Genomic DNA, 72,089 nt, shown 5'->3' with positions numbered 1-72,089 from the left:
AATGGAAGTTGTAACTTCCCTTTTGCCGTCGCACCCTCCTTTTCCTTAGTCGCTGCTGACTCCACTGACGCCATCTTCCCCACCCTATTCCTTAGTCGTCCCATCCATTCATCTTCTATAGTCCCTAGTGAACATGCACCATCTACCTCCTCGCTTTCCCCTCCTACTGCCATGCTCAACCTATCACTCTCATCCACCCCTCCTCTGACATCACATAACAAGTCCTCTCGGATCCCTCTTTCTCGTGACACATCACCAATGCTTCCTTCTACTGCTCCCACCTCTATTATTCTTGTCGGTTCTTCCTCAATTCTGAACAGTATCTCCCCCTTTTTCCATCCCTCCTCAATTTGTCTATTTTCGCTCGACGCTCTAGACGTGCGTCCTGATTGTGTAGGGGCGCATGCTGTGCGCTCACATATGTCTTTTATTCTCGAGAGTTCATCCCTTGCCACTGTAAGCCTCGATTCTAAATCACTTGTTAACTTCTCTATATCCACCCTCTGTGCGCTACCCTGGGCGCGCTCTCTGGTGCTTTCGTATGGCGGGGGTGCAGTTGGTCTTTGGGGTGTACTACTTGAGGGGGGTGGCACATAAGTGGGGTCGCTATATCCTGCTGCGGGGGCTGGTTTATGTAATATTGGGTACAACGTAATCACCTCCGCAGGTTGTTCTGCACTTAGCTGTTCCTTTTCCTCTCGTGGGATCATTAGTGGATTATCTGTGGTGGAAGGTAAATCAATATTTGGTGCCGGAGCTTTGGGTGGGGGTACTTCCTCAAACAATCGCCAGAGATCTAATATCTCCTTCCTATTCTGCCATTGTTTTCCCTTATACTTGAGGCGAATACACGTCCGTACCATATCAAGAACGCTTTTATCAAAAGACCCTCCCTCGGGCCAAATCTGGGGCAACCCCTCCCCTTTCAATTCTGTTAACCATTGATCATGATATTTATTTATTCGTTCAGCATATCCCGGTAAGCTCTTACAAATGTGCGACAAGGGAGTTTCCGCCCCCATTCTCTAGATCACTAACACTATCGTGTTCACCTCCTTTACTTTTAATTAGGTGCGGATATGCGTATGTATACCTTTATGGCACAGACAAGAGCGGACCTCTCAAAAAATGATCACCCACTTTTATTCACTGTGTAAATCCTTGCTCATTCACCATTGCTCATCTCTTTCCCATTCCCAGGCACTCTCATGTAATCTCACTTGCAACTGATCAAGTACTAATTATGGCCAACACTCTCTGGCACCACCTCGCGGTCACCCGTTCGTCTCCAACACTCACACGGTGCGCGCACCCTTCACAATGCTTTCCACTCACACCTTGTCTTTTTACCTCCCTTTCCTCCCTAGCCAGCTGTCCCTGTTTTCCTGCCAAGGTTACTGTGTTCACGTCTGTACGTGCCACTACTTAGTCCCCACTCCTCAAGATGTGCTCCCAATTTTATAGTTCTTCCCCAAGTATATCTATTTTATACCCTTTTTCGCTTTCATCCCCTACCCTGTGGAAATGGAAAAAAAGAAATAGAGAGAGTAGCAATCACTAAAAAATATTCCCGGTGTCTCCTTTTGCTAGACACCAATAACTTATTTCTTACTTCTTCATATATTCCCAGTACTAGTTTAGATAGCACTATGCGGCGCCGCCTTCCACCCCCTTTCGGAGCTAGGTTTCCGTCACTTCTACCACTTCACTTATTTCTTACTCCTAATGGCCATATGCAAAGAAAAATAAAGAAAGTTTCAAGACCCGTCTTTAGTAGACCCGTGTTATTCTTCTCCTCTACCTGTCCCCGTTCTTTTATTCATAAATTCCCTTCCTGCCCCCTTCACGATCGCTCGCACTCGGTACTCACGTGCCCGTCTTGAACCGATAGTCTCCGAAACTGGGTCCGTCCAGGCGGTGTCACCGGTAACTCAACGGTCAGCCCCTGGCTCCGGCGAGCGGCACTCAAAGGGGATTTTTTTCCAATCGGGATCCCGTACCCTTTCTCATTGAGTGCGCACTTCTTATCGTGCCGGTCGCCGTTGGCGGGCGGCCTCCCGGAGCCAGCTCACCGTGCGTATCCCTTCTCGACCGGAGATTCTCGTGCCACAAGGGGGTCGTTAAAAGGGAGTTAGAAAAAATAGTTTGGAGATATCACGCTATCGGGGTCACCACTGAAAGGAAGCGCCCCCAAATTCAGCACGATCCTCCCCGCAATGAGAGACAATAAAGGACTCTCCCGTAGTGGGAATAAGACCAAGACAGAGTGCGGGTGAGCGTAAGTGGGAGTTTATCCAAAAATAAGGCATGCAAAGAACTCTGCAACCTACGAGAGCGCTCTGTCTGACAATCGCAAAGACAGGCGTATTTCTAATACAAGAAACGTCATCAGCACCTACACACTATAGGGGGCACAAGTTACTTGGGATTGGGTGGCGTCGACTAACTATAGGTGTTGCTGCAGCGTGGTTGGTCTTGGCGTGAAGACGTCACTGGTCAGCCTCGTGGGTTGGGTTGGGCCTGACAGGCCAGCTTGAGGTCATCCGAGCGGTGTTGGTATGGTGGGGCAGCCTGTGACAATGACGAATACCTTCCCTGTCTCGTTTGCCCTAGGCCATGCACACTGCGGTTATTCAAAAAACGACATTTACTTCATCAATAAATCGCTCGGTGGTTCATCTTATAAAATAAACGCAACACATGAGGAATGCACCTCGTGAGAGGTCGGGTGGTTGGAGTGAGATTTACCTGTGTCCTATTGACCGGTATTTTAGGTCACGGGACTGGGCTCTGGGGCCTGGGTCGAACGATACATATCTGTCTGCCGCGTTAGAAGTTATTGCATAAATGGGTCTCTGTGTCTTGTCCCAATGATGGGGATCGTCCTTGCACGGGGTCAGGATTCTTGGGGGGCCTAGAGGGGTTTGTGGGATTTATGAGAGGGTGCTGGTAGATCTGTGGATTCAAACGTGGGTTTATTACCGTGCTGTAAATAACACAGGTGGCGGGCTGTGGCCTTGGTTGCGGCGCCGGGGCCTTGGACTCTTTGAAGTAACTCCAGCTAGGTTGGGGGAGGTGAGGGAGCGCGGCACAAGTCTTAGCTTCTTTATCTGGCAGGCTTGGTAGGGTGGGAGGGAGAATGGCCTTGCATATATCCACGAAGGTTTTTTCCTCATGCGTTGCTGACTCTTGAATGCAGGGTTTTTATAACGTTCTGCTTAACTTTGATGTTATTTTAGACACTTATATAATACAGTCGGTTCCAGTACCTTTTCATTACCTAACATTATATTCACTACATTGTGTGCATATTTGTATATACATAAAAACGTTATACAAGGCATTACTAGGTTATGGCCTACAGAGATTGATGCTCGCCGCTTTGGGTGATTAAGAAAGCATATATGAGTTCAGGTTTCTACATACTATTGAAAAAACACTTATACAGTTAGAGGTTACACGTTTGGTCAACATCTTTCTGTGTGGTTATAGCAGCACTAGTCCAGACCTGGAGTGATATCATATAACGTTACATTTTTGTGGTTTATTCACAGTTTACAGGACTTGTTAAAACAGAGGTAGTTCGTTAATACTAATGCTTAAATTATTTTCTACTTTCTTCCGATAGTGATGTGTCAGCTCTTTCCCCGTCACCCCGGCCTTGCGGACCGGGTCATGCGAGGAGCAATATTACATTGTGAATGGGAGAAGGTTACAGTGTTGGCATCTCGGGTTTAGCTCATATCTGACTTTCTCATGGGAACGCGCTCGCAGCGGATCCACCAGGGCTGCTGTGGCGGCAGAGATGCATGAAAGGCCCTCCAAAGGTGGGGGCCTCGTTACAGTGTGCTGAACTCACGCCATGCTTGCTAGACAAAATGGCTTCTAGGCCTAACTGAATTTTGGTAAATGCAAGGAAAGGATATGTGCGGGCAATGTCGTCGGCGGGTGAACCCTCCTCCACCTGGGCCCGGGTGGCATGAGGGGACGCCCACCGAGTCATGGTCCTCACCTGGGGAGAAGACTGTAGGTGAGGAGGGCCTCGCGGCCAGTCCTCCCCTACAGTGGTAAACCATTGGAAGTGTCTCCTCAGTGAATTATCTGGGTTTTACTCTTACTAGAGATTTTCCAACAAAACTATTTGGAATCAATATTGAAGGGAAAGGGATCTCAACTAGGTGTGCAGATGTCATTCATATGCAAAAATGTATTGTTGACTCACTTTGTTTCCTCTGATAGACTATTATAACGCGAAAGCTGTCCCTGCGATCTTATACGGGATAGGGATAACTGCTTTTGCTGGCAACCATTAATTTGGTGGAAAATATGTCAGAAAGCGTTGAATTTACCAAACTCTGTGCCGATGATAATAATAAGATAGGAAATGGGTTTCACATCTATGTCATGTATAGTCACATGAAAGGTGCTGGAATTTTATAGAAAACTGATTACATGACATCCTGGTTCTCTTTATTATGCTATTTGCAGACACTTTTCAAACTTTAAAAGCAGATGTAACGAGATTATGACAGAATATATTCTACCTCTTGAGGCTCTGGTTCAGGTTCGGACTGGATTATAGGGCAATAGGCCCAGGTCCAAATCAAAAATGCAAAATGCTTGTGTGGGCCAGTTTTTGGTGTTAAAGTGGGGCACTGTTTTGGCCAATGTGGGCCAGTTAGATGAGTTACTTCACTATGCAACAAATAGTTTCGACCGGTGTTGCTGAATAAATATTCTTGAAAATGTACAATTTGCATCACATTTTATCAAAAATCTCCCCCTTGGGTACGATTCAAACAGCATCACAAAAGTTATTAATTGCAACTGTGGGATACTTTTTTGTTGGTGCCCGAGACAATTCTATGCCCCAGTCCAACCCTGGCCATTACTGGAGGACCCTATGGAACAGGAATGAGTTGAAGGCTTATCTGGGTGCAATACCAGAAGCTGTTACTAGAGGTCCCTCTGGCAACAGGCATAATCCAGATTTAACAGGGTGTAGTACCCAAGTCCGGCACTAGAGGTACCTCTGTAAAAGAGAATGATCTCAATATGATACGATATGTAATGTAACGTGCATGCACACAGGGGCACCGACATTTGGTTTTCCTGGGGCGAGCCGTGGGGCGTGGGGCACTGGCAGTAACTCCACCCTTTTCCCCATTGAGGGCCAATATTAAAAAATGAGTAAGAGATGGCTCCCGGCTGTCTCCAAACTACAGATACCAGAATTCCTTGCTGAAAAATCCTGATACAAGAGGGATTCAACCCTGCAAATATAAATCCTATCAGTCTCTTGCAGATTGCTGAGGCATGAAAGCCGCTAGGAGGAGAGCATTGAACTGTGGGGCTGAATGCAGCTGAGATCCTGAACCGCGCCCCTCTTTTGTTTGCATATATATATATATATATGTATGTACACATATCTGTTAATTGTTTATGAATTATTGCTTTCTATTTCCATTGCTCTTACCTGGGCCGAGGAGGCAGGGCTTGTTCAAATCGCTTAACTAGTGATGATGCCAATCACAGTGTCATTCACCTCAGCAACTAGTGCCTAGATGCCTCAGTGCATTCCTGCTCCCTATCTCTGCCTGCTGTGCCGCGCTCGCCTACCATGCTCTTACCTGGACCCAGTAGGGAGGGCGCGACCCAGGATGCTGGGCTAGTCCAATTGCTTACCTAGTGATGATGCAAATCACAATGTGATTCACTTCAGCATTTCTGCTGTTTGTGTTTGATCTGGATCAACCGATCAGATTCTCATCTTGCAACCATGTAACCATGAACCACTGTAACTGTAACTAGCGCCTAGATGCCTCAGGGCTTTGTGCGCTGCTATAAATGCAAAAAATAATAATATACAGAATTATTATGAGAATATTATGAATGTATGTATAAATGTAACCTTTATATGTAAAGCTTTATTAACCATAGGCACAATAAAAAAATTATAATAATAACGGGATTAATAAACACTACTTTGGGAGCTGGGTTAACTAAAGAACACCATCAACGTGTCTTAATGGCACATGACTGCGTGATGAAGTGGAGAAAAGTGATAGAAGGGAAGAAGAGTGATAACCGCCCCTGCAGGTTTCAATCCGAGAGTCTTCGTGTTCTGAGGCCACGCCCCTGCTTTAGCTGTGACCAAGTTGGAAGAAAAAACCTCCACGCACCTTCAACTATAAGTCCAGCATAATGGAGGAAACTGGTCACAAACCAATCCGCGTTCATTAGGTTTAGCGCACGCCACGGACATCTTTAACTGCACGCAAAAGGTGGGCTAAAACAAGCAGAACATGCCTACCCACAATTCTTTACACTATATCTGCATACCCACAATCCTTTGTACCTTTACACGATTAATCACGACCCTCTGTACAATATCTAAGCATTGCCAATCACGTTCATATCTATTTTCCCTGAATGGAGTGTAACGCATATTCCTTTTCATATAATGTGCGAATATGGCATATTACTAGTAAACGCACTCTAACCTTGTAGGGTCCCTGCTAGTTACCGACTTTCCCCTCATTCACGACTTCTTCGCAACAGCAGTTCTCTAACAAAGTTGGCAATACTGGGCGAGTCACTCGCACTTCGTGTGGCAGGTGATAGCCTAGCATTGAATTTTTGGAGCACTTCCCATTGGTGGAGGTCTACTAATAAAGTGAAAGAAAGTTGAACGCGTGGATGTCTTACAAGATGTTCCAGGCACATTTGGTTTTAATGTGTGGCACAGTTTTTGTTTTCTGAGGTACGTTGTAAAGAAACATGCAGCGCTGGTTTAAATTTTGTTTTACGGAACTCTTATTGAAGGTGTATTTTCACAACAACTGCTCTCAATCCTTTTAAAAATTAATCCGTCGGGCACCCCTGAAAGTCTGGTCGCTCTCGATGCGCCCGGAAGCAAGCGTTCCGGGGTTGCAGCGCTACGAGACGGTGCCCCTGCTGAGGAAGGAGCCAATAATGTTTTTCTTCAAACCTGATTTTAGATAAATTAAACACATGAGTAATTGCAGAACATAATACAGTGTTGGGAGAGTGCTAAAGATGAACCGATAATAGAATAATCCATACATGTCAACATTGTGTGACCAGAAATCTTTAGGAATCTTAAAGTTTCAAAAATATAGAAAATAATCGGTATTTGTTGCCAATAAATCGGCAGCGGTAGGACTGCTTAAAAAGCAGTATCCTAACGCCTAAATTGGTAGGGTTGGCAAGTATGTAGCAGGTGCCGGAGAGAGGGGCGCTGCGTTGTGCAGGTACGCTGAAGAAATAGCATATAGCACTTGCAGGCGGGTGGAAGTTGCGAGACTCGCGCAGGGCAGGGCTGAAACATGCAGTCACCCCCCGCCCCCCGGCTCATGGCGCAAGCTCACACCTGCCAGAACTCATTAGGAGGAGTGGCTCGCCATTGCTTCAGCGGCTCGCCCCAGCATGTAGATGACTGGCACCGGGGAGCTGAGGTACAGTGAACCATGTGGCTGTTGATAGCCAGAAGTGCTGGAGCGGATCTCACGGGCTCCTCTGACAGTCTGGGGAGGTTGCACTGGCACACTAGACTGCTAACTGCTGCCAGTAAGAACACACCATTATAAAAGCAGCAGCTTGGGCACCTCCCCACTGAAGAACGTTCCTCGGATTCTGTGTACTTGTGCACCCTGCAACCATGGCTGTACAGGCTGCTAAATCCAGGCCAACACAAAAATCGTTATTTGTTGCCACTAAATCGGTAGGCAGTAGGACTGCTTAAAAAGCAGTATTCTACCGCCTAAATCGGTAGGGTTGGCAAGTATGATAATCTAAGCAACATGTAAACCCGCATTTCCTGTGGGTTTCGTGAGTGCCTGGGCTATGTGTCACGTTGTAGGGCAGACATGTTGTTTACTTTCTCCTTTCGTTGTCCGTTCACATGCGCATGGTTTTGGCGCGCAGATTATGTCATAACATTTATGGCAGGGTCCACCAGCAGCGGCAGTGGGCTGTCTGTGACTGGCGCGAGTCCCCCTGCTGGCGGACGAAAGTTAAGAGTCCCTGCAGAAGATAAGAGCCACAGGGGATCGGCTGAAAGCAGAGCAGTGGAGAGACGAGCAAAGACCGGAGCTCCAGTACGCCTCACAGAGGGCATACATGCCCTCTGGTGTGTCAGTAACGTCCCCCACCAGTTAGGCAGTCCACTTGTCGGAGGCCAGTCTCTCTCTCTCTCCCCCACCCAGGGTCGAGGGAGTGTGCCAGAGGTTGCGAGTGAGGGAGCACTTGGCGGGTGCTTCCCCCGGCCCGCCACCACTCCAAAGAGAGAGAGAGCGGTGTCGGTTCTCGCGCTAAGAATATTCAATTAGGTAGGAAAGGGAAAGAGTGAGAACGGGACTCTGTGCCCTGCGTGTGCCGGCATACATCAAACACGTGGGCCGTGGATGTCTGGACGGAAGGTAATATTCTCCTCTCCTGTCCCGGGGACGCTGAGAGGCTGTAAGCTAACAGTAGCTCTGCAGTAGGGGGTTTGGCCAACTCTGTGGACACAGTGAATAAGACCCAGTGGTGCCCTGAGGGGGTTGCATCACCCTTGTATTTGAAGGGTCCCTCTTATTTTCAGGAGGCTAGTTTAGGCCTATTTGGTATAGTTAGGATCGATCTGGTTATCTCAGATATAACTGCTCTTGGGGACAGTGATTTAACCAGCCCCGTGCTTGGCACTTCGCCCGCTATGGGAGAGAATCTGAGAATTCCCACTGGGATCTTTTCCGAGGGGGCCTCGTCCAGCGGAGTGCTGAGGGGTACTAGGGCCCGGTATCCTGACTGGTTGATTGGTGTATTGTGGTGTACGTGTTGTACGTCCCAGTGGTAGTCTGCAGCTACCTGTAGTGTGGAGGTGCTGGTCCAATCAAAAGGAATCTATATTTACAAAACGTGAATGCGCATGTTCTACGGTGACCCCACTGATATATTGGAATATTTGTTTACCAAATGTGAATGCGCACATTCTCAGGTGACCTCGCTGATATATTTGAATATTTACTTACCAAATGTGAATGCGCACTTTCTCAAGTGACCCCATTGATATAGTTGAATATTTATTTACCAAATGTGAATGCGCATGTTCTCAGGTGACCCCACTGATATATTGAAATATTTGTTTACCAAATGTGAACGCGCACATTCTCAGGTGACCCCACTGATATATATTGGAATATGTATGTACCAAATGTGAATGCGCACGTTATCAGGTGCCTTAACTGATATATTTTAATATTTGTTTATCAAATGTGAATGCACACATTCTCAGGTGACCCCACTGATATATTGGAATATTTGTTTACCAAATGTGAATGCGCACTTTCTGAAGTGACCCCTTTGATATATTTGAATAGTTGTTTACCAAACGTGAATGTGCACGTTCTCAGGTGACCCCACTGATATATATTGGAATATTAATTTACCAAATGTGAATGCGCACGTTCTCAGGTGACCTCACTAATATATTTGAATATTTATTTACCAAATGTGAATGCGCACTTTCTCAGGTGACCCCATGATATATTTGAATATTTAGTTACAGAATGTTAATGCGCACGTTCTCAGGTGACCCCACTGATATATTAGAATATTTGGTTACTAAATGTGAATGCGCACGTTCTCAGGTGACCTCACTGATATATTTGAATATGTATTTTCCAAATGTGAATGCACACGTTTCCAGGTGACCTCACTGATGCATTTAAATATGTATTTACCAAATGTGAAGGAACTTGTCCTCAGGGCCCCCCACAGTACCCACTTCAAAATTATTGCAGCAAATGTGTAATTGATGTTACCGAAAGTGATGAAATGAGAACTGTTAAACATTGTTACTTTCATGTACTAGCAGAGAGCGCCCCGGATACGAGCACAGTAGTGTAATATGGTTCATATGTACCAAGGATTGGATTGACAGATTTCAAATACATAAGGAAAGCGGTTCACGCTTGTTATAAGAAGCAAGACCGTGTCTGTTTTTTTTTTTTTTACCAGGGGCACTGGTAAAACTGTCAGTCATCTGGGCTGACCGCCTCTAGGCCCTCAATGGGGTCCATCCACCCTCCCCCTGGGTTTTCATGGTATGCACATGTGTGCAGTAAGGCGTTAGACTCCTATGCTCAAATCTCCTACACGCTGCACTTCACTCATCCATACAGATTAAAGGGGAGAAACACCTTACAAACATAAACAAAATAATTAAAAAACTGCATAAAACACTATCCAAAAAAATGTAAAGCAGTGATCGTGAAACAGTCTAATGGACAGGCGTTAAAGCTGTTGTAAGAGTAAAGGAACAGGAAATGGATTGAGACTAAGACAACCTGATTAGAGAACACGTCCTCTGCAGGCACAATTTAGTTTGAAAACTCTTTAGTACTGTAAGAACTCGCTAAAAAAACTACAAATGGTTCAATAAAGAACTAGTGGGCTAATATTCCATGTTTGATGTGTAAGAGGATTCAATTCAACACTACAGCTAAGTCAATGCCTAGTCTGGGATACTGAATGGAAACCCTTATTAATATATCTTTATGTCCAGTTCATGCGTTCTGGATGACTACCCCTATATAACACCCCTCTCTTTGAATAACCCTGACCCCACTGAGCCGAGAAGTAGTTCTGTTTTGCAAGTTAAAAGGTTTAATTGATAATTTAAACAATATATAGATATCACGCTTTATAATAAATTAATAATTGAATATCACACTTAATCTGATATGATAAAGATTAACAACTGAGAATCTGGCACTAGCACACTTCTTTATAATCACTAAGGAGTTGACATGAAATGGATAAGATAGCACACTGGTAAATAGGGACAGAAGAATAATGTGGAAGAGAATGTTTTATAGGGTTCAAGGAAATGCAAGGTTGAATGAATGAAATGCAGTATAGAAAATACTCAATATGATTTCAACAAAACAATGTAATCACTTTTCTCTGGCAATTCACCCCCCCTCTTTATGCAATGCAAGGAAATGGGAGGAAAGCACTCAGTTCTCAGAAATGCAATCAATGTAATTCAGTTCAATCCCCCTCAAGCACGCTTAAAGAAAACAGATAGGAGTTTTGAAAACACAGGCCCAAATGCTTTTATATGTGCTAGCAATGGATGAGAAATATGCTGGAAATGCTTTTAATTCCCTTTCAGAGGTTCAGGGTGAGTGATATCTAGTTAATATTAGTCCAGGCTCACTCTTGCAATTATTCAGGAATGATTAGCAGGTTAAACGAATTTCTGGCAAATGGAAGGCAAGCAGCAGCAGATTTTTTTACACGTGGAGAAATTTGCAAATCGCGGTAAAATTCGCGAATGCGTGTTCCGCGATTGCGGCAAGACTATAGGGGGTAGGAATGCGGTTCTAGGTTCGTAGGAAAGCCACGATTCTCAGCTTTCGGGGGAAAGTTACTGCAAGTCTCTAGCACAAACGGTTGCGGAGATATGAGCGATTAAATAAAGGTCGTTTTTCAGATTTGAAATTTTAAAGTTCAAAAAGACAAGTGCAGCTTGCAACTAGAAAATGACAAGTGACAGCTTTACAAATGACAGGTGACAGTTAGGAGACAGTTCTACTTAGATTAAACTAGATTGAGATCTGGAGATTTGATAGATTTGAAGTCTCTATGTCTGCTCTCTGAAGGTTGAGGAGGTAAAGTATGGATTTTCCCGGCAGAGCTTCCAGCTGCAAATGGATTTGAAGGTCCCTGTCCTGTCTCTCTGCTTTTATGTGTTTAGAATGTGGGTGTGTTCTAGCATCACTGACCCTACCTCTCTCTCAGCTTCTAATTGGTCAAACTTCCATTTCTCATTTGATTGGGGGAGCTAAGTTGTGTCAGAGTGATGTCATTTTACAGCCTTGCAGAGAGGACACTCCCCAGTCAAATTGCACACATTCTATATTTGATAACAAAAGACATATTTGCACAGGTAAACATTGGTTTAAAATTACATGCACACATCACATATCACAGGAGGTATCTCCTGTTCAAACTCTGCTCTTCCTGGGAGCTTGCATTCAGAAATGGCAATATTTTGCACTTTTTAACTGGTTTGCAATTCCGGACATTACCCCAAATTTACACACATGTGCGCAAGGAGTATGGACATTAATTGATGAAGTGTCAGATTTTTCACATGCACACATTTTGAGTAATATCCTCTTTTCCGCTAAAACCCCCCTGAACATGCCACCGGTTCGAAAAACCTCTTAAAATGTGGGCAGAAAAATCACAAGAATTATGGTGTCATTTATACAATTTTCACATGTCCGCTCTATGAGTTATTCATCTTTTTCTAAAACCATTTTCTGGCTATAGAGGTGTGTCTTTTCATGTCACATGGTACAGAAACCAGTCTTTCCAGTTTCTGGCAAGCTCAGAGACCCTGCCCCTCCCAGCTTCTGCCAAGAGGAAGCTCCATTTACGACTCCCGCCAATAAAACATTTGCCTGAGTCAGGACAGGGCTTTGTTCAATTTCCTGCAGAGCCCAGGTAATTCAATCAGGGAAGTGTCATATCCCTTTTGGTGTGAGCAGCAAAAGGGCAGCTAGGCCTGGGAACACAGCTGTGACTCAAGTTTCACTCCTGATGGGGGTAGTTGCCAGGCAGAATTGGAATCTCTTTAAGCCAGTTTCAGATAAAATGTCACTTTTTGTTCCCCAGTTTCTGCATTCAAATAAAACTAAACATTTTTACATATGCAGCTAGAATGCTGATTCTAAGTTTAAAACTATGACATTTAAACAATTGCAACCTATGTGACACTCAAAGTAGGTCACTCATTTCTTTTAAACATTTAGATTTGTAGTGTCTTTCAGTGCAAATTTACTTAAATTGCTGAAATCCACAGCTCAACCAGTCTTGTTATAAACCTTCAAGTCACTTCAGAATATAACTTTACATTGTATCCACCTCTCAGTAAGTCTTTCTTTCGCTTGCTTTGGGTTCATCTATTCAGTTTTCTACAAAAAAGTAAAATCTGGTGGTTTTAAAACGCCGGCTTTTGGATAGTGGTGAGTACTGGTACTGCACCCCTTTTTGGGATTTAAGAAAATGAATTCTCCACAGTTATGGGTTTGCTTTTGGCAATCAGCATTGCCATTCCCAATGGTTTCAGACTACTGTGTGGGTAGTCCAATGGTGGTTTTAGGCAGTGTCCTTCTGTGCCCATAACATCGGCAAAAATGGGTGGCAGCCTATTCTTCATGCACTTCCCTGTGCATTTTCTGGGAAGCTCTGGCCATCATGATGTTTTCATGTCAGTACTGCACAGTTTTGAGGTAGTGCTCGGATGCCTGGGTAAATACATCCCACAGATGACAGCACAAACGCAGCCATGGACGCCATGCTGGTGGACAAGGAGTGGTAGAATCCATTATTTTCTGTGGAATAGAATGCAGGTATAATTTAAAGGCTAACATTCAATGTTTAATGACATCACAAAGTGAGGCAGCCATGGACAACATGCTGGTGGTTAAGGAGCATTGGTACTGAGCGAGGGGGCTGTAGCGGCTTCACAGCCAATGAGGAGGCTTGGATCAGGGCCCCTACCACACACGGAAAGACCCTGCTCCAATCCTCCTGGGAGCAGGAGCACGGCATCTTCCCCTCATCGGGACCTAAAGTAAGTGCGCTCCCTACGTCCCCTGTCGCTTCGCCCCACTACCACCACATTCCCCTTTTCCCACATCTCCAATCCCCTCTCTATCGAAACCCCACGTGCCTGCGCTCCTCTGACCCTCGCTGGCGCCGGGAACATGACTGTTCCTGGCGCATCTCCATCCCCTGATTATCCACCATGGAAAGCGAGAAGGGATTACGTGTAGACCCTGCCCCCTTTCCATGGCAGCCATTTTGTTTGTTTACATTTTTTCAATGGCCACCATGTACAGGAAGAAGGGACTACGAGTAGTCCCTTCTGCCCGATTCTTGGTGGCCATTTTGTTTTGTTTTTTTAATGCCGTTTCTCAGCTCGAGAAAAATATGCTATTAGTACCCTGGTACAACATGCCAGAGTACTAATAACAATGAAATGTTAGCCCTCTAGTTCTACCTCCATTCTTCTCCATGGGAAATGCTAGGATTTTACTGAAATGGCAGGATTTTATTTCGCTCAGGCTTGTAACTATCACCCCAGGGCCATTACCAGACCGGTAATGGCCCTTCCTCATGTTCTATTGCTTCAGTTAAAATCCTGGCATTTCCAATGGAGAAGAATGGAAGTAGACCTACAGGGCTAACATGCCATGTATAATAACACCAGAAAGTGAGCAGCCGTGTGCACCATGCTGGTGGTTGAGGAGCAGTAAAATACTAGCTTTTCCTATGGATAATAATGCAGGTAGAACTAGAGGGCTAACATTCTATTTATAATGACACCAGAAAGTGAGGCGCCATGGGCACCATGCTGGTGGTTAAGGAGCAGTAACATCCTAGTATTTCCTATGGAGAAGAATGGAGGTAGAACCAGAGGGCTAACATTCAATTTATAACGACACCAGAAAGTGAGGCAGCCATGGGCACCATGCTGGTGGTTAGGAGCAGTAACATCCTAGCATTTCCCATGAAGAAGAATGGAGGTAGAACTAGAGGGCTAGCATTCCATTTATAATAACACCAGAAAGTGAGGCAGCCACGGGCACCATGCTGGTGGTTAAGGAGCAGGCACGGACTGGCTTATAGTGCAACAGACCCATGGCCGAGCCAAAAACACAAAATGCTTGTCTGGGCCAGTTTTTTGGGTCAAAGTGGGGCACTTTTTTGGCCAATGTGGGCCAGTTTGATGAGTTACTTCACTCAGGCTCAAACTGGCTTATAGTGCAATAGATGTGCTGGCATCCCACGTTTAATACCAACTTTACTAGCATTTTTTAGACACCAACCAATTGCGGTTTGTATGGGAGGACTGGCCGCGAGGCCCTCCTCACCTACAGTCTTCTCCCCAGGTGAGGACCATGACTCGGTGGGCGTCCCCTCATGCCACCCGGGCCCAGGTGGAGGAGGGTTCACCCGCCGACGACATTGCCCACACGTATCCTTTCCTTGCATTTACCAAAATTCAGTTAGGCCTAGAAGCCATCTTGTCCAGCAAGCATGGCGTGAGTTCAGCACACTGTAACAAGGCCCCCACCTTTGGAGGGCCTTTCATGCATCTCTGCCGCCACAGCAGCCCTGGTAGATCCGCTGCGAGCGCGTTCCCATGAGAAAGTCGGATATGAGCTAAACCCGAGATGCCAACACTGTAACATTCTCTCATTCACAATGTAATATTGCACCTCGCATGACCCGGTCCGCGAGGCCGGGGTGACGGGGAAAAAGCTGAAGCATCACTATCTGAAGAAAGTAGAAAACAATTCAAGTATTGGTATTAATGAACTACCTCTGTTTAAACAGATCCTGTAAACTGTGAATAAACCATAAAAATGTAACGTTATATGATATCACTCCAGGTCTGGACTAGTGCTGCTATAACCACAGAGAAAGATGTTGACCAAACGTGTAACCTCTAACTGTATAAGTGTTCTTTCAATATTATGTAGAAACCTGAACTCATATATGTTTTCTTAATCACCCAAAGCGGCGAGCATCAATTTCTGTAGGCCATAACCTAGTAATACCTTGTATAACGTCTAATGTACATACAATACGCGCACAATGTAGTGAATATAATGTTAGGTAATGAAAAGGTACTGGAACTGACTGTATTAAAGAAATGTGTAACGAAATTGAAATGTATATGTGTGTCTAAAATAACATCGAAATAAGGCAGAACATTATAAAAATTCTGCATTCAATAGTCAGCAACGCACGAGGAAAAGACCTTTGTGGATATATGCAAGGCCATTCTCCCTCCCACCCTACCAAGCCTGCCAGATAAAAAAGCTAAGACTTGTGCCGCGCTCCCTCACCTCCCCCAACCAAGCTGGAGTTACTTCAGAGAGTCAGAGGCCCCGGCACCGCAACCAAGGCCACAGCCCGCCACCTGTGTTATTTACAGCACGATAATAAACCCACGTTTGAATCCACTGATCTACCAGCACCCTCTCATAAATCCCACAAACCCCCCCTAGACCCCCCAAGAATCATGACCCCGTACAAGGACGACCCCCATCATTGGGACAAGACACAGAGACCCATTTATATAATAACTCCTAACGCGGCAGACAGACATGTATCATTCGGCCCAGGCCCCAGAGCCCAGTCCCGTGACCTAAAATACCGGTCAATAGGACACAGGTAAATCTCACCCCAACCGACAACCACCAGACCTTTCACGAGGTGCATTCCTCATGTGTTGCGTTTATTTTATAAGATAAACTACCGAGCGATTTATTGACGAACTTAAATGCCGTTTTTTGAATAACTGCAGTGTGCATGGCCTAGGGCAAACGAGACAGGGAAGGTATTCGTCATTGTCACAGGCTGCCCCAGCATACCAACACCGCGCGGATGACCTCAAGCTGGCCTGCCAGGCCCAACCCAACCCACGAGGCTGACCAGTGACGTCTTCACGCCAAGACCAACCACGCTGCAGCAACACCTATAGTTAGTCGACGCCACCCAATCCCAATTAACTTGTGCCCCCTATAGTGTGTAGGTGCTGATGACGTTTTTTGTATTAGAAATACGCCTGTCTTTGCGATTGTCAGACAGAGCGCTCTCGGAGGTTGCAGAGTTCTTTGCATGCCCTATTCTTGGATAAACTCCCACTTACGCTCACCCGCACTCTGTCTTGGCCTTATTCCCACTACGGGAGAGTCCTTTATTGTCTCTCATTGCGGGGAGGATCGTGCTGAATTGGGGGCGCTTCCTTTCAGTGGTGACCCCGATAGCGTGATATCTCCAAACTATTTTTCCTAACTCCTTTTTAACGACCCCCTTGTGGCACGAGAATCTCCGGTCGAGAAGGGATACGCACGGTGAGCCGGCTCCGGGAGGCTGCCCGCCAACGGCGACCGGCACAATAAGAAGTGCGCACTCAATGAGAAAGGGTACGGGATCCCGATTGGAAAAAAATCCCCTTTGAGTGCCGCTCGCCGGAGCCAGGGGCTGACCGTTGAGTTACCGGTGACACTGCCTGGACGGACCCAGTTTCGGAGACTATCGGTTCAAGACGGGCACGTGAGTACCGAGTGCGAGCGATCGTAAAGGGGAAAGGAAGGGAAATTATGAATAGAAGAACGGGGACAGGTAGAGGAGGAGAATAACAGGGGTCTACTAAAGACGGGTCTTGAAACTTTCTTTATTCTTTCTTTGCATATGGCCATTAGGAGTAAGAAATAAGTGAAGTGGTAGAAGTGACGGAAACCTAGCTCCGAAAGGGGGTGGAAGGCGGCGCCGCATAGTGCTATCTAAACTAGTACTGGGAATATATGAAGAAGTAAGAAATAAGTTATTGGTGTCTAGCAAAAGGAGACACCGGGAATATTTTTTAGTGATTGCTACTCTCTCTATTTCTTTTTTTTCCATTTCCACGGGGTAGGGGTGAAAGCAAAAAGGGTATAAGATAGATATACTTGTAGAAGAACTATAAAATAGGGAGCACATCTTGAGGAGTGGGGACTAAGTAGTGGCACGTACAGACGTGAACACAGTAACATTAGCAGAAAAACAGGGACAGCTGGCTAGGGAAGAAAGGGAGGGAAAAAAAAAAGAAGAGACAAGGGGCCTCATTCCGAGTACGGCGCTAACCAATGGCGCTATTAACGCCTTGGTTGACGCCGTACCCGGACCGGCAGCGCCTTGGTGGTTGGCGGAATTACCGCCCCATTCCAAGGTTGGCGGGGCGGTAATTCCCCAATCCCCATTTACCCTTCCCCATTCCCATTCTTGCCCCATAGGGCATAATGGGAGTGGGGAAGGCGTCAATTACGCCACCGTAAATTACGGTGGCGTAATTAACATCAAGGTCCCTTAGCGCCATGGTATTTAACGCCTGCTAAAAGCAGGTGTTAAAGGCACCATGGCGCTAAGGGAACTCGGAGTATGGCGGTAAGGGATTACCGCCACCGCTCTCGTTAGCGGTGGCCGCTATCCCTTACCGCCATACTCGGAATGAGGCCCAAGGTGTGAGTGGAAAAGCATTGTGAAGGGTGCGCGCACCGTGTGAGTGTTAGAGACGAACGGTTGACCGCGAGGTGGTGCCAGAGAGTGTTGGCCATTACTAGCAATTGATCGGTTGCAAGTGAAATTACATGAGAGTGCCTGGGAATGGGAAGGAGATGAGCAATGGTGAATGAGAAAGGATTTACACAGTGAATAAAAGTGGGTGATAATTTTTGAGAGGTCCGCTCTTGTCTGTGCCACAAAGGTATAGATACGCATATCTGCACCTAATTAAAAGTAAAGCAGTTGAACACGATAGTGTTAGTGATCTAGAGAATGGGGGCGGAAACTCCCTTGTCACACATTTGTAAGAGCTTACCGGGATATGCTGAACGGATAAATAAATATCATGATCAATGGGTAACAGAATTGAAAGGGGAGGGTCTGCCCCAGATTTGGCCCGAGGGAGGGTCTTTTGACAAAAGCGTTCTTGATATGGTACGAGCATGTATTAGCCTCAAGTATAAGGGGAAACAATGGCAAAATAGGAAGGAGATATTAGATCTCTGGAGATTGTTCGAGGAAGTACCCCCACCCAAAGCTCCAGCACCAAATATTGATTTACCTTCCACCACAGATAATCCACTAATGATTCCACGAGAGGAAAAGGAAAAGCTAAGTACAGAACAACCTGCGGAGGTGATTAGGTTGTACCCAATATTACATAAACCAGCCCCCGCAGCAGGATATAGCGACCCCACTTATGTGCCGCCCCCCTCAACTAGTACACCACAAAGACCAACCGCACCCCCGCCATACGAAAGCACCAGAGAGCGCGCCCAGGGAAGCACACAGAGGGTGGATATAGAGAAGCTAACAAGTGACTTAGAGTCGAGGCTTACAGTGGCAAGGGATGAACTCTCAAGAATAAAAGACATATGTGAGCGCACAGCGTGCGCCCCTACACAATCAGGACGCACGTCTAGAGCGTCGAGCGAAAATAGACAAATTGAGGAGAGATGGAAAAAGGGGGAAATACTGTTCAGAATTGAGGAAGAACCGACAAGAATAATAGAGGTGGGAGCAGTAGAAGGGAGCATTGGTGATGTGTCACGAGAAAGAGGGATCAGAGAGGACTTGTTATGTGATGTCAGAGGAGGGGTGGATGAGAGTGATAGGTTGAGCATGGCAGTAGGAGGGGAAAGCGAGGAGGTAGACGGTGCATGTTCACTAGGGACTATAGAAGATGAATGGATGGGACGACTAAGAAATAGGGTGGGGAAGATGGCGTCATTGGAGTCAGCAGCGACTAAAGAAAAGGAGGGTGCGACGGCAAAAGGGAAGTTACAACTTCCATTGCTTCACAGAGGGGGTGGGAGACCAAACTATATACCGTGGGCTCAGATGGATAAGGCTAATTTAATGAAATTATTGCCCCAGCTGTCAGGAGGGGCGAGCAAGTGGATATATGCATTTGAGAAACATACCGCCGGCATACCGTTGGCAGTAGGAGATGTGAAAAGCCTACTAGTATCCGCAGTAGGAGACCAGGCAGACAGAGTATGGGCTAAGGCTGGTTTCCCGGCCGTGACGTTAGAGTGTGATCGCCATGATGGGGCTTCTTTTAATACTGTACGAGCAAGGGTGTGGGACGCACTGCGGGAGACATTCCCAGATACCCCTGATTTGCAGTCAGTAATGCAATGTACCATGAATGACGGGGAGGACGCTATGGATTACATTCTCCGGGTGCAGGAGATGTGGAGAGCGGAAACGGGCACGCCCTGGCACCAATCCACATCTCTATTTTATTTCATCATTAAGAGAGGGCTCCCAAAGGAGGTGCAGAAGGCACTCGATAAAATAGCGGGCGTTGAGGCAAAAGGCTGGCCAGAGATCCAAAGCATAATAGTACACCATTGCAAACGGATCAAAGAAAGAGAGAGGGAAGTAGCACAGAAAAGGTTGGCAGACGAGGCAAAGTTGGTGCAATCAAAACTGGTGAAGGTCGCAGCAGCGGTAGCAGGGCTCCCACTCATGAGGGAGGGAGAAGAAGGAGAGGAGGGGCAAATAGCAATACAAGGAAGAATAGCAGCGAATTGGGCAGGACAAGGACAACGACAGTGGACTGAGCAGGAGCAGAACGGAGGTCCAACGTGGCAAGAGTGGGCCCCAAGAGGGGGAAGAGGTGGGTACAGGGGTCGAAGAGGAGGACAAGGGTATGGAGGAATGGGAGGAAATGGGTGGCAGGGTCCCAGAGGTCCACAGGGGAGCTGCTGGAATTGTGGGAGATGGGGACACTACTCAAGAGAATGTAGGAGCAGACAAAACAACGGGTTCCAAGAGACAGAACAGTACGGACACCCCCACCCAGGAAGCCCCTACGGCCTCCCCATGGGACAATACCAGCAACCAGACAATGTAGGACAAAGGAGTAACGCACAACTACACGGACATCAGTACAGAACACAAAACCACCCACAGAATAATGACAATGTGCAATACACGCCAGGTAACACTTTCGCCACAGTAGCTAATGGAGCGCCTGCCCCCGCACCTTACAGTGGAGTGTCAGTAGTTTCGGGGAACATTTTCGATCAAGGGGGGGCAATGAGACACCCCGCATAGGACAGCCCACAGAGAGCACTTGCGTGTCCAGTACTATCTACGACCCACAATGCATCAGAGGAACCATTGATAGGACTATAGGGGGTAGGAATGCGGTTCTAGGTTCGTAGGAAAGCCACGATTCTCAGCTTTCGGGGGAAAGTTACTGCAAGTCTCTAGCACAAACGGTTGCGGAGATATGAGCGATTAAATAAAGGTCGTTTTTCAGATTTGAAATTTTAAAGTTCAAAAAGACAAGTGCAGCTTGCAACTAGAAAATGACAAGTGACAGCTTTACAAATGACAGGTGACAGTTAGGAGACAGTTCTACTTAGATTAAACTAGATTGAGATCTGGAGATTTGATAGATTTGAAGTCTCTATGTCTGCTCTCTGAAGGTTGAGGAGGTAAAGTATGGATTTTCCCGGCAGAGCTTCCAGCTGCAAATGGATTTGAAGGTCCCTGTCCTGTCTCTCTGCTTTTATGTGTTTAGAATGTGGGTGTGTTCTAGCATCACTGACCCTACCTCTCTCTCAGCTTCTAATTGGTCAAACTTCCATTTCTCATTTGATTGGGGGAGCTAAGTTGTGTCAGAGTGATGTCATTTTACAGCCTTGCAGAGAGGACACTCCCCAGTCAAATTGCACACATTCTATATTTGATAACAAAAGACATATTTGCACAGGTAAACATTGGTTTAAAATTACATGCACACATCACATATCACAGGAGGTATCTCCTGTTCAAACTCTGCTCTTCCTGGGAGCTTGCATTCAGAAATGGCAATATTTTGCACTTTTTAACTGGTTTGCAATTCCGGACATTACCCCAAATTTACACACATGTGCGCAAGGAGTATGGACATTAATTGATGAAGTGTCAGATTTTTCACATGCACACATTTTGAGTAATATCCTCTTTTCCGCTAAAACCCCCCTGAACATGCCACCGGTTCGAAAAACCTCTTAAAATGTGGGCAGAAAAATCACAAGAATTATGGTGTCATTTATACAATTTTCACATGTCCGCTCTATGAGTTATTCATCTTTTTCTAAAACCATTTTCTGGCTATAGAGGTGTGTCTTTTCATGTCACATGGTACAGAAACCAGTCTTTCCAGTTTCTGGCAAGCTCAGAGACCCTGCCCCTCCCAGCTTCTGCCAAGAGGAAGCTCCATTTACGACTCCCGCCAATAAAACATTTGCCTGAGTCAGGACAGGGCTTTGTTCAATTTCCTGCAGAGCCCAGGTAATTCAATCAGGGAAGTGTCATATCCCTTTTGGTGTGAGCAGCAAAAGGGCAGCTAGGCCTGGGAACACAGCTGTGACTCAAGTTTCACTCCTGATGGGGGTAGTTGCCAGGCAGAATTGGAATCTCTTTAAGCCAGTTTCAGATAAAATGTCACTTTTTGTTCCCCAGTTTCTGCATTCAAATAAAACTAAACATTTTTACATATGCAGCTAGAATGCTGATTCTAAGTTTAAAACTATGACATTTAAACAATTGCAACCTATGTGACACTCAAAGTAGGTCACTCATTTCTTTTAAACATTTAGATTTGTAGTGTCTTTCAGTGCAAATTTACTTAAATTGCTGAAATCCACAGCTCAACCAGTCTTGTTATAAACCTTCAAGTCACTTCAGAATATAACTTTACATTGTATCCACCTCTCAGTAAGTCTTTCTTTCGCTTGCTTTGGGTTCATCTATTCAGTTTTCTACAAAAAAGTAAAATCTGGTGGTTTTAAAACGCCGGCTTTTGGATAGTGGTGAGTACTGGTACTGCACCCCTTTTTGGGATTTAAGAAAATGAATTCTCCACAGTTATGGGTTTGCTTTTGGCAATCAGCATTGCCATTCCCAATGGTTTCAGACTACTGTGTGGGTAGTCCAATGGTGGTTTTAGGCAGTGTCCTTCTGTGCCCATAACATCGGCAAAAATGGGTGGCAGCCTATTCTTCATGCACTTCCCTGTGCATTTTCTGGGAAGCTCTGGCCATCATGATGTTTTCATGTCAGTACTGCACAGTTTTGAGGTAGTGCTCGGATGCCTGGGTAAATACATCCCACAGATGACAGCACAAACGCAGCCATGGACGCCATGCTGGTGGACAAGGAGTGGTAGAATCCATTATTTTCTGTGGAATAGAATGCAGGTATAATTTAAAGGCTAACATTCAATGTTTAATGACATCACAAAGTGAGGCAGCCATGGACAACATGCTGGTGGTTAAGGAGCATTGGTACTGAGCGAGGGGGCTGTAGCGGCTTCACAGCCAATGAGGAGGCTTGGATCAGGGCCCCTACCACACACGGAAAGACCCTGCTCCAATCCTCCTGGGAGCAGGAGCACGGCATCTTCCCCTCATCGGGACCTAAAGTAAGTGCGCTCCCTACGTCCCCTGTCGCTTCGCCCCACTACCACCACATTCCCCTTTTCCCACATCTCCAATCCCCTCTCTATCGAAACCCCACGTGCCTGCGCTCCTCTGACCCTCGCTGGCGCCGGGAACATGACTGTTCCTGGCGCATCTCCATCCCCTGATTATCCACCATGGAAAGCGAGAAGGGATTACGTGTAGACCCTGCCCCCTTTCCATGGCAGCCATTTTGTTTGTTTACATTTTTTCAATGGCCACCATGTACAGGAAGAAGGGACTACGAGTAGTCCCTTCTGCCCGATTCTTGGTGGCCATTTTGTTTTGTTTTTTTAATGCCGTTTCTCAGCTCGAGAAAAATATGCTATTAGTACCCTGGTACAACATGCCAGAGTACTAATAACAATGAAATGTTAGCCCTCTAGTTCTACCTCCATTCTTCTCCATGGGAAATGCTAGGATTTTACTGAAATGGCAGGATTTTATTTCGCTCAGGCTTGTAACTATCACCCCAGGGCCATTACCAGACCGGTAATGGCCCTTCCTCATGTTCTATTGCTTCAGTTAAAATCCTGGCATTTCCAATGGAGAAGAATGGAAGTAGACCTACAGGGCTAACATGCCATGTATAATAACACCAGAAAGTGAGCAGCCGTGTGCACCATGCTGGTGGTTGAGGAGCAGTAAAATACTAGCTTTTCCTATGGATAATAATGCAGGTAGAACTAGAGGGCTAACATTCTATTTATAATGACACCAGAAAGTGAGGCGCCATGGGCACCATGCTGGTGGTTAAGGAGCAGTAACATCCTAGTATTTCCTATGGAGAAGAATGGAGGTAGAACCAGAGGGCTAACATTCAATTTATAACGACACCAGAAAGTGAGGCAGCCATGGGCACCATGCTGGTGGTTAGGAGCAGTAACATCCTAGCATTTCCCATGAAGAAGAATGGAGGTAGAACTAGAGGGCTAGCATTCCATTTATAATAACACCAGAAAGTGAGGCAGCCACGGGCACCATGCTGGTGGTTAAGGAGCAGGCACGGACTGGCTTATAGTGCAACAGACCCATGGCCGAGCCAAAAACACAAAATGCTTGTCTGGGCCAGTTTTTTGGGTCAAAGTGGGGCACTTTTTTGGCCAATGTGGGCCAGTTTGATGAGTTACTTCACTCAGGCTCAAACTGGCTTATAGTGCAATAGATGTGCTGGCATCCCACGTTTAATACCAACTTTACTAGCATTTTTTAGACACCAACCAATTGCGGTTTGTATGGGAGGACTGGCCGCGAGGCCCTCCTCACCTACAGTCTTCTCCCCAGGTGAGGACCATGACTCGGTGGGCGTCCCCTCATGCCACCCGGGCCCAGGTGGAGGAGGGTTCACCCGCCGACGACATTGCCCACACGTATCCTTTCCTTGCATTTACCAAAATTCAGTTAGGCCTAGAAGCCATCTTGTCCAGCAAGCATGGCGTGAGTTCAGCACACTGTAACAAGGCCCCCACCTTTGGAGGGCCTTTCATGCATCTCTGCCGCCACAGCAGCCCTGGTAGATCCGCTGCGAGCGCGTTCCCATGAGAAAGTCGGATATGAGCTAAACCCGAGATGCCAACACTGTAACATTCTCTCATTCACAATGTAATATTGCACCTCGCATGACCCGGTCCGCGAGGCCGGGGTGACGGGGAAAAAGCTGAAGCATCACTATCTGAAGAAAGTAGAAAACAATTCAAGTATTGGTATTAATGAACTACCTCTGTTTAAACAGATCCTGTAAACTGTGAATAAACCATAAAAATGTAACGTTATATGATATCACTCCAGGTCTGGACTAGTGCTGCTATAACCACAGAGAAAGATGTTGACCAAACGTGTAACCTCTAACTGTATAAGTGTTCTTTCAATATTATGTAGAAACCTGAACTCATATATGTTTTCTTAATCACCCAAAGCGGCGAGCATCAATTTCTGTAGGCCATAACCTAGTAATACCTTGTATAACGTCTAATGTACATACAATACGCGCACAATGTAGTGAATATAATGTTAGGTAATGAAAAGGTACTGGAACTGACTGTATTAAAGAAATGTGTAACGAAATTGAAATGTATATGTGTGTCTAAAATAACATCGAAATAAGGCAGAACATTATAAAAATTCTGCATTCAATAGTCAGCAACGCACGAGGAAAAGACCTTTGTGGATATATGCAAGGCCATTCTCCCTCCCACCCTACCAAGCCTGCCAGATAAAAAAGCTAAGACTTGTGCCGCGCTCCCTCACCTCCCCCAACCAAGCTGGAGTTACTTCAGAGAGTCAGAGGCCCCGGCACCGCAACCAAGGCCACAGCCCGCCACCTGTGTTATTTACAGCACGATAATAAACCCACGTTTGAATCCACTGATCTACCAGCACCCTCTCATAAATCCCACAAACCCCCCCTAGACCCCCCAAGAATCATGACCCCGTACAAGGACGACCCCCATCATTGGGACAAGACACAGAGACCCATTTATATAATAACTCCTAACGCGGCAGACAGACATGTATCATTCGGCCCAGGCCCCAGAGCCCAGTCCCGTGACCTAAAATACCGGTCAATAGGACACAGGTAAATCTCACCCCAACCGACAACCACCAGACCTTTCACGAGGTGCATTCCTCATGTGTTGCGTTTATTTTATAAGATAAACTACCGAGCGATTTATTGACGAACTTAAATGCCGTTTTTTGAATAACTGCAGTGTGCATGGCCTAGGGCAAACGAGACAGGGAAGGTATTCGTCATTGTCACAGGCTGCCCCAGCATACCAACACCGCGCGGATGACCTCAAGCTGGCCTGCCAGGCCCAACCCAACCCACGAGGCTGACCAGTGACGTCTTCACGCCAAGACCAACCACGCTGCAGCAACACCTATAGTTAGTCGACGCCACCCAATCCCAATTAACTTGTGCCCCCTATAGTGTGTAGGTGCTGATGACGTTTTTTGTATTAGAAATACGCCTGTCTTTGCGATTGTCAGACAGAGCGCTCTCGGAGGTTGCAGAGTTCTTTGCATGCCCTATTCTTGGATAAACTCCCACTTACGCTCACCCGCACTCTGTCTTGGCCTTATTCCCACTACGGGAGAGTCCTTTATTGTCTCTCATTGCGGGGAGGATCGTGCTGAATTGGGGGCGCTTCCTTTCAGTGGTGACCCCGATAGCGTGATATCTCCAAACTATTTTTCCTAACTCCTTTTTAACGACCCCCTTGTGGCACGAGAATCTCCGGTCGAGAAGGGATACGCACGGTGAGCCGGCTCCGGGAGGCTGCCCGCCAACGGCGACCGGCACAATAAGAAGTGCGCACTCAATGAGAAAGGGTACGGGATCCCGATTGGAAAAAAATCCCCTTTGAGTGCCGCTCGCCGGAGCCAGGGGCTGACCGTTGAGTTACCGGTGACACTGCCTGGACGGACCCAGTTTCGGAGACTATCGGTTCAAGACGGGCACGTGAGTACCGAGTGCGAGCGATCGTAAAGGGGAAAGGAAGGGAAATTATGAATAGAAGAACGGGGACAGGTAGAGGAGGAGAATAACAGGGGTCTACTAAAGACGGGTCTTGAAACTTTCTTTATTCTTTCTTTGCATATGGCCATTAGGAGTAAGAAATAAGTGAAGTGGTAGAAGTGACGGAAACCTAGCTCCGAAAGGGGGTGGAAGGCGGCGCCGCATAGTGCTATCTAAACTAGTACTGGGAATATATGAAGAAGTAAGAAATAAGTTATTGGTGTCTAGCAAAAGGAGACACCGGGAATATTTTTTAGTGATTGCTACTCTCTCTATTTCTTTTTTTTCCATTTCCACGGGGTAGGGGTGAAAGCAAAAAGGGTATAAGATAGATATACTTGTAGAAGAACTATAAAATAGGGAGCACATCTTGAGGAGTGGGGACTAAGTAGTGGCACGTACAGACGTGAACACAGTAACATTAGCAGAAAAACAGGGACAGCTGGCTAGGGAAGAAAGGGAGGGAAAAAAAAAAGAAGAGACAAGGGGCCTCATTCCGAGTACGGCGCTAACCAATGGCGCTATTAACGCCTTGGTTGACGCCGTACCCGGACCGGCAGCGCCTTGGTGGTTGGCGGAATTACCGCCCCATTCCAAGGTTGGCGGGGCGGTAATTCCCCAATCCCCATTTACCCTTCCCCATTCCCATTCTTGCCCCATAGGGCATAATGGGAGTGGGGAAGGCGTCAATTACGCCACCGTAAATTACGGTGGCGTAATTAACATCAAGGTCCCTTAGCGCCATGGTATTTAACGCCTGCTAAAAGCAGGTGTTAAAGGCACCATGGCGCTAAGGGAACTCGGAGTATGGCGGTAAGGGATTACCGCCACCGCTCTCGTTAGCGGTGGCCGCTATCCCTTACCGCCATACTCGGAATGAGGCCCAAGGTGTGAGTGGAAAAGCATTGTGAAGGGTGCGCGCACCGTGTGAGTGTTAGAGACGAACGGTTGACCGCGAGGTGGTGCCAGAGAGTGTTGGCCATTACTAGCAATTGATCGGTTGCAAGTGAAATTACATGAGAGTGCCTGGGAATGGGAAGGAGATGAGCAATGGTGAATGAGAAAGGATTTACACAGTGAATAAAAGTGGGTGATAATTTTTGAGAGGTCCGCTCTTGTCTGTGCCACAAAGGTATAGATACGCATATCTGCACCTAATTAAAAGTAAAGCAGTTGAACACGATAGTGTTAGTGATCTAGAGAATGGGGGCGGAAACTCCCTTGTCACACATTTGTAAGAGCTTACCGGGATATGCTGAACGGATAAATAAATATCATGATCAATGGGTAACAGAATTGAAAGGGGAGGGTCTGCCCCAGATTTGGCCCGAGGGAGGGTCTTTTGACAAAAGCGTTCTTGATATGGTACGAGCATGTATTAGCCTCAAGTATAAGGGGAAACAATGGCAAAATAGGAAGGAGATATTAGATCTCTGGAGATTGTTCGAGGAAGTACCCCCACCCAAAGCTCCAGCACCAAATATTGATTTACCTTCCACCACAGATAATCCACTAATGATTCCACGAGAGGAAAAGGAAAAGCTAAGTACAGAACAACCTGCGGAGGTGATTAGGTTGTACCCAATATTACATAAACCAGCCCCCGCAGCAGGATATAGCGACCCCACTTATGTGCCGCCCCCCTCAACTAGTACACCACAAAGACCAACCGCACCCCCGCCATACGAAAGCACCAGAGAGCGCGCCCAGGGAAGCACACAGAGGGTGGATATAGAGAAGCTAACAAGTGACTTAGAGTCGAGGCTTACAGTGGCAAGGGATGAACTCTCAAGAATAAAAGACATATGTGAGCGCACAGCGTGCGCCCCTACACAATCAGGACGCACGTCTAGAGCGTCGAGCGAAAATAGACAAATTGAGGAGAGATGGAAAAAGGGGGAAATACTGTTCAGAATTGAGGAAGAACCGACAAGAATAATAGAGGTGGGAGCAGTAGAAGGGAGCATTGGTGATGTGTCACGAGAAAGAGGGATCAGAGAGGACTTGTTATGTGATGTCAGAGGAGGGGTGGATGAGAGTGATAGGTTGAGCATGGCAGTAGGAGGGGAAAGCGAGGAGGTAGACGGTGCATGTTCACTAGGGACTATAGAAGATGAATGGATGGGACGACTAAGAAATAGGGTGGGGAAGATGGCGTCATTGGAGTCAGCAGCGACTAAAGAAAAGGAGGGTGCGACGGCAAAAGGGAAGTTACAACTTCCATTGCTTCACAGAGGGGGTGGGAGACCAAACTATATACCGTGGGCTCAGATGGATAAGGCTAATTTAATGAAATTATTGCCCCAGCTGTCAGGAGGGGCGAGCAAGTGGATATATGCATTTGAGAAACATACCGCCGGCATACCGTTGGCAGTAGGAGATGTGAAAAGCCTACTAGTATCCGCAGTAGGAGACCAGGCAGACAGAGTATGGGCTAAGGCTGGTTTCCCGGCCGTGACGTTAGAGTGTGATCGCCATGATGGGGCTTCTTTTAATACTGTACGAGCAAGGGTGTGGGACGCACTGCGGGAGACATTCCCAGATACCCCTGATTTGCAGTCAGTAATGCAATGTACCATGAATGACGGGGAGGACGCTATGGATTACATTCTCCGGGTGCAGGAGATGTGGAGAGCGGAAACGGGCACGCCCTGGCACCAATCCACATCTCTATTTTATTTCATCATTAAGAGAGGGCTCCCAAAGGAGGTGCAGAAGGCACTCGATAAAATAGCGGGCGTTGAGGCAAAAGGCTGGCCAGAGATCCAAAGCATAATAGTACACCATTGCAAACGGATCAAAGAAAGAGAGAGGGAAGTAGCACAGAAAAGGTTGGCAGACGAGGCAAAGTTGGTGCAATCAAAACTGGTGAAGGTCGCAGCAGCGGTAGCAGGGCTCCCACTCATGAGGGAGGGAGAAGAAGGAGAGGAGGGGCAAATAGCAATACAAGGAAGAATAGCAGCGAATTGGGCAGGACAAGGACAACGACAGTGGACTGAGCAGGAGCAGAACGGAGGTCCAACGTGGCAAGAGTGGGCCCCAAGAGGGGGAAGAGGTGGGTACAGGGGTCGAAGAGGAGGACAAGGGTATGGAGGAATGGGAGGAAATGGGTGGCAGGGTCCCAGAGGTCCACAGGGGAGCTGCTGGAATTGTGGGAGATGGGGACACTACTCAAGAGAATGTAGGAGCAGACAAAACAACGGGTTCCAAGAGACAGAACAGTACGGACACCCCCACCCAGGAAGCCCCTACGGCCTCCCCATGGGACAATACCAGCAACCAGACAATGTAGGACAAAGGAGTAACGCACAACTACACGGACATCAGTACAGAACACAAAACCACCCACAGAATAATGACAATGTGCAATACACGCCAGGTAACACTTTCGCCACAGTAGCTAATGGAGCGCCTGCCCCCGCACCTTACAGTGGAGTGTCAGTAGTTTCGGGGAACATTTTCGATCAAGGGGGGGCAATGAGACACCCCGCATAGGACAGCCCACAGAGAGCACTTGCGTGTCCAGTACTATCTACGACCCACAATGCATCAGAGGAACCATTGATAGGAGCGCAGATAGGAGACAAGCAGTTCATATTCATGGTGGATTCGGGAGCGGAGAAATCATGCATTAGAGAGGGCCGGTTCCCGTTATCTAATAGAACGTTAGAGACGCAGGGGTTCTCTGGGGCTGTAATTGAAGTTCCTTACACAGAGGTATTGGATGTGACAGTAGGGGGTAAAACAGTGAAAGCACCCTTACTGTACTATGAAAACTCTCCCATTAATTTACTGGGGAGAGATCTCCTAAGCAAACTAAATATGACAATATCATTCACAGGGAGCGGCATCGTATGTTCAACGCCAGGCATATGCCCCCTCCGCATACTAGCAGTAATACATGGCCACACAATCATGCAAGAGATCAGAGGGGTACCAAGAAACGAGGAGATGTTTGTTGAGGGCATGAGAACATTGGCTCTCATAGTACCAGAACTAAAAAGGATGGATTGGAGGATTCCAGCCGAATTCCTTTTTCGTCCCATAGCAAGCCCCGACACTGCTCTTGGGTCAGTGCTATCGTTGGATTTACACGCAGTACACGTATCAGCAAACAGAATATGTGTGATTGGCGTTGACATGGAAGGATGTGAGTGGCGGACAGTACTGTGTACAAATGCAAATATCCCACTGAGAGAGCTCTCGGACGAGGAGCTATTTTCTGACACTGAGACAGATGGCGAAATAGTGATGGAACTAGCAATGCCATGCGACATTGTAGTTACAGCCAGAAAAACTAAAGTTGAATTAATGGCGGTAATAGGGGCACCACATACATTTTTTGATGAGGACATGAGGTCAGTACCCACTAACCTATGGACAAATGGCCCCCACGATGTGGGGTTACTACATGGGGTTCAGCCTGTGGTAATAAAACTAAAGCAGGGAGCAATACTACCCCGGGTGAAACAATATCCACTGTCACGCGAAGCAGAAGAAGGGATAAGAGAGACAATAGATGCACTACTAGCACAGGGTATAATAGTGCCCTCAACCTCCCCATGCAACACATGCATTTACCCAATCAAAAAGGCGAAGGGAGGCTCATGGAGGATGATACAAGATTTACGCCCACTCAACGATGTGATTATGAAGGAGTTCCCTTTAGTCCCGAACCCGGCGACAATACTGTGCAACATTCCGAAAACGGCATCACACTTCACAGTTATTGACTTGAAAAATGCATTTTTTTCGATTCCCTTAGCAGAAGAGAGCAGGTACTTAACAGCATTTACACTAGGGGGAAGGAGGTTCGAACACTGCCGACTACCACAAGGATATTGCGAGAGCCCAAGCATATTCAACAGGGTACTACATGAAGATCTGGGGAATTTGTCTGTAGAAAGCACAGTGATTCAGTACGTTGATGATTTATTGGTTTGTGCACAAACTGAGGAGGAGTGTAGAAAAGACTCAATAACACTCCTGACATTATTGGCCAATAAAGGGTACAAGGTGTACAAGGGGAAGTTACAATACTGTTTGACAGAGGTCCTATACTTGGGTCAGCTGATATCAAAGGATGGCAAGCGGATCATACCAGACAGGGCACAGGCGATTAGAACAGTTGGAGAGCCCAAAACAGTAAAAGAGATGCAGAAATTCCTGGGTATGTGCAACTATTGCCGAGCATGGATATTGGATTATGCAGCGTACACAAGGCCCTTGTTACAGGCACTAAAAGAAGCACAACAAGAAAACAAACACATAGAATGGACAGAGGAGATGAACACAGCATTCAACTCGCTAAAAGAGCTGATATCAAGCGCTCCAGTACTGGCAAATCCAGATTATGGGTGCGAATTCTTCTTATTCTCACACTGCAAAGGAACACTAATGACAGCAGTACTGACACAAAAAACATCGTTAGGGCACAAACCACTTGCTTACTATAGCGGCACCCTAGACGCAGTAATGCAAGGTCATTTCGCGTGCGAGCAATCCCTAGCTGCAGCCGCGTTCGCGATTGAAAAAAGTGCCACGATAGTGATGGGCTGTCCGGTGACACTGTTTGTGGAACACTCACTCTTTGCAATATTAGAGCGATCAAAGAGCACATTGACAACACAACGCGCCACAGCATATGAAATAATACTGTCCAGCGCTAATATCCATATAGTAAGATGTAAAACAGTGAACCCGGCCACATTCATCACAGAGGCATGCACCGTAGAGGACATGCAGAACCACAACTGCGCCACGTACACAGGTGACGAAGGTCAGGATCAAGTGATTTTTGAAAATGCCCTGAACGAGGGAGAGGTGTATTTCGTGGACGGGTCAGCATCAATAGACATGGAGACAGGAGAAAAGCATGTGGGTATGGCAGTGGTACGATTAGAGGAAGATGAATACGAGACACTAGTGCAACACCGCCTCCCATCACACTATTCAGCGCAAGCAGCAGAACTAATAGCGCTAATAGAAGCTTTGCATGCCGCCAAGGGGTGCGCAGTGACAATATATACAGACTCAGCATACATGACAACAACAGTCCACGGCGGGTTGGCACGGTGGGGGCGGAGAGGGTTTCGACGAGCAGATGGAACACCGGTTCAGCATGCAGAATTATTGAAAGAACTGATTGAGGCCCTGCAAGACCCCACGGCAGTGGCCATCGTAAAATGCCAAGCCCACACCACAAATACAGATTTTATATCTTTGGGGAACGCGGCAGCAGACTCCGCTGCCAAAGCAGCTTCGTATTTACAGAAAGGTGAAATAGGAGAGTACATGCTGCACCACACAGCAAGCCAAGAGGTCCCCACAGGATACAACATGATGCCCACCCAGGAAATAATAGAGCTGCAAGAGGGAGCTAGTGCAGAAGAAAAATTGCTGTGGACTAAGAGGGGATGCAGCAAATCGCCGACTGATTTATTGTGGCGACAAGAAAGTTCAGGAAAAGCGGTAATGCCAGTTACATTGTTAGAAATAGCATTTCAACAACTACACTTTCCCGCACACAACGCAAAGAAACACATAATGGCGGAGATACAAGAAGATTGGTTTGCACCTTGCCTCCAGGAACACGTCACGAGGCTGGCCCTAGAATGCACGACATGTCAGATTTACAACTCAGGTATGACATTGCGCACACTAAGAGGAACGATACCAAAACCAAATGGCCCATTTAGAGAGCTCCACATTGATTATGTAGATATGGGAGAAAGGTGTAACGGGGCTCGCTACATGATTGTGGTTGTATGTCCATTCTCGAGGTGGGTGGAGGCAGGCCCTTGTGCACGCCCTGATGCAAAGGGCGCCGCGAAGTTCCTAGTGCGGGAAGTTTTTCCGCGCTGGGGAATTTGTGACGTCATTCGCTCAGATAACGGAACGCATTTTGTTAATGAGCTATTCAAAGAAGTGACTACGCTATTGGGAATAAAGCACAAATTATGTTCGATTTATCATCCTCAAAGTAATGGCGTTGCGGAAAAGATGAACGGTTTGTTAAAAAGCAGATTGTCAAAACTGTGTTTTTCCCTTAAAAAGAGCTGGATGTACTGCCTGCCTTTGGCCTTGTTCGAGTTACGAAATCAGCCAAGTAAGGACCACCACTTGTCCCCGCATGAGATCGTCACGGGAAGAAGAATGCACACAGCGCATTCGCCTCTCCGTGAGCGTTCTGATGCACACAGAAGCGCAGCGATATTGGGAGAGGAGTTCACAGAGTACTTGAAAAAACTGATACGGGCAGCGCGCGTAATTGCGAAGCAACTAGCCCCCCCCTCTACAAGAGAGGAGGGGAACACAACTGAATCAGAGAGGCTGCCTGAAAAACCACTACAACTAATGCCTGGTGACCTTATATATGTCAGAAGTTTTGTGCGGAGGTGGAATGCACCACGTTTCCATGGCCCCTATGAGGTAGTGTTTAGCACGCCCACGGCAGTAAAGGTGAAGGGCCTACGATACTGGGTGCATTTGACAGACGTACGTAAAGCTTACAGCGCCGCGGAAAGTGAGGTGCAGGACGAGGCACAGGCAACAGCGGACAATGAAGTTGTGCAGAATGAATGATGGGAATTGTGCGTGCATGAAGTGATGAACAGTGAACGCGACTGGCGCACGACAAGCGTACTGGAATAAATATGTATATGTATATATGTAATTTTTGATTACAACTTTTTGAAGGTTTTTGTGGGGTTTTTTTGTTTTTGAAGAAGTTTTTGTCTCTCAACTTTCATTTTTTATATATAAAATAATGTACGGATAATGATGGTTGTAAAGTTACCTTGTCTGTCAACACACCCACTCCCTCCCCCATTCCTATATTTTTTCGAAGCAACGTCACAACGTTAGAAATGTTTACATGCTTGTACTTAATGCACTTTTGTGTTTCAAACAGGATTTACCATGGCATCCAATGGGCAGCCTGCAACTAATAGATGTGTTAGATTTAGAGAAATGTTAGTAGATAGATTGACATATTCATTTGAATGTGGTTTATCAATGTGTGTTATTGTGTTCTTCATCTCAATGTTTTGCCTGGTAACACATTGGGTCATAGCGTTCATCTCTACCGAGATGAACGAGGGGGGAGGGGGGAATAACACCACCCTTGCCCCTGGAACGAGAGCAATTACAACTATAAATATTAAAGAAGGTGATTTTTTGGTCTGGGATGGATCACACTTTGTATGGGGTTACTATACTACACCACCCACTGCTGCCCTGTCACAATCAAGAAACAAAGAAATGGAAAATGACACAATGTCCCTACCTGAAATATATAACAACCCCACGACCTTTCCCGCCCCGATCCAAAACAGCGATTTTTTGTTTATTGAGGAAGATGGAAAAGTAATTACGATGACAGAACGCAAGTTCCTATATGAAGAATTGGAAAAGGGGGGTGGGAAGGTGAAAGGGGGGCCTATTCTTTCACCTGTCGAAACTAAAAGGTACAGAAGGAGGGAGAAAAGTAGGCGGAGAAGAGAAACGAGTAGAAGGGGGTATGATGAGTATTATGGGTTAGGGTTAGACAAGATGGAAGACCCACGACACCCCCACCAAGCAAATAAATGGTATGCAGATATGAGTACAACAGCCAAACAGACAACCAATGAAAGCTGTTATGTCTGTTCGCTCATCCCCCATGCATCAGGCACACCTAAAGTGTTGTTGCCAAGAGAATTGCCCATTGTGGATGCCCAATGTCTCCTTCATCTCACGCTGTGTAGAATAAAGAACACCTTCCAAGCACACGATGTCTCTTTCAGAATGCTACAGAACAACAAAACGTGCTATTCACAAGCGTCTGGAGTGGTCTGTCCTAAAGAACCTTTCTTTGCAATACAAGGGACACTGTTTTTCGAAAACAAATGGAAAGACGAAGAAGTACTGTGCAAAGCGGAAGCACTGAGAGGTGTCCAACCAGACAAGCTGCGGTGGATGGAAAAAACGTGCTTGCCAATATGGAAAGAACACATCCCTAAACTAACATGGGTAACAGCGATGGAGAAACCCTTCAAGCTACAAAGTGAAATACAAAACGAACTATGTTTCAAGGGAGAAGGAAAAGTGGCAATGGGGACGAATAAGAACTGTAACAAAACTCTCACCATCCCAGACATGAAAAAAGGAACAGCAGCACTAATGGATACATACTGGGTATGCGGAAATAAGGCTTACTTGCACCTTCCCCAAGCATGGAGTGGCAGCTGCTCAATGGCCACTTTGCATTCAACCCTAATGGTGATTCCAGAAAGCCACATCGACGGAAATAAAAGGGTGCATGGAAACTTGAACCAGGATGTGACTTCTCCCACTACACAAGCACACCTCTATGTCCTGTCCTCCGGAGGGAAAGGAGAAGAGCTCTCACGGAACAAGCGAGCATCGAACTACATATCGCAAGCATCATCCGATTTATTGGCACAGATCCCAGACAGGTATCGCCTGTTCAGCTCCGTAGAAACATTTTTTGCCTCACTAGTTTCAAGTGTCCAAGCAAGAGCAAATGCAAAATGGCTTCAGATCACACGGTGGGAACTGATTCAGTTGGCCAACGACACTGAAGAAGGGTTCAACATAATAAAGGTGGAACTACGAGCTCTGCGACTAATGACCATGCAGAACAGGTATGTTCTGGACCTGTTAACAGCGATCGATGGAGGTGTTTGCCGAAAAATAGGAAGTGCGTGCTGCACGTTCGTACCTTCCGAAGACGCAGAAAATGGGTCCCTGTCCCACGTCATTGAAGCAGTACATAACCTGGGCGAGAAGATGAAAATGGAAGGTGGAGCTGAAGATAGCTCATGGTTCGACAATATCTTCTCCTGGGTTCCCTCATGGCTTGGAATGACAATGAAGTTCTTGATACCAATTGTGGTGATCCTCCTCGTGGTGTTCTGCCTGTGCCAGGTGGGCCTCCGATGTTGTGCTAACGCAGTCCCTAACGGTGCAATGATGATGGTGACAATGGGCAACTCTGGTGGTACAATTAAGGCGACACAAGAAGTACATGTACAGACAGGTACAGATAACACTCCCAGGTACCAGTTAGTGCCTATGTATCATGATAAGTTTATAGTAGATAAACTATGGCACACCACTATCAAAGAACCACGAGACGTGGAACTGGAATGGTATGAGGAGGTCTGGGTAGATTTGGAAGAAACTGGCGACTGTATATATTTAACCTGTACACCAGACGAGTATGCTAGAAGAGGTGAGAGCTTAAGGGGGGTGTGCAGAGCATGGATGCCTAGAAAAGGAACCCCTGCATGGGATAACGCAGTGATAGAGGAACAAGAATGTAGAAGATTGGAAGAGCTAAAGAATTCGTTACTTTAGTAACGAAAGGGGGGAAATGTAGGGGAGGACTGGCCGCGAGGCCCTCCTCACCTACAGTCTTCTCCCCAGGTGAGGACCATGACTCGGTGGGCGTCCCCTCATGCCACCCGGGCCCAGGTGGAGGAGGGTTCACCCGCCGACGACATTGCCCACACGTATCCTTTCCTTGCATTTACCAAAATTCAGTTAGGCCTAGAAGCCATCTTGTCCAGCAAGCATGGCGTGAGTTCAGCACACTGTAACAAGGCCCCCACCTTTGGAGGGCCTTTCATGCATCTCTGCCGCCACAGCAGCCCTGGTAGATCCGCTGCGAGCGCGTTCCCATGAGAAAGTCGGATATGAGCTAAACCCGAGATGCCAACACTGTAACATTCTCTCATTCACAATGTAATATTGCACCTCGCATGACCCGGTCCGCGAGGCCGGGGTGACGGGGAAAAAGCTGAAGCATCACTATCTGAAGAAAGTAGAAAACAATTCAAGTATTGGTATTAATGAACTACCTCTGTTTAAACAGATCCTGTAAACTGTGAATAAACCATAAAAATGTAACGTTATATGATATCACTCCAGGTCTGGACTAGTGCTGCTATAACCACAGAGAAAGATGTTGACCAAACGTGTAACCTCTAACTGTATAAGTGTTCTTTCAATATTATGTAGAAACCTGAACTCATATATGTTTTCTTAATCACCCAAAGCGGCGAGCACCAATCTCTGTAGGCCATAACCTAGAACCGCCTCGTATAACGTCTAATGTACATACAATACGCACACAATGTAGTGAATATAATGTTAGGTAATGAAAAGGTACTGGAACCGACTGTATTAAAGAAATGTGTAACGAAATTGAAATGTATATGTGTGTCTAAAATAACATCGAAATAAGGCAGAACATTATAAAAATTCTGCATTCAATAGTCAGCAACGCACGAGGAAAAGACCTTTGTGGATATATGCAAGGCCATTCTCCCTCCCACCCTACCAAGCCTGCCAGATAAAAAAGCTAAGACTTGTGCCGCGCTCCCTCACCTCCCCCAACCAAGCTGGAGTTACTTCAGAGAGTCAGAGGCCCCGGCACCGCAACCAAGGCCACAGCCCGCCACCTGTGTTATTTACAGCACGATAATAAACCCACGTTTGAATCCACTGATCTACCAGCACCCTCTCATAAATCCCACAAACCCCCCCTAGACCCCCCAAGAATCATGACCCCGTACAAGGACGACCCCCATCATTGGGACAAGACACAGAGACCCATTTATATAATAACTCCTAACGCGGCAGACAGACATGTATCATTCGGCCCAGGCCCCAGAGCCCAGTCCCGTGACCTAAAATACCGGTCAATAGGACACAGGTAAATCTCACCCCAACCGACAACCACCAGACCTTTCACGAGGTGCATTCCTCATGTGTTGCGTTTATTTTATAAGATAAACTACCGAGCGATTTATTGACGAACTTAAATGCCGTTTTTTGAATAACTGCAGTGTGCATGGCCTAGGGCAAACGAGACAGGGAAGGTATTCGTCATTGTCACAGGCTGCCCCAGCATACCAACACCGCGCGGATGACCTCAAGCTGGCCTGCCAGGCCCAACCCAACCCACGAGGCTGACCAGTGACGTCTTCACGCCAAGACCAACCACGCTGCAGCAACACCTATAGTTAGTCGACGCCACCCAATCCCAATTAACTTGTGCCCCCTATAGTGTGTAGGTGCTGATGACGTTTTTTGTATTAGAAATACGCCTGTCTTTGCGATTGTCAGACAGAGCGCTCTCGGAGGTTGCAGAGTTCTTTGCATGCCCTATTCTTGGATAAACTCCCACTTACGCTCACCCGCACTCTGTCTTGGCCTTATTCCCACTACGGGAGAGTCCTTTATTGTCTCTCATTGCGGGGAGGATCGTGCTGAATTGGGGGCGCTTCCTTTCAGGTTTCTTGACCGATAAAGTATTTGAAAAAAAGAAAAACAACATTCTTTACAAATGACGGCGGCACTTGCGTAACAACGTGGTGATGTCATCAACACACGCCACTATTTATTGGTGGCCATTTTGAATAATTAAGCGAATGATGACAGGAGCAGCCCTATCGCTCGCGGATCCTTTCCCTTTGCTCGTACTGACATATATCTTTAAGTAAATAGACATCTTTTTTAAATTGATTCTACGGACAGCTTTAAGCACACTCTTATTGGTGCACTCCTTTTCCCCCTTTTTTTAAGATGTTGATGATTTGCGTGCCGCACGCACAATATTTAATCAAGTTCCAGTTCCAAAGCTTTTAGGAATTTCAATATGAATGATCTGTTTTGACAAGAATCTCCAACTTTAGCTAAAATTGTGTGAGTATCTATCTGACATCTTTTGAGTCATTAAGTCCCTACTTGCATTTTCATGCATTCGGGTAATAAGTTAACTTTTTCCTTTTTATAGTAAACACCTGGTTTACCGAGCGGCAACTGAGGCGGAGGACCTTCTTTGCATCATTTCTCTGAAGAGATCTGCAGCATACTACATTCAGGATTATCCCCTGGCAAGATCTACTGACATTTCTTTAGGCTTCTTATCATGTTAGTCTAAAAGTTCCAGTTTCATCCCCAGTCATTCGGGTAATAAATGAACTCCTTCTTTTATAGCGAAGATCCTTTTTCTCACCGAGTGACAAACGCGTCACAGAGTCTTTGCCACAGCACTTACCTAAAGAGTTTCAGCAGCATACTATTATCAGGACAATCTCCTGGCAAGAAAGTCCTGTGGCCATCTTACATTTTTTACCCACCCCAGCTCCCATTTAAATAATTAATATGAACAAATAAGTGTTTATTCTTTTCTATACAGGGTACACAGTATAGCTGCAGGGAAAGCAGGGCGGATGGTGACACCATCAAGAGACAAGTACCCTCGGGCCTATGGAACAGTATGGAGGAGGTTTGAACTTTTTCTTAACTTATTCTGAGTTTGACAACATTTATACATAGACATTGGCATACTTGTATTCCAGTGTAGCAATGGATTTCTGAAACAAAGACAGGCAGGAAACAGGGTGAGTACTGGTGATCCACCCATTTAATTAGGTGTTGACAATAATGCCTTCGAATTTACAGCTAAGAATGACCATCTCTGTTGGAGAGTATTAGCATTTGGATTTGAGAAAAAACAACTTTGGATTAATTTGTTGATACTTGAATTGGTGATATACAACTGTTGTATTTATGTTTCAAAAATATTGCCTACACTCATATTATCTTTGTTCATGTTGTTTTGTAGAAATCTTGTCATTAGAAGCCCCTGATGAAGAGTATAACCCGAAACGCGTTGGGAATTTTGTTTATTAAATTCATGAAATTATGTGACTACGGAATGGTTATTTGAAGAATGTATATATATTTTATCCCTTAAACCTTGCATAATTTGCACATGAATGGTAAGTACTATAACACATTTATAAGTAGCAAGTCAGGTTTCTCTTTTGGAACCACATGCCATTTACTATTAGCTTCTTGCCTTATTTAGGTTATAAGAAAGTGTGCAGGGGATGTGAGGTCCCTAACAGGGACCTTCATCTTTTTCACTGTTGTATATACAACCTATATGCCAAGGTTGTTAGTTTTCTACCCCGCACCTGAAACACATTTGAACAGCTTGTTGTAAATTCACATGCGTTTATCTTAAAACCCTCTGTCAGTTTATGCCCTCACCACATCTTAAGTTGATGTGCATTGTGTCAACTTAGTGTAATCGTATAGGGCAAAAGGCCCATGGGCGAACCAAAAACGCAAAATGCATCTGTGGGCCAGTTTTTTGGGTCAAAGTGGGGCACTTTTTTGGTCAATGTGGGCTAGTTTGAGGAGTTACTTTACTATGCGGCTAATAGGTTTTACCAGTATTGCTGAATAAATATTCTTTAAAATGTACAATTTGCATCACATTTTTACAAAAACCTTCCCCTTGGTTGCTATTCAAACAGCGTCACAAAAGGAATGAATTCACATTTGCAACTGTGGGCCACTTTCTCGTTGGTGCCCGAGACAATTCTATGCCCCACTGCGTCCCTGATTGCAGGCACGGACTGGCTTCAAGGGCAAGAGCCAATGGCCGAGCCAAAAATGCAAAATGGTTGTGTGGCCAGTTTTTTGGGTCAAAGTGGGGCACTTTTTTGACCAAGGTGGGCCAGTTTGATGAGTTACTTCACTATGCGGCTAATAGTTTTGACCAGTGTTGCTGAATAAATATTCTTTAAAATGCATTTGCATCAAATGTTATCAAAAACCTCTATTTGCAACTTTGTGGCACTTTTTCGTTGGTGCCCGAGACAATTTTATGCCCCAGTCCGATCCTGTCTGGTTAATAGCCCTGATGTAATTAAGAAGAGACTGTACGATTTGGATTGGACGCAAAGTTCTTACAAGTTGTTTAGCAATCTATGCATGGTGAGTAAAAAAGAGGAGTTACTCCCGTATATGTTGCCCGGTGTCCTGATGGTAGAGCTTAGAGAACCCTTTTAAGGATCAGGCTCAACCTGAAACATACTCGGGAAATGTTATTTATATTGGGCCTTAGTGGGGACAATATGTGCAGATTGTGTCACCAAAAGGTGGTGTCGCTTCTGCATATATTCATATTCTGCCCCTTTCTTCAGGAGAGAAGATAAGAAGGTTTTAGCGATTATGTCCATGATGTCAGGTATATGAACGATAAGCTTTTTTTGGTCCAGAATCTTCTCAGGACAGCTGACATCGTTGTTGATTAGGTTGGTCACTTTGCTAAAGGTTTTGAAACTGAATGAAGAGTTTTATGGATGAGCTGTGCTGGACAGATGAATTATGATGGCTCTTGTACTCTAATGTACTGTGAACATATTGCTTTTAAACGAAATGTTTTAAATAAGGAGAGTGATTTTATCTTTATTTTTGTTTCTCTATCTGGATAATTAAATGGAAATAATTACTGATTTTATGAGCTATATAATATTTCGTTTAATTTTATTGGATTCTATTTGAGATATGTGATTATGTATATAAGGTTTGTAATAAACCATGGATGATAACAAAAAATAAAAGAAAGGGACACTGGGACAGTAAACAAACATATACTGCAATCTTTGCAAATGAAAGTAGGCAAAAACCGCAGTCTGTAATAAATGAACTATGGAATTCAAGGAGGGCAGATGACAGGTAGTCCAAGGCAAGAGCCCTTTATTGTATGTCCAGGAACACCCAGGTAAGCTGGTGTTAGCAGACATGTAGAGGACAGAGACAGCGGGCAACTCCACGGGGAAGAAAGCTGACACTCTAATACCACTCGCTGAGGCCTGAACACCCAGCCATATGAGGAGATGCAGAGGACTGGCTTCCATGGTTCCGTTCATTCACAGACAGAACACGTGAGTAGTGGAGACACATTTGGAGCAGTGCATAAAGTGCTCGGGTGGAGGTGTTGCCAAAACGAGTTTTCACTTAAGACTGAAAGTCCATTTCTATTTCCAGCGAGGCTGAGCGGGTGATTGCGGGCCCGGATTCCACTGGGTGAGACCCTCCTTGGTCCTTTGCTTTGTTTAAAATGTTCTTTTCTGGTGCCCCCTGCTCATTGCTCCCTCTGTGTGTTTTTTCCCTTTGTTTCTTCACTCCCACCTCCCTCCTGGCCTGCCCGCCCACCCCACTCGGATTGGCTCCTCTGACTTCCGTGTGTGGGTCTGGTGAGCTGTTGCGCACCGCGCTTGCCATTTCCAGCGATGCTGTGGAGGTGATTGCGGGCCCGGATTCCACTGGGTGAGACCCTCCTTGGGCCTTTGCTTTGTGTAAATTATTCTTTTCTGGTGCCCTATGCCCCCCTGCTCATTGCTCCCTCTGTGTGTTTTTCCCTTCTCTTCTTCCCTCCCGCCTCCACCCTGATTGGCTCCTCTGACTTCCGTGTGTGGGTCTGGTGAGCCGTTGCACACCGCGCTCACCATTTCCAGCGAGGCTGAGTGGGTGATTGCGGGCCCAGATTCCACTGGGTGAGACCCTCCTTGGGAATTTGCTTTGTTCAAATTGTTCTTTTCTGGTGCTCCCTGCTCATTGCTCCCTCTGTGTGTTTTTTCCCATCGCTTCTTCCCTCCCACTTCCCTCCCTGCCTGCCCGCCCACCCCCACCCTGATTGGCCTTTTCTTCCTCATTACTGTGTTTCCCTGGGCAGCCCTCTGCCCGCAGCCCCCGTGGCTAAGGGCACAAAGGCAAAGAGCGGCTCCCACAGAGCTGGCTCCTGACTGCGTCTGCAGGTGACCGCAGGGGAACCCAGTTGCCAGTCTCACACCAGGGTTGACACTCACGCTTTCCTGCTGACCCCTGTCCACCCAGATACACAAACCTACGTGTGTTCTTCTCCTGTTCTTACAAATTGCATTGTGAAAATGTTTAAAATTGCATTGTGAAACCTAGGCCTTTTCCCCCCTATCTAGGACTCTCAAACTTAGGTGTGTTGTCTCCTGTTCTTACAAATTGCATTGTGAAAATGTTTAAAATTGCATTGTGAAACCTAGGCCTTCCCTCCCTATCCAGCACTCTCAAACTTGGGTGTGTTTTCTCATGTTCTTAGAAATTGCATTGTGATAGTCTCTTAAAATCCGAGCATCTGTTGTCTTGTTCAAAACCTCTCGCTCGCCTCTCTGTCTCATCTGCTTGCACCCTGCCCTGTGTCCTTCCCTAGCGCTCTCCACTTCCCTCTCCCTACATACTCTATGGTTCTCTCTGTCTCCCCTATCTTCTTTAACTACTTCACTATCAACTATGTTGCTCTCCTCACTAAATCCGTTAGGAAGACGTTTAAAAAACATCATGGTCTCCAACCTAGGCCTCCCTATCGCTGACACCTACATCAGTGCCTCCTCCAGGCAACCATTCATGGACATCCTCTTTGTCGTCCCCTCGCCAGACCTATGGACTCTACATATGGTCTCGGGGCTCTCTTCTTTCTCTTCTTCTCCCATTAATGGTGGCACACGGTGGGAGGCCCTCCTGGCCTCCTTTCACTCCTCTAAAGTCATCATTAATGTTTACTCAAATGGTACTGTCTTGGTCCAAGGCCCTCAAGTCAACCTTCTCTTCTTTGATAGATGCTCCCTGCGCCTCATCAATTTCCTTTCTTCTCCTGCTGTCCCCTCTCTCCCCTCCATGGCTTCCTCACCTCCCTCTGCTGTCTCCTACTTGGCTACCTTGCCCTCCCCTACTTCCCTTTCTGCCCCCCCCCCGGGCTTCCTCTACACCTCCGCAGGGCATACCTCTGATTTGTATACCTCCCCGGAAGTCTTTCAAGGATGGCAACCTTCTCCATATTGCCACTCTTAACCCTCGCTCAGCTGTCAAACACTCTTCTCTTCTGACATCTGCAGCCTTCTCGATGAACTTGACTTCGATGTCCTCGGTCTCACCGAGACATGGTTCATTGCCAGCTCTGTCACAAGCTTTGACACTCTCTTCCCTGACGGCTACAAGATCCTCTCCACGCCCAGGTGGAACTTTTCAGAGGGGGTGTAGCCCTGATCTTCACTGAGTGGATTCCTGCCTCTGTCATTCCTACGCAGGCCTACTCCTCTTTCAAATGCCTCGTCTGCAGGCTCTCCCTCTCTCCTAGCCATTCTCTTATCGTGGCAACTATCTATCGGCCACCTGGTCAGATCTCCTCCTTCCTCTCTCAGTGGGCAGAGCTCTCCTCCTCACTCCTGGTTTTGACAGTTCAACTTCTTCTTGGAGACTTCAACATCCACCTGGATGCCTCCTGTCCTTCCTCCGGACTCTATTGGGATGTCTGTGACTCGCTCTCACTCTCTATTCTCCCTTCTGGCCCAACTCACTCTGCCGGACAAACTCTGGATGTTCTGATCTCCTGAGAACTTCCCCTTTCTGTCCCTCTCACCACTCCTCTCTCCTGGAGTGATCACTTTCTCCTCTCCTCCCAGCTCACCCTCTCTACCCCCCAGGCCAAGCCAACCCCATCACTGCCACCCACCTTCTCTGTCATCTGACCCATGAAGCGCGTGTCAGTTGAGGCTTTCGCTGCCACTTTCTCACCTCCCCCTTTGGCTGACTCTCACCCTGACACAGTCCTTTCCATGCTCCATTCTGCTATATCTGATACTCTTGATATTCTTGCCCCTGTCATGAGGATTCGCCTGAAGCCCAAAGCCAAGTGCAACTCCTGGTATGTCTCAGACCTCGTCACCCTTAAACGCAAGTGCAGGGTGGCTGAGAGGAAATGGCATGCTTCATGTACATCCTCTGACGAACGGGCCTACCGCCGTCTCCAAATGTTATGTTATATGTTATTTTGCATTTATATAGCACCTTATATACCATTGGTATGGTCTGAAGGCGCTGGTAGGTTGAACGCCATTGGGAACTGAAGTTCAGGTCAGTAGAGAGAGTAGAGAGAGTCAAGGTGCATGTGCGCACCGGGTATGTGTGCAGCTGGTGCGGTATTCGTGTAATAGCTGCTTTTTAGCGGTAGGTGTGGTGGTTGAGAGATCAGTAGTATGTGTTCGTTGGCAGGATTTATCCAGACCGAATGTGTCTGCGTTAGGCCTGAGGAGAACGCCTGGTTGGGGGGTGTGTAATCAGCAGTGTTTACTTAGAATGATGTGGAGTGAGCGGCGGATGTTGGTATGAGATCAGTTATACCGAATGGTGTCATAGTATCTCTGTGTTCTAGTTGAGTGGTGGTGTAAAGAAGAGAGTAAGCGTGGTGGTGAGATATGATGAGTTACATGCTCTTTCAAACGTTCTCTGCATTACAAACCATACTATGTACGTCACGCACCATGCATTCATCTGTTTTGCTCACTCACCCGCTCTACGCACACGTCCGTTTTATGTCGTCACACGCACTATGCATTCACCCCCTCTGCTCACTCACCCCTTCTGCTCACTCACCCCCTCCACGCACTCACCCCCCTCCACGCACTCACCCCCCTCCACGCACTCACCCCCCTCCACGCACTCACCCCCCTCCACGCACTTACCCCCCTCCACGCACTCACCCCCCTCCACGCACTCATCCCCCTCCACGCACTCATCCCCCTCCACCCACTCATCCCCCTCCACGCACTCACCCCCCTCCATGCACTCACCCCCCTCCACGCACTCATCCCCTCCACACAGAGAGGCTATTGGGCACACTTCTGAATGCACTTTTCACAGAGAGGCTATTGGGTACAATTTTAAATTCAGCTTCTAAATGCACTTCTAAATTCAATTTACACAGAGAGGCTATTTGGCACACTTCTAAATTCCCTTTTCACAGAGAGGCTATTGGGCACACTTCTAAATTCAACTTCTAAATGCACTTCTAAATTCTACTTTCACAGAGAGGCTATTGGGCACACTTCTAAATGCAACTTCTAAATGCACTTCTAAATTCAACTTTTCACAGAGAGGCTATTGGGCAGACTTCTAAATTCAGCTTTTCACAGAGAGGCTATTGGGCAGACTTCTAAATTCAACTTTTCACAGAGAGGCTATTGGACACACTTTTAAATTCAGCTTCTAAATGCACTTCTAAATTCAACTTTCACAGAGAGGCTATTGGGCACACTTCTAAATGCAACGTCTAAATGCACTTCTAAATTCAACTTTCACAGAGAGGATATTGGGCACAATTCTAAATGCACTTTTCACAGAGAGGCTATTGGGCACACTTGTAAATTCAGCTTCTAAATGCACTTCTAAATTCAACTTTCACAGAGAGGCTATTGGGCACATTTCTAAATGCAACTTCTAAATGCACTTCTAAATTCTACTTTCACAGAGAGACTATTGGGCACACTTCTAAATTCAGCTTTTCACAGAGAGGCTATTGGGCACACTTCTAAATGCAACTTCTAAATGCACTTCTAAATTCACAGAGAGGCTATTGGGCTATTGGGCACACTTGTGAATTCAACTTTTCACAGAGAGGCTATTGGGCACACTTTTAAATTCAGCTTCTAAGTGCACTTCTAAATTCAACTTTCACAGAGAGGCTATTGGGCACACATTCTAAAGTCAGCCGGGGAACGTTATTAGGCACACTTCTAAATTCCACTTTGCACAGAGAGGGTATTAGGCACACATTCTAAAGAGTGTGGCAGATGCTAACATTCGCATTTCTATCTAGATGCGGCACAAGATAAAGTAAGTTCCCTACAGGTGTGGCACTAGCTAAAATTGGGAAGTAAGTTGATATGCATCACAAGGCAACATTTACAATCCATTTACAGTGTCTAAATCTATGGCAGTCTACGATATGGAAGGGAAGGTAGAGTGACAGGGACTTTCTGGAGTAGAGTAATTGCTCTACACCATACCCATGCCACACTCACAGTTTTGTTGGTGTCTGCTGGCTTCCTCGGCTTCCCCTGCGCACACCTGCTGACACTTCCTGGAGCCGCCTCTGTTGGAGCCGCCCTTGGCATTGGGCCCTTAGCCGCAGGGGGCTGCCGGGCAGAGGGCTGCCCTGGAAGGACCAGTGGTGAAGGGCTCGAGGCCCAATCCGAGCGGGGATGGGCTGGTCGTGAGGCGGGAGGGACAGAGAACAGGAAGAGGGTGTGGGGTGGGAAAGGGACACCTGGGGATCTGGGGGCCTAGTCTATGCCCAAAAAAAGCGCACACGAGTGCCCAGAGATGGGCTGCCTCACCTCACGCCGGCTTCCTTGCAATGGATGCAGGGGCCGGTGTGAGGAGGGTCGCTAGACCCTTTCCAGCAGGGCTCGAGGCCCAATCAGAGCGGGGATGGGCGGGTCGGGAGGCGGGAGGGACAGAGATCACGAAGAGCTTGCAGGGTGGGAAAGGGACACTTGGGGGGACTGGGGGCCTCGTCTAGGCCCAAAAAAACACACGAGTGCCCAGAGATGGGCTGCCTCACCTCACGCCGGCTTCCTTGCAGTGGATGCAGGGGCTGGTGTGAGGAGGGTCGCTAGACCCTTTCCAGCAGGGCTCGAGGCCCAATCAGAGTGGGGATGGGCGGGTCGGGAGGCGGGAGGGACAGAGCAAAGGCAATACCGGCTCTCTGTCCTCACTAAGAAGAGAGCTCACATCCAAGCCCGCGTCTCTGAGGCATCTAACAACTCAGCTGAACTTTTTAAAATCTGCAAGGAACTGGCCAATCCGTCCGCAGTCTCTACCTCTCCTGTCCCTTCCCAGGCCCTCTGCATGGCACTGACTTCTCATTTAATCTCTAAAACCAGGACATCCTCTCTCTCCTCCTCTCCCCTTCCTCCTCCTACTCCCTGCTCTTCCTCTGGCCCTTCTGCAGCCACCTCTCTTCCCTCCTTCTCTACTTTTCCCCTGTTCTCCCCAGACCACCAAGGACCACATTGACTGCCTAGCTCCTACTGTGACCGACTTCTGCTACCACTCCTTCGACTCTGGTGTCTTCCCGTCACCCCGGAAGCACTCCCTTGTGCACCCCCTTCTTAAGAAACCCTGTACGATTCCTCCTGCCCAGCTAACTATCGCCCACTCTCAATCACCCCATTCCTGGGCAAACTCCTGGAAAAGCTAGCCATCTCCTAGTTCAACCTTCACTGTGAATCTGTTGGTAGTCTCCATGACCATCAGTCTGGCCTCAGAGCTGCCAGAGCACGGAAACTGCTCTCCTGAACATCTGTGAAGACCTGCTCTCCAACCTCGACTCCAACACCCCCTGTGTCATCATCTTACTTGATCTCTCCTCTGCCTTTGACATGGTTAACCATTCCATCCTGCTGAATCGTCTCCGTGACAACCTGGGGATTACCGGTCATGCCCTGGCGTGGTTGACTTCTTTCCTTTCTGACCGACACTCCCAGGTCCAACTTGGGTTCTTCCTTTCCTCTATCTTTATCTCTACCTGTGGTGTTCCCAAGGGTTCTAACCTCTCTCCCTGTCTGTTCAACCAATACCTGCACTTCTTGCCCACGCTCTGCCCCAACTTCCAGTGCTATGCGGATGACACTCAGCTCATTTTCAGGCTACCCGCAGCCACCTCTTCTCCCTCTCTCATCTCTGTCTGTCTGCCATCCAGGAGTGGTGTGCCGCCAATGATCTCTGCCTTAATGCCAGTAAACGGAGATTCTCCTCATCAGCACACCCGCTCCTCCTTTCCTGTCACTCTTTGGCCGGCCTCTCTTGGTCACCTTCCCACCCGCGAGGCTAAAACCCTCGGGTCATCTACGACTCCACACTATCCTTCGCTCCTCACATCTCTGACATCTCTAAGAAGTCACACTACCAGCTGCACCTCCTCAGAGGTATTCTTCCTTTCAACTCCTTCCCCCAGTAGCTCACTGTCTCCAGAGCTCTGGTTCTCTCTAGGCTGGACTATTGCAACAGCCTCTTTCTAAATCTGCCTGCTACTACTCTCCGCCCTCTGCCACTCATCCAGAACAGGACTGCGAGCCTTGTCCTTGGCCTCAAGCCCAGGGATCATACGATACATATCTCTCCAAGACTGAAATCTCTGCACTGGCTCCCAGTGGCTGCAATGATTAAGTTCAAAACCCTCTGCATTGTCCACAAGGCCTACTGGGGCCTGGGTCCTCAACACCTGCAACTCTCTCTTCTCAAATATATTCCTTCTCAAGCTCTTCGCTCAGCCGCCTCCATCTCCCTCAGGATCAGTCGCTTATCCAAGCAACACGTTGGTGGTAGATCCCTTTCTTCGGCTGGGGCCTCCCCCTGCAACAGCCTCCCTGCCTCTCTGAAACTTGAGGAGAACCATCTCCGGTTCCGGAAGCACCTCAAAAGTTTTCTCTTTGCCTCTGCTTTTTGCCCTTCTCTCCCATGCTGACCTCCTGGCTGATACTGCACTGGTTACCTGGCCACCCTCTGATCTTGGGCCCAGGTCCCTCCCCTGCCAGTCGCACACACCTGCACTGCCTTCATTGCAACCCCTGCACTTCGGGACTGTTTTCTGTATCCAAACAGTCCTACTACCAGCACTTGACACCTGATGTCTGCACTAACCCTTGAACTTGCCACCTGTTGGCCGCACTTTCTCTTATTGCATATTTATTCTATAATCCCATGTACTGCAATATCCCCTCTCCCTCCCCCCCCCCCCCGCACTTTCCCCCTTCTCAGGCACTTAGCGATCTGAATGACACCTGGCCTAGTAGGATCATTGCCTGTCTTCCCTCTGTCCCTCCCGCCCCCTTTGCCTCGTCGCGCCTTGAAACACTTGTGTATAGGCGCGTTATATATACCATATCATATCACTTGACTGCACACCATGCAGAAAGAATTGCAGACATGCCACCCATCCCGATTTAGGGAAGAGACTTGTGATTTTCTTTTCCCTCCTGAACTACTGAACTAATTGTAAATCCAATGCAACCAATGGGCACAATTCAATTCATCCCCTTGTGGTGCCAAAATACTCCTTTCCCCTCCCTCCTAGCCCCCCTCTCCCCCCCAAACCAAGGTGCTGCAAAATGTTGCCATTTATTGAATTGAATGGGTATAGGTGACAAGGACTACTGGGAGTGCAGAACACAGACGGGAACTGCACCCCCCACACCCATTATCTTTCACCCCCCCACCATCTTTCCTCCCCACATGCACGTGGGTGATCAGCTGGAGGAGAAAGAGCCGACCTCCTCATGCTCCAGCTGGTGGGGAGTGCCTGTAGGGCAGGAAGTGGGACTTTAAAGGGGTCATTTGTCAACCCCCACATGCACGTCTCACGTTCGTCAGAGTCAATGGATTTGGCTCACAGGGCACGCTGGAAAGTGGGCGTGGCCTTGCCGAAAAGGGGGAGAAATCATGTGATTAGCGTCTGGTGTGTGCTCCTTAGGATGGCTCTTCTAGGGTCGGGTAAACCGTGCCCCTCAGTGCATATTTCCTGCTGTGTTAGGATACGTTGAGGTCGGGCTTGCAGGATATCCGCCTACCCACAAGACCTTGTGAGATATTTGCGTTTTTGCAAATGGCTGAGTCATTCAAATTCTACTGTTTATTAATATTGTGCATACCATTCATTACTCCTCGCACATGAAGATATTTTGATTATGTTTAGATACACTTTGATTCGATCATGCGGTTGAAATAACCTACCCTAATTTTACAAGGAGTTGTATTTTCTGCCTTTCAGTTTAGTCCATTACTCGGCGTATATATACCACGTTTCTACGTTTTCACTTGCACTTTTTGTGGCGGTGAACCCCTAGAATACGAATTTTTGGAGGACATAAGTCCACCTATATGGTAAAAATAAAAGATTTATGGCTAATGCACTTCCTTTCGTTGGTGGCAGGTCGACTTTCTATAATTTCTGCTATTGAGGAACAGTGACACCAAAATAGCTGCTACTATACAAAATACGGTGCAGTGGGTGCTGAACCAGTGTAGCACAAAGTAGAAATTGGTGCTGCTTTTTGTGCACCTAAACTGTGCCTGGTGACGTAAAGCATTTCATTGTTAGCACCACCATTCATATGCAGACGATTTTAGGCAATTGAAATGGGGATGTGACTTTGGTACTTGCATGCCAGGGGAGTGATTGGAAGGATAGTGAGGACAGGCATTCTCACAGCAGTCGGGTGGTTTCCAGACGCGAAGAAGAGAGTTGACTGGTGCAAGGAGGGTATTCTCTGCAGCACTTTCGTTAAATTGCGATTTTCATGCTATTTTTAAAAATCATGCTGCAGAGAACTGCACCGTTGGAAAAGTCCAAATAGGATGGATTTCACACGGTCAACGACACTTCTTGTGTCGAGCACTGCATGGACACCCAGGACCACTTCAGAATAAGCGTGGTGCCTGGGCGTCAGGAAAAGGCACAGTGAAGCGTGCTGTTTAGCATACTCACTGCACCAAGATGAGAATCAGCCCCTAAATGTGCTTCCAGTCTTTTTCCTATTTGTGACCAGCAGGTAATGATGTGAGTTAATAAAACATTTCTCTTCCTTGCCTCGCAGGCTCGGGTGGAATGTGATCCTTTAGGAGTCAGGCCATTTAGAGGCTCAGGTGGTATGTTATCCTCTAGGAGTCAGGCCATTTAGAGGATCAGCTGGTATGTTATCCTCTAGGAGTCAGGCCATTTAGAGGCTCGGGTGGAATGTGATCCTCTAGGAGTCAGGCCATTTAGAGGCTCAGGTGGTATGTGATCCTCTAGGAGTCAGGCCATTTAGAGACTCAGGTGGTATGTTATCCTCTAGGAATCAAGTCATTTAGAGGCTCAGGACCACACTGACACACACTCAGAAAAGCAGCAAGTGGCCTTCTCTTGCTATCCCCTAGCTCCCTGGAACTGCATCTTGGTGGCAATAAGGTCTACCCCAATGCTCTTACAGTGGAGGAAGGAGTTGAAGACCCTGCTCTTCAGGGAACAAATCAGGGTCACTTAGAACCTGCTACTGCTAGGTATACGCTACCCCTGTAATATGGGATATCCAAGCTGCCATAAGCTTTAACCTCAGATTAATTTTTTGGTGCTCTGTTGCTTCCTAGCAAGGATTGCGCTACGAGAACCTGAGTGAGGGATTTCCAGGAGTCAAGTTGAGTTTTCTCGAAGAGTTTTTATTTTCATAATAGAAAGTGGTTGTAAAACTTAAGATGCATTTTAGATCAACAGACAAAATTGAACTTATACAGTAACATCACCTTTATCCAAGTAAACTGATCGGCTGCTACCATTTGAACCAAATAAGATAAAGTGGAAGATTTGCAACAGAACCAACATAAAAAGAAAATCGGATAGAGAGCTGGTCAGTGCTGAAACCACAAAACGGATCATCTTGATTTCTTTTCCTCCCACTCTTCAACGATCTAAAGTTACTTGAGAGTAGGAGATAGTAGCATTTCGGTGATGTGGTGGAGGGGTAGTGCCAAGGAGAGGTGGCAACAGGCGCAGCTACTGAGTTATTTTAGTGGTGGGGCATTAATATTTAACCCAAATTGTTGCAAGCAAGTGAGGAAGGCTAAAATAACCCCTTGTACATTTTTAGGCATGGGGTTATCTCCCCGGGAATTTGGTCATAGAAATGTTTGAAATTTAGCATTTTAAAGCACAATCTTAGAAAACGATTGTGGAAAACGCCCTACTATTTAAAATAGATTTTGTAATGCAACAATAGTACATCTGTTAAAGGCTGATACATGGGTAGTACCAGGTCACAGTAAGACAGAAGCACTCATGTAGATATAGGTTCTTTGTTATTCTTCTCAGTGTGGTTGCAGTTTCATGGATATTAGAGGAGGCTTACAGAGGACTTGTGAGAGAGAGGGTCCTGGATGTACATGATACTCCGGCACCACGTGTACATTTAATGATCGTGTAGGTGCATAGTGTCCCATAAACAGACGCCTTTGCTGCAGGCTGAGAATGTGAAGATAAGAAGGCTGTTTGAAGCCTCCCACCTCCTACTGGAAAAGGGTGAACACATGAGCCAGTAAATGAGCTTAAGGAGCGGAATGTTTGAACTCAGCTGAGAGGCTCATGAGTTCCATTAGAGAACTGGAGCTGACACAAGATATGATTTGTTTTAAACACTAAAGTGAGTTATGCCAGAAATTAGCAGGACACCTGTCAGCCAGAGATCAACAGATCACAATTACCTACATCCAGTGGAAATAGTTAAATCGCTGTCACTGCAGAAGGTATGTGTAACATGTTGTGAAGTACAAGGGGAGTTACCGTACAAATTACCTCTCAGACTCGGTGTACCTGTGTAAGTGATCCTCCTGCAGAAGGGCAGTACTTTTTTAATGCAACCTCAAGTCATGTCCGCTGGCCATATATAGGCCGTGCAGCATTACATTATAACATCTCCCCTTTAACCACATATGAAACAATAACATTAAACAAACTTGGGCCTCATTCTAAGTCTGCCGGTCCGGTAAAAAAGTGCCGGTATTCATGGAAACCAGCACTTTACCGGACTGTCCGATTACAGGTTTGCCATTGGGGAAACACCCTAGAGCTACGTGCCCAGGCATAACTAGGCACATGGCTCCATCACCTCTTTATATTGTACAGGAAGAGCAAACTATTTTGTCAGTACTGTCCATAAGACACCCAATCAACCGTCACTGTGGCATGTGGTGACAAATATACAGTACAGTGAAGGCCCCTTTTATCTGTACTGCTATAGTCATACAGTCTGATCACTGGGTCTACGTTGGAGGCCACAACCCACTTTAGAGAAACAAGACAATATACCTGGCAGCGATCTACATCCCCTGATCAACTGCACACTTCCCCAATGTTGTGAACCAAGCGGCCGTGAGACAGACAATTAGCGCTACACCACGCGCTGTGGGAACCGAACTACCCATATTTCCCACACCTGGCGGGACATGTCTATACGCCTCCCTTCCCCTGTTCAACTACTGAAGGCATAACAGAGGTGGTCAGCGCTCGACAATCAGGGGTCTGAAATTGGACGACAGCACCTACAGACCCTAGGCTCTGAAAATTCTGGCGGTCAGTGGTGCCCTGTTTTACATACAACCCACTCCTTCTGAGATGTTGCAGGGCAGGTTACAGGTGGCCCCCCCATACGTCGGGTCTGCTTGACTTGTGGTGAATAATAGAGGGCCCTTGCCCGGGAACTCCTGAGTGCCTGACCTGCCAGTTTCCTGGTACTGAGGACACGTAGCTATCTACTCCCGGCAGGGCTCGCACGTGGGCACTGCCGCCACCAACTATATGGAGTTGTTCCTGTGAGGCAGCGATAACGTTTGCTAGCAAGGACCTTGTTATTGCACCCTTAATATTTATACCACCGTGAGGAGCCAAAGGTCCATCCGATAGACAGGGGACCACTTGCTGCAGCCGGGTATAACCCCTCTAGCCCGTTGGAGTTGATCGGGCCCCTGGGCGGTAGACGCTGCGGGGTGACTTCTAAAACCTACCACTGGTGAATCCGCCCAGAGTAGCGAAACCTCACTCAACTTGCTTGGGACTGAATTACCTGACCTCATTCATCCGTCCAGTGGATCTAAGTCATACCCATAAGGACTGATTACCAGACTTGTGGACGACGGATCCCTCCCCCTGTGCAGTATACCACCATCTATCGAGCCCAACAGATGATCCACCGCTAGGGCCGCGCTCCACTTCAGATAGACTAAATCTGTGGGGTTGCTCCACACCCGCTAAAGACTGCCACTAGGAATCCCCTGTTGATAAGTGTACTCTTAGACAGTATGACTAAAGGGGCCAACAAAAAACAGAGCTCCATCGATATGTATACAAAGACAACGCAGAAATCGGGGGACGGTGGTTGAAAATAGAGTGAGTACTGCTGAGGACGACATCGGCACCCTCCAGGCTGGATGAACATTTTGTCCAGGCGAGCCCAAGAGAGCAGCAAGAAAACGAGGATCTTGAATCACGATCCAGGCACAACAATATTTGCATCATTGGCATTCCGGAAGACAACATCGATGGTCTCATGGAAGACTACACAGAGCAAACCCTGTGTCCCTACTGGATGCCCCGAAATTGTCCCCAAAATTTGCAATTGAAAGGGCCCATCGATCACTAACGGCTAAACCCAAGACGGGGGCCCCTCCTCGCCCTATTGTAGCAAGGGTGCTAAACTACCGTGACAAGGAGGCCCTGCTGTGTGCTGCGAGGGTCAAGGGTGGCCTCTTCCTGGGATCCTCCAGGGTCCATCTCTACCCTGATTTCTCTACTGACGTTCAGCAGGAGCGGGAGTCCTTCCTGTCTGTGAAAAAGAGACTGCGGGATCTGGGAGTCAGGTACTCTATGGTGTATCCTGCCAAGCTCAGGATTGAGCATGCAAATCGGGTCTTCTTCTTTACCATCCCAGAAGAGGCTACCAAATTTATCGAGGGGCACTTCCCTGGGTGATCGGCTTGCTCCGGTCGTACCCTGGAAGTCCTCGAATGAGACTTTTGACTTGTTGAACTCCACTGCGGGCCAGTTCGGGGAGTGAATACTGATATGTAACCTCTGCCGAGGGGAAACCTCTGTTACAATTTCTGGACCCCCATGTTGTAGTAATGATAGTTAACAGTGAATCTTACACTACAGTATACCTAGTCAATATCCCAGTACGAGCGCGCTCCCGCTCGATTGGCGCTAAGGCCCCCAGGCAAGGCTGCCAATGGTTATGTTTTGGTTTAGTTCCTATTTGGGTATCACCTCTCTGATTAGGAGAGCGGTGTGGGAGAGGGTTGTGGGAGGGGGAGGGCGGGGAGAAGTTTATAATTGGCGAGCAAAAGGGAACTGATACTTTCTCTTTGCACTTAACGAGACCGGCGGGCTCATTGCCCTACATTCATGGGCCGGAATATTACTCTGTCCTAGACTGCTATCTACTGCTATTATACAATTGGTGGAAAGCTGGGTGACACGATCACATATATGAGCTGGAACGTTAGGGGGCTAGGCAATAATGCCAAAATGCGGAAACTGCAGCTGTATATTGAGAGACATCATGTTCAATTGCTTTTCTTAAGAAACACACGCCCTTACAGGCACTTGTGAGAGATTTGCAAAATCCTGGGGCCCCCAGAGGTACTACACCGTCTACTCCTCCCAGAACCGAGGTGTCATGACCCTTATTCACAAAAGTCTCCAATTCCAGCAGAAGGCGGTACACATAGACCTCGCAGGGCGCTATGCCTTACGTTTTGGTGCCCTACAGGGCAAGGAGGTAGTATTGTTAAACGTCTGTGGGCCAAACATAGATGATCCCCACTGTCATTGCCACAGAGCAAGGACCACAAGCTCCATCACATAAAGGGTCCAGTTGGACCCAGTTCTGGTGCCTTTGGTCCAGGCTCATGAGAAAGTGTGCTCTGCGCACTTTTTATTCTGGTGCATGTGCTTGCAGGAACTCCACGTGCATCTAGGTCGGGCGTGGCAATAGGAATAAATTGGGCTGCAGCATCTTCTGGGAGTGGCAGGGTGGGGCCACAAGGCAGAGCAAAGAGGCGTGGTTGGGTCCAGGCTATTTAAACCTGCCCCGCCGGCATGCAAGCGCTTTGCGTTAGTCTGCTTATAGCAGCGTAACGCTCACTGCCGCCTGAAGTGTATCTTACCTGATTCCAGCGGCAACCACAGTCGGAGCACACCTTACCTGACCCTGGCTTCCAACACTTAGTCGGGACCCATCTTCGGCCAGCATCCTCACGGATCCAGGCATCCATCACCCGCCGACAGATCTTCGAATAGCAGAAGTCCCGTCTGACTTCGCCAGGCCATCCATGCAAGAGAAAAGGACAAACAAGGTTAGAAACAAAATAAAGATATTACGCTAAGGTCGCGCGCAAGACAATCCTCGCGCTTGACCTTAGAACCAAACTTCCGACTTATTGTCAACTCCTCAGGCCTCCGTTGGGGCTCGCTTCCAGTACTGCAATTCCGCTGGGCCTCTCATTACCTATTGGGGAGAAGGAAAGACATTACAAGGGATACGGACAATAATCACAGAAAAATGACATTACAAAGGAATACGGACAATAATCATTGTTGAAGAACACTTACCTTTCAAGTGGTTCAGCCACAGCCGGTCTGGGCTGCCACGCACATGGACCAGCGAAGAAACTACGTCTATCTAAGGCGCCCCTGCAGTGAGAAGCAGGACGGAGAGCTCACCATCATAAATAAACAGATGAGACTATATGGGTAGGCTCATGCTCACCGCATTCTGGGAAGAAGGGTTTGAGGGAAACCACAGCCATATCACAGCATTCTCACAGCCTCTTGTATTCTCGCAGGGGCAGTACCAACAACCAGTGCAGTCCACAACACAGGAGCAGGGGAAGAAGCCTGACCCAGGGGAGTCAGTTCCAGGGAGGGCTGCAACTGTGCCCCAATGTCCCTGCAGAGACCAGGTGAGCATAACACTGACTTTTATGCACATCTCTCCACACTCCTATCTGGGTTCCCACTTATCCCAATCCTTTGGGGAGGGCGGGACTACAATACTATTCTTGAAGTCCACTATGACAGATCTGGCTCAAAACCCCGTCAACTATCCAAGGCAGCCAAAACAATTCTTGACCTGCAAGCCCAATTCGGACTTGCCGATCCATGGAGACTACTACACCCCGAATCCCGCACGTTCACCTTTTATTCGTCAGTACATGACTCTCAATCCCGCATCGATAGATGGCTTATCACAGACACTTTACTTGCAACCATCACACATGCCTCCATCCTTGCTAGGACGTTCTCCGATCACTCACCGGTGTCAATATCTCTGAGATGGACTGCGGATGAACCTAAGACCCGATCATGGAGGTTAAAGACACACTCCCTGCTAGATGTCGCCTTTGAATCCGAACTGGGTTCCGATATTGATGATTTATATATATAAATGCAGGCACTGTCACATCTCAAGCCACCCTATGGTAGGCGTTCAAGGCATATATCAGGGGAATGGCGATTTCCAAAGAAGCACGGGTACTTCAAACTATTCGGAGGCACATAGTCAAAAGGGAAACTAAACTAACTTTGCTCGAGACCCAGTACGCCTCTACACAATCAACAGATACACTTGCTGACATAGGTACCGAACTAGATGTAATTTGCGCCCATTCGGAAAGCGGGAGGAAATTCCTAGATACCCCACAGGCTGCACAGAGATACAGCGAATGCGAATGACCAGGATGGGCCCTCACTCGGTTGATCCGGCTCGAGAAGTGTACACCACACATCCTGGCTTCTGAGAAGGCCCCGGTATCCGACGGATTCCTGATTGAATTTTATAAAAACTGCAAATCCCGTCCTTATCCCTCCATTATTGGCACTCTGGAACAATGCGTGCCTTATAGGTACTCTACCCCCTTCCCTTCGCGAAGTAATAATAACAGTATTGCCTAAACCAGGTAAACCTATTACACAGTGTGGTTCCTATCGCCCTCTTTCACTCATCAACTGTGATGCTAAGATTTACGCCAAAGTCTTAGGCCTACGACTGGCCCCTTATATGCACAACAGCATACATCCAGACAATCGGGGTTCATCCCAGGCCGCGCCACCTCTTATAATCTGCACCGACTATTTAATGTATTAACCCGTATAGATCCAATTACTCAAGCGGTTGCAGCGACCCTAGACAGGCAAAAAGCCTTTGATTCAGTCTCATGGGGGATTCTATGGCAGGTGCTTGAAAAATGCAACTTTGGTCCCAAATTCAGATCCTGGGTCAAATTATTATACTCTTCACCCACTGCACGAATCCATACCAACAACCTGTGCTCGAATCAATTTCTGATAGCAAGAGGCACAAGACAGGGGTGCCCATTCTCGCCGCTGATCTTTGCTTTGGCCATAGAGCCACTGGCCGACAACATACGACAACAGCAAGCACACAGAGGTCTGCGACTGTCTGGCCCACCCGAGATCCTCTCGATATATGCAGATGACGCTCTGCTCTACATTCGCCATCTTGAGTTAAACCTTTCCCCAATACTGGAGGATGTTATTCGCTTTGGCAAACTATCAGGTCTTCAGGTAAACTGCACTAAATCTGTTCTTTTCCCATTGACGGGGGCCACCATCCCCTCGAACCTCCAGGGATTTGTATAGGTGCAGACGGAGATCACATACTTAGGCGTGGTGGTTTTGCGAGATCCGGCCACATTACACGATGCAAACTATGGTAAATACTTAACCAATCTAGCCCGGAAGTGTGCAGGGTGGATGAAACTCCTGATAACACTAGCAGGTAGGATCGCCATCCTAAAAATGGTGATACTGCCTCAATTGCTATATAGATTTCTAAATGTCCCGATATGGCCGGGCCGCAAGTTCTTTACAACAATCACTCAAATGACTAACGATTTTCTATGGCACTCTGGCGCAGTCTGACTGAAGCTGACAACAATGACGGCCCTGGTGGCGAGGGGCGGGGTTGGGTGCTCCAAACTGTGAGGGGTACTGGATAGCTGCTCAAGTTCATTTAGCATCATTGTGGTTTATGCCTACGACCCACCCCTTTATGTCAAACTTGAGTGCCTCGCTGCAGACGGCTATTACATCAGCACCATGGTCCTCCCCACCCGTGCTGCTGGATTCGAGCCTGCTGACCCTATCGGTGCCACGGTCCAGGGGCTAGCCAGGTTATGGAAACAAACTGGCATCATGCATCCATTCCACTGAGATTTCCTCCTTTGGAACTTCCTCCCTAATTCCCCCAGGGTGGACACTGCAACCGTGGACTGCTGGTCAACGGCCGGGCTGCTTGGTGTCCGAGATTTATTTGAGCAGGGCCCCTTTACTGAGTGGTGGGACCTCCCTAGACAGCTACAGGGTAGACCCTCCCGCTAGCTAAATATGCCAGTCTTTGATGCGCCCTAAAGGCCAGGCTCCCTGACTTTCTCATCACCCCACAAGATCACCCGATTTTATCAGAAATCATAAACATAGCAACCCCTAGGTATAAGGTCTCTATACTATACACTGCATTTAAGAATAGGGCATCCCCACAGTTTACCAAACTCAGGGAAGCCTGGGCTAGGGACCTGGAGGTTGAGATATCCGATCAATGCTGGGAACATATGTGTACGTGTTCGCAAACAATCTCATTTAATTCCCGCTTTAAACAAATCCAATTCAAGATACTACATAGGTTCCATCACACACCGGTCAGGCTACACCGTATGTCAAGTGATCACCTGTTGTCATGATGAGCTGCTAGGCGCTTGCAGTAACCTGCACTTGCACTAACCTACTGAGCTATCTTGTGTGTATTAGAGCCTATTCGAAGCATGGAGGAAAATGCTGACATCAACCAGGCCTCTCGAACTGGGTGAGCCTGCATGCTTGTAAGGGGTTAATTACGAAGGCCTTTCCTGAAGACATAAAACATCTAGCATTTGCAAGAGGCTCTACGCAGCCCTTGGGAGCCAGGCACAGCTTTGCACAGCTTTGCTCGTCTTCGCTCTGCGAGTCCGGTGCACTAATAAGGCAAGAATGTCCGATCTTCTCAAAACACAGTGCACAAAGCCTGGGAGCCAAGACTGGCTGTTTCCAGTCTTGTAACTTTCCAAGCGAAAACATGTTTACTGCCCGGAAGGGAGAGCCTAGAAGCTTCTCGAAGAGCTGATACGTCATGATGATTGACGTGCAGCCCCTAATAAGAGAACTATACTTGGACCAGTGAGGTAGGGACTCATCCTGGGCTGTTGGTGAGACGCACGTACCAAGAGGAACAGTGCCTGAACGACCAGCTGTGCACTATCTGGGCCGAGACTCCTAGCATCACACCCCCGCTCTGGTGTAGGACTGTGGGGGCTTGGCCAGTCCTCCCCTCCTCTCCCGAGGAGTGCTGGGCACCTGTAGCGGCGAGGGTCCCGGGTGTGATCTGATCGTACCTTCATCTACATTTTATTAGGAGCGTAAGACAAAATAATTGCATATTCATCTGTGATTGACAATTGGCATTATACAGCTTGCACTTTCTATTTCCATATTATTGTAAATTGCTGCTTAGTTCTCATTAGACACTGTAGATAATAAATGCAAGCATCATATATTCTGTGTGATTGGCTTTCTTCCAGACTGAGTTTATTGTGCATCATAAACCTTACTTGTGTGGGAAGGTAATTAGGAGTGATTTACTTTGCACAAAGGGCTGGATCCCAGGGGGTGCGGGTTCTGTTCATCACTACATTTGGCGCTGTGAACAGGGTTTACGAGCACGATGCCTTTCTGGAATAAACATGCAAAAGATGAATGCAATGGGGAAGATAGTGCACTCTGTCAAATTCCAGGATGGCCGGCATCAAATGCTTGGTCAGTTTGGCAGATATTTTGCATCGGTACTCGGTACCGAGGGCATGGGACATGCTTGAAAATGATGTTTCCCCGGTGGTAATTAGTGAGTGCTTGGAGAGTTTACCGCTTGGGAAATGCAGAAGTGAGCTAAAGGCAGCAGGAAACATAGGCTGGTTGTTCCTGCGGGCACTCAGAAAGGTGCATGAGAATGAATTGCTTAAAGAGGCGCAGATTCGCAAACTAACAGATGAGATTTCCCTGCTCCAGGAGCAACAAATCATTATGAGAGAGACCCTTGAATCGTCCGTTAAGCGGGCTGATCAGATGGAGGACAGGTGTGCCTCTTTAGCTGTGCGTGTATCCACGTACAAGCGCAGACAGCGGCGGGGCAATCTGTCAAAGATAAGGATTTGCGTGCTAATTAGGAAAGATAACTCGGACCCAAATTTATGGTCGGTTGAAGTCAGTGACAGCGAAACTGAACAAGCATATGACTGGAATGAATCTGTTGAAGTCAGGCTTGCAGAGTTAGATTGTTCTGACGAAGAGGAGCTGGAATGTGCTCCAAAGAAATGTGTTTATCCAGTGCGGCCGTTAATCACTAACAAGTCAAAAGGCCAAGCTGGCGGTGCAAATATTCAGAATACTAGGATTGTCCGCGATTATACACAGACAGAGCTTTTAGAGATTGCTAAGTTATTTAGACAGAGGCCAGGTGAAGCACTTCTGAAGTGGTACCTTCGCCTCTGGGACACGGGTGCCGATAGTATTTTCTTAACCCCAAAAGAACTGTTAAAGATGGGTTCACTCACTACTAATGTAATGTTGGGACAGATAGTGCACGGTGCGCTCGGGCAGCAAGGCTCTCATTCCTTGTTTAATTGGCTCCAGACTGCCCTATTAAATTTGTATGGGAGTCCAATGGATATGGAAGAGAATTGGGCCGGTTGGCAGTCACTAACTGAAGCAACAGATTAGCTTAGAGAGATGGGTTTACAGTGTGCACTGTACAGTGCAAATTTTGCAGGGCCTGACATGGAGTTGTTTACAGCTGGCATGCGTGCACGTTTGTTAAGAAATGCACCGAGCCACATGAAGGGCGCATTGCTTTCATTGCTGGGTCCAGCGCAAGGCAAAGCCATTGGTGAAGTGGAACTTCTGCTAGGGCAATTAGAAGGGCTGGATGTGCGTAAAGCAGCGTGCCTAGTGGCTGCAAATAATGATTCAGAGAAAAAGTGTGGCAAAAATGTAAAGTTTAAAGAGAAAACTGACATTGTTGAGGTCACGTGCAGACAAATGTGGGTGGACCTGCTAAAAGCGGGAATTCCAATGGAAGAGATAGACCATAAACCCACCTCTGTGCTGCTTGAGAAATGGAAGAAATTGAGAAAACAGGGATCGGGAAAAACTAAGCCCTCTGCACCCTCTGAAGAAGAGGTGTTGAAGCCCAAAGTGCGAGCAAAAGGTTACCCTGATTTGGCAAGGACAAGTGGGAGGTCCCAGACCCCGTTTTTGGTTGAAGGGCTGGCTCTGTCTTTGAGGTACGGTTAATAAAGAGAACTAGTCCCAGAGACAGACGCCCTTTTGTGCCACTTACATTGTATTTGGATGAGAAAGTAAAACATGTCTTGGCTCTATTAGACACAGGAGCTGAGGTAACCATTCTGAATGGCAATCCCAGTAAATTATCTGGTCCCAGAGTTTTGGTCAATGGTTATAGGGGAGCAGAAACTGTTGCAAAAGCCTTTAATGTAAAAATGTCAATTGACGAGGGATTGCCTTTCACAGCAAATGTTTTGATTTCAGATATACCGGAGTACATCCTTGGCATGGATGTATTGTTGGGCAAAAGTGTGACTACAGATTTAGGTGAATTTGTTTTTGGCAATCGAAAAATCCATGTGAGAGTTGTTAACCCCGCTGTGGTTGGGCATGCCAAATGGTCCCCCTTACATTTACCTCCTCCTGCTGAGCCAGTGTGCTTGAAATAGTACCGGTTGCCAGGAGGACATAAAGAGATTGGTGAAACTATTGAGTCATTGGTGAAAGCTGGCATAATGAGGCCAGCAGTCAGCCCATTCAACTCGCCGATCTGGCCTGTCCGCTGCCCAGATGGCGTGGCGTATGACGATTGATTACCGCATTTTGAACAAGAAGGTGCCGCCCTTAGCTGCGGCGGTGCCAGACATCATCACTCTGATTGAAAACCTTATGAAAGAAGTGGGGGAATGGCATGTGGTCCTTGACCTGGCCAATGCATTTTTCTCCATTGATATTGACACTGAATCACAAGACCAATTTGCTATCACTTGGGGAGACAGACAATTTACCTTTACTAAATTGCCCCAGGGGTATTTGCATAGTCCCACTCTGTGTCATGGATTGATTGCCAGAGACATAAAGATGGTGCAGTTGGATGATGTGTATGTTGCTCATTACATTGATGACATCATGCTGACCAGTGCTGAGAAAGAACGTGTAGAAAAAGCTGCTGAAAAGTTGATCACACACATGCAAGACCGGGGGCGGGCCATAAAACCCAAAAAGGTACAGGGGCCTGCCCAAGAGGTGAAGTTTCTAGGTGCAATCTGGTCTGGGTCAGTTAAGAAAATTCCTGACCCGGTAATTGATATGGTTCAGCAGATGGCTCCACCAGAAGATAAAAAAAGAGGCGCAAAGATTCATTGGGTTAATGGGTTTTTGGAGAAATCACATACCTCATTTAAGCCTGATACTGAAACCCATTTACAAAGTCACCAGAAAGAAACATGACTTTACATAGGGCCTAGAGCAACAGGCTTCCTTCCAACAGGCTAAGGACGCGTTGCAAAATTACATCACGCTGGGGCCCATGACAAAAACGGATCCTTTTGAACTGGAAATTCTTGTCTACATTGACGTGGCTGTGTGGAGCTTGTGGCAAAAGCAAGGACAGAAAAGAGTGCTGCACGGGTTCTGGTCAAGGAAGCTCACGGATCCTATGACAAGATACACTCCGCTTGAGAAACAAGTTGCTGCAGTTTACTGGGCTCTAGTTGAGACTGAAAGAATCACAGGTGAGCAACCAGTGACAATTTGCACAGAAATTCCGATCATGGGCTGGGTGTACGACACTGCTGCAAGCGGGAAAAGGGGCAGAGCACAAGACACCATTCGTGTCAAATGGAAATGGTATTTACAGCAACGTGCGAAAGCTGGCCGCACAGGGGTTTCCAGACTGCAAGAACAAATGCTGGAGGCAGTAGATCTGGAAGCGATGCCTGAACCAAACACCCCTGTGGCGTTGCCAGAATCTCCCTTCAAAGTAGCACCCGTCTATGATACATTGACAGAGGAAGAACAAAAGTCTGCATGGTTCACGGACGGCACCGCAAAGTATGATATAGGGCAAAGGCACTGGCAAGCTGTTGCATTCCAGCCCCACCGAGAAACACTGCTAATGAGAGATGGTGTGGGAGGATCAAGTCAATATGCTGAACTGCAGGCGGTGGCCTCCGTGATTGAACAGGTGAAGGAAACAGAGACTGCATACATATACACGGACAGTTGGGCCACATATCAAGGCCTGACACATTGGGCACCGGCATGGAGAAGAGACGGCTGGCTGATCAAGAACACTCCGATCTGGGGAGGGCCAGACATTGTGGTGCAAAGGTGAGAAGTGCAAAATCTGCATTGGGCATGTCGATGCACACATGCCCCTTGACACCACACTGGCTGCCCTGTTCAACAATGAAGGGGACCAAATGGCAAAGATTCGCCCAATGACAACACCGCAAGAAGCTGAGGTGTTGCAAGGGATGGCGGATTGGGCACACCACACCTCAGGGCATCTAGGGCAACCAGGAACTTATCAATGGGCAAAAAGGAGACAAATGCCCTTTACCATGGATCAAGCCAGACAAGCTGCCTCCCAATGTTCCGTGTGCTGGGAAGTGAAGCTCTACCCTCTGGAGAGGAAGCCTCAAGGCCCTTTGAGAAGAGGTGAAAGAGCTGCTAGCGTATGGCAAGTTGACTACATTGGCCCTTTACCGCCCAAGAATGGAAAGCATTATGTGTTGACCTTGGTAGACACATACTCTGGACTGCTATTAGCTTATCCAGTCGCCCATGCAGATCAACGGGCTACCTTGCAAGGCATGGAATACCTCATCAGACACTATGGCATCCCGGATGAAATCCAATCAGACCGAGGCAGCCATTTTGCTGGACACAATGTGCAGGACTGGGCACTAGAGCAAGGCATAAAATGGACACTGCACATCAGCCGGTACCCAGAATCCTCTTCTCTGGTGGAACATAGCAATGGGCTGCTCAAGCAACAAATAAAGAAGCTGACTAAGACTCACACTCTCAAGGGGTGGTCCAAACACCTGGCACAAGCGCTGTTTGAAATGAACAATCGTCCACTGGGAAACCGCCAGACACCCTTTGTGAGACTGACAAGTGAGTTAGTGGAATCAACAAAGACTCTTGTTGTGTGGAAAACCGACAAAGAAGCTAAGCTGCCTGTGCAAGCCACTGCAAGCAGCATTGGACTTGATCTATCTACCTGTGAAGATGATGTTATACCGGTGGGGCAAACCAAATCCATCTCGCTGGGTATTGGCATCAAATTGCCGTCTGGCACTTATGGACGCATTGCTGCACGATCCAGCCTGGCGAAACAAGGCATTGACATATTGGGAGGTGTGATTGATCCTGATTATAGAGGGACTGTTTCGGTACTATGCTGGTGCATCTGCAGTACCATTAACCAAATATGACCGAATTGCACAATTGATTTGTGAGCAAGCAGTTGTTCCCCTAATGGTAGAGAGCAAGCAATCCCCAGACACTACATTGAGGGGGGAAGGAGGCTTCGGTAGCACGGGGGAAAAAGGTGTGGGTGCACTATCCTAACAAAAAGCCTGAGGCTGGGGAAGTGTTAAGTCAAGGTGTTGGAAGTACTTATGTTGTACTTTTGCATAATTCTGACGTGCCTGTTTATATTCCCGCTACTAGGCTCACACCACGAACGTAGAGCAGTATGAAGGGGATGGGACGTACCTTGCTGTGGGTGCTCCTGGCCTGCCAAGCCAACGCTTTCTCTGTAAAGAATGGGTTGATGCAAGACGCTACATGGACTCTGAGAATCGCATGCACTACACCTGATGCTCCAGTCCTGCGTGATAACTACAACCGCACCGTAACCTGTGAGAAAAGCGTTACAAATGAGTATCCACATGGAACTGCAAGAGTTCTAGATTGGCACATTGTCGGACACCTTTTGTCACTAACTCATATGACTGGTGCTTATGAAATCGTAGGCCCAAACGTTTCAGTGAATGGATCAAATAATTTGTTGGATGTTTCATGTTTCTTCTGCCCCAAGAACTGCAGCGAGTGTACTCGCCAAGATTTTCTGGACTATAACTTGACCAAATGCCTTTCATACAATTATACGTTGAAACAGCCTCTACCAGAGTGTTGGTAAGTGTTTGTATCAAAAACCAATATTGTATATGGTAGGCATCCCACTTGGAGGATGGTGTTTTTCAAATCACACAAAGTAGAAACTGTGAACATGCTAGATTTTCCAGTAGTAAGACAACATTTAAATTGCGGACATGTGATGCACGCGTCTATCATTACAGAGGTACACTTAGACATAGATTTGTCACGAGGCAATGTTTCCTTAGTACTACCAAGCTGCTATAAATGGAGTCAATTTCTATGGCCCATCGCCAAATTGCGCGTAGCTAGGGGGTTAGATTAATTGATTGCGGGTGCAGCGGGAGTGGGAACGGGGGCTTTAAATGCTTTTGACATAGAAACTGTGCGCAATAAGTTAGCCACTATGGGTTCTGATGCCAGCACCGCTATAAAGTTTCTGGCCCACTGGGGCCCATTGATAAACCCTACCCTGCGCAACACTGCTACAAGTATTGGCAACCACGGGAAGTGGCAGAATTTCAGCTATGAAGACATTTTTTCTGCCATAGGGCAGGTCAACAAGACTGCTAAAGACACACAATGCATTCTATGGCAAACTTTGCTAAATCAGCAGGTGTTGGCTTTCCGCTCCGAATGGGGGCGACTATCTTCAACCCACTGGCACACAGAGCTACAGTTACCAGCAAACATATGGATTAAACCGCCTGCTTTTGATTGCATGAATAACACATGCCATGCGTTAATGCACGTTAGTAGGACCGCTTATGCTTTAGAAATATGGTGTCCTTTTATAGTATTGCCTATGAAAATCAATGGGTTCTGGTGGGTTCCTCAAATATGAGGGGAATGGTTAGACAGCCAAAACTACACCATCCATAGTCACACCTGCATGCCCTGGGATCAGGGGTGGGTGTGTCCCCTAACTGGGAGGGTTCCGGATCCATGCATGCATCCCGTAGCAGGGGAGTGCACCTGGATGCAATATCACATTAATGGGACTGACATCTTCCAGATAGATCAGCATAAAGCTTGCGTAATTACTAATCATTCCTTGCTTATTAACAATTATAAGCTATTAGGGAATCCTCAAGTCTTTTGCGTAGATCAGGTTGTGACTATCTTAGACATTGTTACTCATACCTTATATTCTTTAACCCAGTGGTCTCACACTACTCTGCATGCTGAGCTCACGCATTTGCTTAACTGGGCTCTACCCTATGGGGTGATTACTGCCCGGCTTCAAGCTATTAGACAATTTGCCCAAACTGCTTGGAAAGATTTCCAGACGCTAGCTACCTTGGTTATTTCTGCAGAGTGCAAGCTGATAATGGACAGGAACCAATTAATCAAAACTGCTGACCATCTGCAATCAGTTACTACTTACCACTGGTGGGATGTATTCACTGGATAGTCTCCCGCCTCCACTAAGCTACTTAATATAATACTGCATCCATTGCTGTGGTTGCTGATTTCCCTAATATTCATCCTTATCGTTTTCATTGGGCTCATGCGCAGAATGTCTTTCCTTTATACTAGAATGACTGTGCTAGAGAAACGCTTAATCGGCCTACAGCACACCGTACATGCTTCCAAATCGTGGAACTGAGTCAGCATTTTCATGCCTCACTTCGAAAGAGGTGGAATGTCGTGATAAGCTGCTAGGCGCTTGCAGTAACCTGCACTTGCACTAACCTACTGAGCTATCTTGTGTGTATTAGAGCCTATTCGAAGCGTGGAGGAAAATGCTGACATCAACCAGGCCTCTCGAACTGGGTGAGCCTGCATGCTTGTAAGGGGTTAATTGCGAAGGCCTTTCCTGAAGACATAAAACATCTAGCATTTGCAAGAGGCTCTACGCAGCCCTTGGGAGCCAGGCACAGCTTTGCACAGCTTTGCTCGTCTTCGCTCTGCGAGTCAGGTGCACTGATAAGGCAAGAATGTCAGATCTTCTCAAAACACTGTGCATGAAGCCTGGGAGCCAAGACTGGCTGTTTCCAGTCTTGTAACTTTCCAAGCGAAAACATGTTTACTGCCCGGAAAGGTGAGCCTAGAAGCTTCTCGAAGAGCTGATACGTCATGATGATTGATGTGCAGCCCCTAATAAGAGAACTATACTTGGACCAGTGAGGTAGGGACTCATCCTGGGCTGTTGGTGAGACGCGCATACCAAGAGGAACAGTGCCTGGACGACCAGCTGTGTACTATCTGGGCCGAGACTCCTAGCATCACACCCCCGCTCTGGTGTAGGACTGTGGGGGCTTGGCCAGTCCTCCCCTCCTCTCCCGAGGAGTGCCGGGCACCTGTAGCGGCAAGGGTCCCGGATGTGATCTGATCGTACCTTCATCTACATTTTATTAGGAGCGTAAGACAAAATAATTGCATATTCATATGTGATTGACAATTGGCATTATACAGCTTGCACTTTCTATTTCAATATTATTGTAAATTGCTGCTTTGTTCTCATTAGACACTGTAGATAATAAATGCAAGCATCATATATTCTGTGTGATTGGCTTTCTTCCAGACTGAGTTCATCGTGCGTCATAAACCTTACTTGTGTGGGAAGGTAATTAGGAGTGATTTACTTTGCACAAAGGGCTGGATCCCAGGGGGTGCGGGTTCTGTTTATCACTACACCTGTTAAGTGACTTCAATTCAGCACTCCAACTAAGTCGATGCCTGGTCTGGGATGCCCAAGGGAAGCCCTTATTTATATATTCTTATGACAAGTTATTATCTGGATGATAAACCCTTATATAACGCCCCACTCTTTGAATCCCCCTGACCTCTCTGAGCCAAGAAGTAGGTTTCGTTTGCAAATTAAAAGATTTATTGAAAAATTAAACAAGATATATATCACACTTTTATAATAAATTAATATTTGATAGCACACTTAAGAATATGACAGTGATCAACAATGGATAATATTACAATTATTATGCTCTTTTAATCACTTAGGAGTTGGTATAGAGAGGATAAGGTAGCTGAGAATACTTTATGGTTTCAAGGAAATGCAATGATGGAAAAGAATGCAGCACAGAAATAACTGATATGGTTTCAACAAGAGATAATATGATCACTTTTTCTTTTGACAATTCACTCCCCCCCTATACAATATAAGGAGATGGAAGGGGAGCACACAGTTTTCAGGAATACAATCAAATGCAATACAAATTCTAGTTCCCCCCCTAGCAAGCTTGGAGCAACCGGTATGCTTTTAAACAGTCAAATGCTTTTACATGTGATTTGCAATGAAATGAAAAATATGCTAAAATGATTTTAATTCCCTCGAGGAGATTCAGGGTAGGTGACAGCTACTTTGAATTAGTTCAGGTCAACACTAGCAATGATTCATGAGGGATTAGCAGGTTGAAAACGAATTTCAGCAATGGAAAGCAAGAAGCTGCTATTTTTTTACAAGTGATGAAATTGTGCTAGTTGCAATTCGTGGCACTTTTTCTGAGTGCATCGAGCGCTATTACAGAAAACCGATAAGGAGTTGGGATGTTGTTCTGGGTTTGTTGGAAAGCCTAGGATCTTAGCTTTAAATTGAAAGTTCGATCTCGTCCCTAGCACATATGGTTCAAAATATACGTATGATTTAGTGGAGGTAGATTCTCAAAATTAAAGTAAAGCTCAGAATGACAAATGACACTTTCAAGGCTTTGAAATCACAGAATGAACACACAATTTCTATGATGCAGTTCTAAATAGGTGGAAATGGTTTGAATTAGATTATTTTAAACTAAGAGATTGGTTTTGCACGATTCTGGCTGAGTACTCACACTATAAATTGGAAATAGGCCGTCAATGTCTGGTGAGGTTTGGGCTTCACTTGCCACGGATGGTCTCTGGTACTGGTTCTGCTCACAGCGATCTGGTCTGGGTCTGCTATCGGCACTGCACAGTGGTGTGGTCTGGGGTTCTGGATACAGCACTGCTTTCTGGGTTCTGGCACAGGGTTCTAGCCAGAATCACACAGCTCGCCCAGCTGTTGAGATTCAGGTTGCAAAAGATTTTGAGGCCTGCTGAAAAAGGATTCAGCTGGTGGTTCAGGCCTCTCTGCTACAAGTTCTGAAGTCTGGATTCTGGTTTTCTCATGCAGAGCGCCCCGCCATTGTTCAGGTGATGAGTGAGTCTGGAAGTCCTTTGCTAAGGCTTGCTATCCTTACTTATAGCAGAAATTGCATCGCCAAATGGGTGTGTGCGTGGGCATAGCTAAGCCTGCCCCTCACAACTTATCATTGGTCAAATTCTCCTCTCTCCCTTGATTGGGAGAAGGAAATGGAGTGTCATCGTGATGAGGTATGTTTATGGGTCAGAGAATCCTCCCCTTGTCACTTTGCACACATCTATTTTTGATCCAAATGCATACTTATCTATTTACAATTTTTCTAATATTATATGTCCAGTTAACATATTTTCTGTAGCACCAAACCATCCGATCCCTGTCTTTGTAAGATGTTGTGTCCACTTCTGACAGAATTCTGCCCTTTTCATCCAGAACACAATATCTGAATTTTTCCAGAATTTACACAAACGTGCGCAAGGAATATGGGCATCAGATGATGAAGTGTCTGATTTTTAACATACAGACATTTGGAGTAATACCCTATTTTCCGCTACTATCCCCCAGAACATACCACAGAGTCCTAACACCTCTTAAAATGTGCACAGAAAAATCACCAGAATAATGATATTATTTATATAATTTTGACAATTTTGTACTATGAATCTTTTTAAGATTATGCTCTGGCCCAGATGGGTGTGGTTTAGGCTCCAAGCTCAGCTGGCTCACAGAGGCAGTGCCCCTCCCAGTTCCTTCCGAGGGGAAGCCATTTATGACCCCCTGATTTAGCATTTGCCTGAGCCAAGGAAAGTTCATTGTTCTGTTTCCTGTAGTCTCAGGTACCCCTCCCTTAATTCAATCAGAGAGGTGTAATCTCCTTCTGGTGGGGGTAGGAGAAGACAGGCCAGGCCT

General features: G+C 46.9%; 1 long non-coding RNA gene across 1 annotated transcript; it reads left to right on the top strand.

The window, feature by feature from the left end:
* The first annotated feature begins 39,273 nt into the window (after positions 1 to 39,273).
* LOC138522566 (uncharacterized) lies at positions 39,274 to 40,332 on the top strand. The gene is made up of 3 exons (XR_011283321.1): positions 39,274 to 39,327; positions 39,419 to 39,913; positions 40,253 to 40,332. It is a non-coding gene; the product is annotated as an uncharacterized lncRNA (long non-coding RNA).
* The last annotated feature ends 31,757 nt before the right edge of the window (positions 40,333 to 72,089 follow it).

This window comes from Ambystoma mexicanum, chromosome 1q (assembly GCF_040938575.1).
Source record: "Ambystoma mexicanum isolate Mex_15411 chromosome 1q, UKY_AmexF1_1, whole genome shotgun sequence".
Lineage (NCBI taxonomy): Eukaryota > Metazoa > Chordata > Amphibia > Caudata > Ambystomatidae > Ambystoma > Ambystoma mexicanum.
This window is presented reverse-complemented; position numbering and strand designations above follow the sequence as displayed.